The 70,156-nt window shown below is 33.1% G+C and overlaps 9 protein-coding genes and 1 pseudogene across 13 annotated transcripts in view; 2 read left to right on the top strand and 8 right to left on the bottom strand.

The window, feature by feature from the left end:
• The window catches only part of LOC107468154 (la-related protein 6A), a 3,386-nt gene extending 1,402 nt beyond the window's left edge, over positions 1-1,984 (bottom strand). Inside the window, exons 1-6 of the mRNA XM_016087400.3 lie at positions 1,621-1,984; positions 1,264-1,345; positions 674-768; positions 509-580; positions 328-407; positions 143-224 (exon numbers count right to left, since the gene is read on the bottom strand). Coding sequence (XP_015942886.1) covers positions 143-224; positions 328-407; positions 509-580; positions 674-768; positions 1,264-1,345; positions 1,621-1,890 — 681 coding nt within the window. The 5' untranslated portion in view covers positions 1,891-1,984. The remainder of the gene's footprint in view (positions 1-142; positions 225-327; positions 408-508; positions 581-673; positions 769-1,263; positions 1,346-1,620) is intronic.
• Positions 1,985-3,707: 1,723 nt separating this feature from the next.
• LOC107468153 (protein DUF642 L-GALACTONO-1,4-LACTONE-RESPONSIVE GENE 2) lies at positions 3,708-7,541 on the bottom strand. The gene is made up of 3 exons (XM_016087399.3): positions 7,362-7,541; positions 4,632-5,129; positions 3,708-4,561 (listed from the first exon to the last, which is right to left on the bottom strand). Exons 1-3 carry the CDS (start codon positions 7,450-7,452, stop codon positions 3,969-3,971), a joined length of 1,182 nt encoding a protein of 393 aa, XP_015942885.1. The 5' UTR covers positions 7,453-7,541; the 3' UTR covers positions 3,708-3,968.
• Positions 7,542-9,171: 1,630 nt separating this feature from the next.
• On the bottom strand, positions 9,172-16,145 carry LOC107468050 (uncharacterized; annotated as a pseudogene).
• A 14,494-nt stretch (positions 16,146-30,639) lies between these two features.
• On the top strand, positions 30,640-33,718 carry LOC107468139 (potassium channel KAT1). Its single transcript, XM_016087381.3, has 10 exons — positions 30,640-30,961; positions 31,064-31,435; positions 31,519-31,576; positions 31,651-31,968; positions 32,050-32,289; positions 32,366-32,464; positions 32,545-32,577; positions 32,662-32,847; positions 32,922-33,441; positions 33,569-33,718. The coding sequence occupies exons 1-10, from the start codon at positions 30,783-30,785 to the stop codon at positions 33,700-33,702; spliced, it is 2,139 nt and encodes a 712-aa protein (XP_015942867.1). The 5' UTR covers positions 30,640-30,782; the 3' UTR covers positions 33,703-33,718.
• Positions 33,719-33,746: 28 nt separating this feature from the next.
• On the bottom strand, positions 33,747-37,920 carry LOC107468140 (mannosyl-oligosaccharide 1,2-alpha-mannosidase MNS3). Its single transcript, XM_016087382.3, has 6 exons — positions 37,617-37,920; positions 36,159-37,117; positions 35,759-36,020; positions 34,762-34,959; positions 34,454-34,602; positions 33,747-34,357 (listed from the first exon to the last, which is right to left on the bottom strand). Exons 1-6 carry the CDS (start codon positions 37,692-37,694, stop codon positions 34,108-34,110), a joined length of 1,896 nt encoding a protein of 631 aa, XP_015942868.1. The 5' UTR covers positions 37,695-37,920; the 3' UTR covers positions 33,747-34,107.
• Positions 37,921-38,062: 142 nt separating this feature from the next.
• On the top strand, positions 38,063-41,502 carry LOC107468176 (putative pentatricopeptide repeat-containing protein At1g12700, mitochondrial). 3 transcript variants are annotated; one of them, XM_021132845.2, is made up of 4 exons: positions 38,063-38,463; positions 38,624-38,677; positions 39,466-39,731; positions 40,158-41,502. In XM_021132845.2, exons 3-4 carry the CDS (start codon positions 39,674-39,676, stop codon positions 41,465-41,467), a joined length of 1,368 nt encoding a protein of 455 aa, XP_020988504.1. In that variant the 5' UTR covers positions 38,063-38,463; positions 38,624-38,677; positions 39,466-39,673; the 3' UTR covers positions 41,468-41,502. The 3 variants fall into 3 exon arrangements, with proteins under 3 accessions (XP_020988504.1, XP_015942914.1, XP_015942913.1); XM_016087428.3 differs by having other exon boundaries at positions 39,561-41,502; XM_016087427.3 differs by having other exon boundaries at positions 39,466-41,502.
• A 6,412-nt stretch (positions 41,503-47,914) lies between these two features.
• Positions 47,915-50,313, bottom strand: LOC107468186 (probable hexosyltransferase MUCI70). 3 transcript variants are annotated; one of them, XM_052255054.1, is made up of 5 exons: positions 49,885-50,313; positions 49,552-49,761; positions 48,884-49,444; positions 48,515-48,580; positions 47,915-48,332 (listed from the first exon to the last, which is right to left on the bottom strand). In XM_052255054.1, exons 1-5 carry the CDS (start codon positions 50,135-50,137, stop codon positions 47,983-47,985), a joined length of 1,440 nt encoding a protein of 479 aa, XP_052111014.1. In that variant the 5' UTR covers positions 50,138-50,313; the 3' UTR covers positions 47,915-47,982. The 3 variants fall into 3 exon arrangements, with proteins under 3 accessions (XP_052111014.1, XP_052111015.1, XP_015942927.1); XM_052255055.1 differs by having other exon boundaries at positions 49,552-49,802; positions 49,885-50,021; XM_016087441.3 differs by lacking the exon at positions 48,515-48,580 and having other exon boundaries at positions 49,885-50,304.
• Positions 50,314-50,659: 346 nt separating this feature from the next.
• LOC107468187 (uncharacterized) lies at positions 50,660-52,084 on the bottom strand. The gene is made up of 4 exons (XM_016087442.3): positions 51,668-52,084; positions 51,443-51,589; positions 51,065-51,142; positions 50,660-50,997 (listed from the first exon to the last, which is right to left on the bottom strand). Exons 1-4 carry the CDS (start codon positions 52,073-52,075, stop codon positions 50,788-50,790), a joined length of 843 nt encoding a protein of 280 aa, XP_015942928.1. The 5' UTR covers positions 52,076-52,084; the 3' UTR covers positions 50,660-50,787.
• Positions 52,085-53,031: 947 nt separating this feature from the next.
• LOC107468051 (pentatricopeptide repeat-containing protein At1g26900, mitochondrial-like) lies at positions 53,032-53,807 on the bottom strand. Its single transcript, XM_021133283.1, has 2 exons — positions 53,557-53,807; positions 53,032-53,401 (listed from the first exon to the last, which is right to left on the bottom strand). The coding sequence occupies exons 1-2, from the start codon at positions 53,805-53,807 to the stop codon at positions 53,032-53,034; spliced, it is 621 nt and encodes a 206-aa protein (XP_020988942.1).
• Positions 53,808-55,609: 1,802 nt separating this feature from the next.
• On the bottom strand, positions 55,610-57,848 carry LOC107468199 (glucan endo-1,3-beta-glucosidase 14). The gene is made up of 3 exons (XM_016087457.3): positions 57,460-57,848; positions 56,315-57,381; positions 55,610-56,232 (listed from the first exon to the last, which is right to left on the bottom strand). The coding sequence occupies exons 1-3, from the start codon at positions 57,527-57,529 to the stop codon at positions 56,155-56,157; spliced, it is 1,215 nt and encodes a 404-aa protein (XP_015942943.1). The 5' UTR covers positions 57,530-57,848; the 3' UTR covers positions 55,610-56,154.
• Between the last annotated feature and the right edge of the window lie 12,308 nt (positions 57,849-70,156).

Genomic DNA, 70,156 nt, shown 5'->3' with positions numbered 1-70,156 from the left:
GACTATAGAAGTAGTACTAGCAGCACAATATTTCATTTCTAAGACAACTGAAATATTCAAAATGGAAGTTCTAGCACGAGCAATTAAAAAGGTAGAACTCTTCATACTTAAGTCTAGATTTAAATATAAGATAATTCCAAACCTTGCTACTAAAAAATGTTTCTTGTTTATGTTTTGTCGACTCTGCAGCAGAACGTGGATCATAAATGCTAATCCGCCTTATACTGTATATAAGAAGACATGTCCACATAAGAGAATTCGAACCACAAAAATTACGGTCTTACTTAACAAATATTGAAACAATACCAAGGCTGGAAGAAATCTTACTTTCCAGCTTCACGGAATATTCGCTGAAGGTTGTCCTTTGAATGATCCTCTGGCAAATTCTCTACCAAAACAGTATATAACTAGAATCCAATAATAAGACACAGATAACAAAAGAAAAAAAAAAGAAGAAAGAAAGGAAGAAAGAATCATTAAAAAGGTATCTTCCCCCTTCAACTAATACCTTATGATCTCTAGATTCTTTGAATCGAAATGGATTGACCCGCTTAACCCTTTTGCCATCACTACTCACAACCTGCAAATCCCATTAATGAAATTCCCTCAGGTCTGCAAGAAGATAATCGCAAATGCAGTTCATGTTTACAAAACAAGGAAGGATTTATCATACAAGCACTGAAGATTCCTGCAGTGCCGCAGCTATAACTGAATGATCTCGACTGAGCCTCTTCATTTTTCTAAAGGAAGCAATTACTGATACAGGAACTGCAGGACCAGTGAAAATAAGAAACACATGTTAGGATAGATAAATAAATAAATGTGAAATGTGTGTAACTTCATAAACAACATGAACTAACATTAGCTTTTTTTAAGAGACAGCAATGATGCTTCTTCATAATAATAATAATAAAAAGAAGCATGAGAAGAAACATTGTCTTATTCTTTATGAAGAAATTATAGTTGTCATAAAATGCAGGCAGTCTCAAGCATATCCTCAGAGAATGCTTGTTAGTTATTACTAGACAAATAAAATCCTCATTCAGCAAAAATTTATCCTCCCTCAGGATGTGCTTCTATGCAACAGCATACAAGTTCCCTCCTAAGACCTCAGAGAAAAACTTCAAAATGGATAATCTCACATCTCAAAGCTAGCAGACTAACAGCAAATACACAACACACGAAGAATTGGCGACCAGATCATATTATATGCCTAATAAAAGAGCAACATCACAGAGAGACTTAATAGTTAATACCACTTACCAAACCCTTCCTTATTCCTCCTGATGAAACCCAAGAGATACTTATCAGTGGGCAGATTCTCATCGCTGAAATAATACTCCACCTGAACCAAAATCAACACAACCAAATTCACCAAGCTAAGTCAAGGAAGGAATAGAACAATGTCTTCATCAAAAACCTAGTCATAGCTAAAACATAAATATTTCTAACGCTCGTTACTAAACACATAACACAATAGAACGAATTAAAACATTACTAAGTTGCTGTGCCTACGAGAGAACACAATCGAATATAAAGAACACATTAAAAAGATAAATTGGTTGAAATTTGAAGATCAGAGTGATTGAGAGGGAGGGGGAATGGAAGAGGTATTTTTACCTGCTTGATGATCTTGAGCTTGAGATCATCGAAGGAGACGTCGGTGGTTTCAGGCTCAGGGGCGTGCTCGTGGTCATCGTCATGGTCATGGTCAAGGTCATGGTTGAGGTCGGTATGGTGTTGCTCTTCTTCGGTGAGGAGATCATGAAATTCAGGCTCGGCGATATCTTCCGGGCCAGAAGCAGGATCGGGATCGGAAGCCCCAGCGTGATCGCCGTGCCAAGGGGGCGAGGCGGCGGAGGGAGGGAGAGAATCGTCGCCGCCTTCCATGGAGGGGGGAGAGAGGAAATGGAAGAAAATCTCCCCCGCCCTTTGTTTTGGTGTGTTGTTCTGTTTCTCTCTGTTTTGGAGTTATTTGATTTGATTTTCAGACTTGAGGGCCCTTTTATTAGCTGGGTTAATAGTTTCCCCTTGTTGACATTTCCTCTCTAATTCAAAATCAATGTCATTTATGTTTTATTTTTTCTTTATCAGCTTTGAAAGAGTAAACAAATGAAATGGTTCAGGATTTTTACTGTTAGTTTAATTAATTCATTTTTTTGGTGACTAGTTTAATTAATTCATTACATTCTTGTATATCCAATTTTTTCTTCATATTTCTTTTTTTTTTTCCTATTTATGAGGATTTTTTATGGATCGTGGTCATTTTAAATCCTTCACAAATAAATATCTCTGTATATAAAAATGTAGATTGAAAACAGTTGATGGTAGAGGGTGAAGGAGGAGCGACGAATAAAGAATTTCTAAAATAAAAGAAAAATTTTCGATGTTTAGATTAATAAAAAATGTAAAAAGGTTGTTTTTAAAGACAATGGGTGTGTAAGTGTTGGGGAGGATGATTTTTCAAATATAGGTATTATGTGCCCTCAAATGCGATAGAAGTGTGAAAATTCCAAAAAGAGGAGAAATTCTTTTGCATATTAGAGTTCTTACTCGTATCATATGTCAAAATATGAAAATAATAAATAATAATAATTATAGTAAGAGTAACATGAGCCTAAAGATGATATATATCACATCATACATTGCTAACATTATTATACAAAAAGCTCATTATGGGGAAAAAAATTAAATACGAGAAAATTGATTAAATAAAAAATGAAAATTTAATTATTATTAAATTTTAAATTTCTATTTTGTGTGAATTTTATTATCTTCATTTATAAATAATTTGAACATTAATTTATCTTATTATCTTGATTTATAAATAATTTGAACATTAATTTATCACTTTGTCAATATGTTTACTTTTGGAAAACTTGATATATTGATTATACATCTTATGATATTTTAAATAATAATAATAGCTAATTTAAATATTTTTTCATAATAATATATAATTATATCTTAGTATAAGATTTGTTCTATATTAATATCATATAAAGGTAAATCTATATTTTTAAAAAGTTAATTATATGTATCTTCTATTTTATCTTTTACATTTGGAACATTTTAAGAGTAAAATTGTTCCGATTCAAATGTTTATATTATACACATCAATTTAGCAAAATAGGCATATACTTTTTTTTAATTGAAAATTTTTTATTTTAATAAAAACTTATATATAATTGTCTTTCTATAAAATTAATAATTGATACTCGTTAAATAATAATTTAGTTAAATATGTCAAATTTTATAACATTTCACAATTATTAACCTCACGTCAAGACTGTTGCACCTAAGTTTTCACTTTTTATTTTTAATAATTATTTCCTTTTATTTAACCAATTGTGGCGAATCATGCATACCCTAGCAAATTATAGTCCCGTAACATAGAATGACCAGATCATGAACATGAACTCATGAAAGTAGGCCATTAGATCTCTGTTGGACCCGAGTCCAACCGTGTACAGTTAACCCCGCCATCATTAGTTCTAAAATTCTGCCTTTGTCTACTTTACATGTCATTGTAATTACTTATCCGAAAAAACAAAGAATGTTGGAGTAAACAAAATGACATTTAACACTGTACAAGCTATATATATATATCATAAAGAGCAAAGCATTCTTATCATGAACAGTGATTGCAACATCAAGCAAAGCAAATTCAAGCTGCTTTAATCTCACTTTAGCGGATCAATCCCACAAAAATAACAGAAATTTAGATTGTACTTAGCTTTCACATTCCAAAATTGAATATTATAGATTCAACCATCAAATTCCTCACTAGCTATGCGGTGTATATAACAGTGACAAAGGTACTAAGACAGGAGTAGGACATTGTCATTTGTCATAGCAAAAACTGGATAAAGTTTAGGCCAGTTCAAATACAATACATGTGAATGTACCTAGAGGTAACTAGTAAGAGTATTGAGCAAAGAAGATAATTGGAAATGAAATTAAAGGCATCAGAGTAGAAGGCAAAGTAAGGCGAAAATGAGAAGGCTAAGCCTGGAAAGGGCCAATTTAGAGAGGGAGGTGGCCGCGGCAAACCAGACTCTGACGTCATCGACCACAGGGCCACAAAGGGAGCTCATGTCGTCACTTCTGGTGTTGTAGTAAATACTGTAGAAGGCAATCCTGGTCCTATCTGCCTTGGCAGTGAAATTGAGATTTGCAGTTTGGAATGTTGAATTGGAGTTTGGTGTGTAATGGATGTTTTGAGCCTGGTCACCGGCAAAAGCCATGACGGCGAGAGGCTCCTTGCATTTGTCATCGGCGTGGCCCAACGAGAAGGTCAAGCTGTAATCCTTGTCTGGTTTGGTCTCAACCATTTGGGAGATGATGCCTTCCTTCCCGGAGAGCAACTCGATGGCTCTCTTGCCTCCGGGGACGGCGAAGTGGTCCGAGTCGATGTAGCGGATGGCTCGGTTGGATTCCACGATCCAGCCAGGCAGCGAGGAGGTTTCTTCGTCTAGGTTGGTGGGAAGTAGGACACCCAGTGATGTGTTTCTAAACATCCATGGACCTTCTTCCATGTCCCCATTGACCACGGCGTTATCTGTAGAGGAGTACTTCAATTTCAATCAATCTAATTATCTAATATAATAATTAATTAATGGAAATAATACCTTTGGGCTTGTCAGGAGTGAAAAGCTTCTTGATGGCAATGTTGTCAATGATTGGCCCGCAAGTAGGGTCATCCTCCATGCCAGGGTTCTTGAAAACCAACCTAAAGGAGTCGCTGTCAGCGTTAAAAGAAACGGCGTAAGGGTTCCAACCCTGAACGTTGTAGAGCGTCTGGAGGTCAATGGTCTGCGACGCCGGCGGCACGGACACGTTAAGTGACTCCAGCTGTGCGCACGTGCGGGCGGCGCAGAACGTGACGGAGTAAACGGAGCCCTTCTCCACTGGGAACTCCTGGCTGATCTCGGCGTCGTTGCCGAGCCTGACGGCGTGCCTTCCCTGTGGCACAATTAGGATCATGCCACCTTGCTTTTGACCGGATTCAACGAGCTCAACGGTGCCATTTGATTTCCAGCTTGGGATCTCGGTGGGGCTTTCCACTAGCGCCTCGCTTGGGAACCCATTTGATGGTGATGCCTCGAAATCTCCGTTTCCCACTAGTCCTGTACGTTAATTACATTCACATTCACATGCCAGCAACACAAGACAACAAAAAAGTAGCATCGCATGTTGGGGGCCGGCTGCAACATTTCCTTCTCAAGCACATGCCCCAAGTCCCCAACTGCCCAGCCCAATTCAATCGTAATCAACATTCAATATTTATTTATGTTGAACAAATCAACATTTTTGCAGTGATTGCACCATACCTAATTATCTACACCATTCTCGACTGGACCCCTTCCCATAATCATGCCATTATCCAGCAATGTAATAAATTAAGGAAACTAAAAGATTCAACATTATCCCAATGGTGAAAACTCAGGTACAGTGGACGTAAAGTTGATAATTAAAAATCGTTACATGATTTGACTGATTTAACTAAATTTTCATCTAACAGTTCTCAACTATCAACTTGACCTAAAATCGACTGCACTTAAATTTTTACCTAACCCAATACCCTTAACAAAATGTTTTCACTCATTGAGTACGTGCCAACTAGTGGAACTGCATAGAAGCAAAGAGAGTATGCCAGAGATATAAGCTGCTGCCATTCACACATGTATGAATGAGGCCGAGGCAAGGAGCAAGGGAGTGGATTAGAATATTTTCCCAGTGGCTAAAACACGACAAAAGCGTTTGATGTTGAAAGGAAACAAAATTTATGTATGGTCCAATCCAATATGAATCAGAAGCCGCGTTGAGCGCATGGGGGGGTCCTACTCCTAACCCCACTCCAAGACTCCCACTACTCTCTCTCTCGCACACTTTGACTCAAGGAGAAAAACAAAAGCACCTTCTTTGTTGTTACCGTGCTTTTTATAATCGCCTTGTTTAAGGGAAATAGCTACTAGCTAGTGACCTAAACGACAATAATTAGTAAAATCTGCTAGCATAATTGGTGATTTGGTGAGTGATATTGATAACGCCATTATAGGCTTTACGAAAAGGTCCTTATACTTTAGAGGGGAAAAGCATTCGATGAAAGGCGGGAACAATGTGTCTAATAAGTAATAAGGTCATTTCGCATCCCTAAGATTTATATACCAAAAAATTCCAAAAAGTCCTTTCATTGGGTCCCATATGCTTATGTTGCCATGCCTTCTTTTATGCATCTCGAGGCTAGTTATGATTTTCCACTCCTACTATTTACACTCTACTACTTTTTCTTTCTTGTTTTTTTACAAGTTTAGCTTAGCTGTCTGAAACTAAGATATAATCACTGTGAATATTGCCTACAGTCAACTATTGTGTTTTTAAGAAATTAAGAAGCGCGTAATTATAGTATTATACCAACTTTTATGAGTTCATTAAATTCGTAGCCTCAATTCTATAAACTACTAACATTTTTCAATTAATGTAAATATCCTCATTAAAAAATGCCAAAAACAAAAGCAAAAACTATTATCTTTAAAATGCCGAACTCAAACTTTAAAGTAGCCACGGAAAATAAGCAACATAAAAATACTAAATCGTTTTTATTTAAGTCTAGTTTGGAAATTACTATCTTTTTAACTATTCGCTTGCAACTTGGCCACTTTAATTTTCATCATGTTTTCTAACAGATCTTTTTGTTCATTCCTATTTTGGGCACAATTTTACCTTCATCCTTGAAACTGTTAAAGGAGGAAAAAGAAGAAAATAGAAAATGACATGAAATTGAAAGGAGGAAAGCTACCCTCACCCACATTTAAAATTAAAAGAGATATACTATTTTGTACAATTAAAAAAGTAATCAACATCTGTTCTATTTTGAGTTGTTAGTTGTTACTTGTTACTATACAATTTTAATACCGAAAAAAAAAAGACAGTGAAAAATGCAGAGTCGGTGGAGAACAGAACAGAGAAATGAGACTTGTTAGTTCACTTCATCTAGAACTAGAAGAGCTTAACCAACCAAATCAAGCTCAAAGGGTCTCACAAAAGGAAAAGTGCTCCAAGTTAGAACACAATAACGACCCTCTTGTTTCTATAATTGGTATGTATAACATCCTTAGTGTCCTCAAAATCCATCAGTTCAAATTAGTAAAACCAAATTCCAGAATTTACCCCCCACCCCTGCCTACAAGAGCCAATTCTAAAATAGAAAGTAAACACTAACAAAACATTATCGTACTCGTACCATACTACTAGGCCACACAATTTGATGAAACACATAAGGGAAAAAACCCAGCATAATTGATCAGATCTCAGGAACATAGACACATACATGTTGCAGAGCAAGGAGAGAACATTACCATCATCTGCCTTAGTAGTAAGGGTGAAATGGGGGAGCAGAAGGAGCATGAACATGGACACCCATTTCATTGTTATTGAGCTTCGAGCCATATCTCTGCACACCCAAAATATTCTCTCTCTCTCTCTCTCACTGATATATGAGAAGTGTTGGAGGAACCACAAAAGGCAGAGAGAGTAGGAGAGTGAGTGTCCTTTTATATAAGATTCTCGCCCACCTCCTATGGACCCTATGGTCCCTCCATTTTGCTCTTCTTTTTTTTTTAAAGCTTATTAGCTTAAATAAATAAAACGAACTTTATTAAATTGAAATTTGGATACAGAAAATTCTTTCACAAAATAGGACTAAGGACCTCTAATCTCACATCTCTAGTGTGGAGTGTGGACACACATTTTCCTTTCCTTTCCTTTTTGAATAAATATCCTTCATGGTTTACATTATTCTAAAACGTTAATCATGCATTTGCTATCGTAAAACTCATAATTTAATTTCTTTTTAAATAAAAACAAAAAAAAATATGTTTCTTTTCCCCCTGTAGAGTGTTGATTTTAAAAAAAATGAATCTTTTTAATTATTAAAAAAATTAAAAATATAAAATATAATCTCTAATTTTTTATTTTTTTTATATTTATTTTAAATCTCACTTATAAAATTAATAATAAAAAACCACACTTTATTTCAAAAAATAATAAGATCCATTTTCCTAGCTTTAAGACCCTGGTCTAATGGTCTTATGTTGGGCCCCTTCAGCCACCTCCGTATTACGGCACTCGACAGTGTTCACATACATTGGACATAACCCGTGATTTAATTAATTAATCTACAATGTTTCCATTTTTCAATAGCCCATGAATAAAGAATGTATATCTATCCCTATTTTTCATGTATATAGATGGAGGCTTTTTTTTAATAAATAAAAGAAAAATTTATATTTATCATCTTACATTAAAATATAAATATGTACCATTTTTCTGTTAGTCCAATTTTGCTGGCACTACTGAAATTAAGAACCTTTTTTTTCCCTTTATTTTGCAGGTTTTTTTTTTTTGGTGACTTTTATTTTGCAGGTGTTGATGACAAAATTGAGTGCCCACGAAATTATAAAATAGGACGTAAAATGATAAATATTTGTATTTTAGTGTAACTGCTAAACATGATTTTTGTTTATTATTTATTTGAGAAAAAGAAAAGCCTTTAGACGGATGATGAGTAGAGTTAGATTGGAACCAACGCAAAATTAATGGAACTACTTTAAATTCGATTTTAAAAAATTGAATTTGAGTATTAGTTTCCTTCGTTAATAATTGAGGCTAATTTAAAAGTTTAAATTTGACAAATCAAAAGTATGCCATGCATGCTGTATCTTTGGTTCATTTATCCTCGTCGCCGCAATACGCCTCAGCCGACGCCGCAACCTGCGTTGTCGCGCAAGACGCTGCCTCAACACTTGGAATTGGAGGTTAGTTAATCATTATGCCCAAGGTTCTGAGAATCGGATCGGTCATTGAACCACTCTAATCATTAGTTTACTAATCCAACCAATCCAATAAAAAGATCGTTTTAAAATAAACTAATAAATAAATTATAAATAAACATCTTAAAATATAACTCAACTAATTTTTTTGTCTCATATCAATAATATTTCTTTCATCTCTTTTCTAATATAAAGAATTAAAAAAGATCAAACAAATTAAACAAATCTTGTAATACTAAGAGTGAATCTATTTCTTTAATATTACAAATAATAGAAATTAATCACATAAATACATTAATATTACAAAATATACTAATATATTTGACAAATAGGTAAGACATGATACAACAGTGTCTTTTGATCGATTTTAGAATACCTCAAGTAACATGGAGAGATGACAAGCAAAGCAGAAATGCTCAGCAGCCAGAGGCATATTACGAATTTTACCACACACTTTACAAGCTTTCTTCATTACCATGCATATTGTTTCTTTATCGGCATCACAGGCTTCTTTGAAGTTCCTCAGTATCTTCTTGAAAGATTCTTCGTCCTTCGACTCTGCATGAGTCTTTGAAGCCCCTCATTAGTATGCACATATTATATTTGTTGCTAATTCAATCGATTTAATTTAACACCAATCGATTAGTAAATAACTATTTTGTGACAAATAACTCGATCCTAAACTCATAACAGTTGATTGTATATATAAATAGATCTATTCCTTTATACACAAACATATTCAATCTATAAATGTGAAAAATAGCTTCAATTTGAGTATAAAACTGAATTATTTGAGATATAGTCCCTCGTCTTCATGACCCATCTCATAAATTTCTCCAACTATTTCTTTCGTTGTCCAACACAAGTCCAGATTTATTATTTTAATAATATCAACCATCCACTAATCACACACCAAAAGAATAATAAAGAAAAAAAAAATAACATACCCCATTATATAAAAAACTGGCTAACAGAACTAGATATACATTGATACTATGGTACCTATCTAATAACAATCAATATGCATGCTAAAATGACGATTCCCAAAGAAAATGACAATTCCATATTACTAATTTTCTTTATTTTATCAGTTAATATAAGTTATTAGCAACCTATATATTATCGTAACTAATTATTGCTGAGTATGATAAATATAACATAACTTGATCAAAAAAAAAAAAACAAGAGCAAAGTTCAAATATAACCTGAAGTTATAAGATAAAATTGATCTATTTTAAGCCATTGTTAAAAAATATAATAGAAAGTTAAAAAATACAACACCAAAGCTATATTTCATAGTCATTGAACCTTCAACTTCAACTATACTTTTTTCAACTAAAGAAGTAAACGAAAAATAAAGACTACCAAAAAAGCGAACTCACTTCTTTATCCACAAGTGCCAAAGAGAGACAAAAAGGAAAAAAATGCAGGCTTGCTGCTACAAAACTTTCAACCAATATCAATCCAAAAGTTGCTATTAATGAAAATTAAGAATTGCATTTTTAGTTTCTAATTTTAAACGGAGTGTACTTTGCAGCTTTCATCAAAGTCAATACGCTTTTGCGTCCATAGTATATGAAAAAGGTTTCATCCATTAATTATAAATGACTACAGTCCAAGTTCAAAAAGTAGTTAGCGCTATCTTGGTGTTTTCTCATAAAAATTGTAGGTCAAAGGTGATATAAGAACGCTACTACCACTAATCTGCATTAAACGAACGTAATCAACATGAAAATGAGTATGAGAATCATAGATGAAAGGAAATTCACATAGTCACTGTTTTATGCCAAGTCCATGTAGTAATGCTAGCCATTGCTAGTGACAGTAGTAATACATCATGTAGACTAACATTTTATCCCAAATTAAATATAATTGGGTTATTTGGACTCGAGTCATTCAAAATAACAAGTCTTCATATGAAATTCAAAACATATGCTTTAAAAATAATGTAAAAACTCACCGCTCTCAGCTGCTGTATAGACTTGTATAGTGCCTTCTTAGATACACACATCACTATGACATAGTAGTCTGCTATTACTTTCCCATCCTGTTTGCAAAAAATAGGATTTATAATGGGTCTCTGCAGAAGATAATCACATGTTCCTCTTAAAATTGAGAAAAAATTATAGTGAAAAAATAATGATACTGCTCATAATCACAGTAGATAGTATATGACAAATTTTACTATTGCAAAAAACAAATGCTGTAAGGAAAGCTCTTACCGGTGAAAAAAAATGAAAAATAAAAATAACAACACTTTTATAAAGATGACAAACTTTCTTCTTCTAATATATCTAGTCAAATGAAAACTATTTTTTCTTTCCCTTTTAGTTTCACTATCTGTTGTACAACTTTTAAGTAGTGGTGCAAACATTTTACATAAAAAGATAAAATGACTAACCCAATCACCATCAAAAGTTTAGCAATCTCCCCATTTTACAATCCTTCTAGAAATGCTGTGATCCCTTAACTTAATAATGCTCAATTCACACATTAAAAGACCTTCTAATTACAAATTCTGAAAAGAAATTTATTGTTGATATCTTAAGTTCTTCTACATTATTAGGTCCTTATGCATGTATTAAAACCATAAGTTACAAGAAGAGAAAAATAATATAGATCCATACCACAGAGCATGATATACAGTTCTACAGGAACCTGCAATTAAAAATAAAGTGGTAAACAGGTAAAGCATAAGAATGCAAAATGCAAGTAGGTGCTATATAAAAATGACCAGAAATCCATAAAGAATCAACCAACTCAAACATAAGAAGTCCAATTACAGCTAACATGTCAAGATTCTTTCTGATAAATACTAGTTCTTTTGTTAAAGCATGCATATTGTCAAACAATTATTTTCCCAAGAATGTAAAAAACTTATTCTTTAACTGATTATCAACAAATAAATGCTTTAGTTAAGAGCATGAACACCTTGTCCAATTTGTTCTTCAATAGTCAAGTCTTTCCACAAAATTTCATAATCCAAGCAATCAGTGTCCACATCAACTTTATTATTGACAGCACAACTTCCGGCACTTCCACAGGTGCTAGCACTACTTGTGCTGTTAATATTGATGGACGAGGACTAGGATCCTGAAGCCTCATTGTTACTAAGGTGATTCCTTTCACCTCCTTGGTGTTCTTGCTTCTGATTAACTGACTGATTTTTTTTATGATCATTTGACAAGAAAGGCACAGCAACACAGACATCCTTTGCCTCCGATCCTTTTTGATCATTTGCTTTCCATGGCCATGCCATTGTTTTCTTTTGAATCCATGCTTTAACCCTAGACATTATAATCTTGTGAATAGATTTTCCTTTACTATTATCGACAGATTTTTTCAGACTTTTTCCTTGGGATCTTTTCTCACCATGAGAAAATATACCAAAAGGGAACTGCATCACATCATCTCTGTGTATACTAGCTCTACTGCAATTAGCATCCTCTCTATGGTCTGCAACACCAACTTCTGAAAAACTAAAATACTCATATTGATGACTTCCTCCGCTCCCGCTTTCACGATCACCGTTATTTTCTCCTGTTTGAATTCTTGACTTAACTTTGTTACTTACCTTTGATGCTTGTTTAATGGTTCTAACATCAAGCCATGCTATGCTATACTAGTATAAATTACGGAAACATGAAATTTACAACACTAACTAAATTCGAGAACTTGGATGCTATAGAAGTTTGGAGAGGCTGCTGAGTATCAAGGCCAAGTTTATTTGAAATGCTACTTCTAAGAGGCCTAGAGCCTGAACCTGATTCAGCATTGTTTGCAGCCAAGCACAGAACTCTCGTTTCAACAAAGAGCTGCAAATCACTTGAGACATAGATAATCCCAACTAAACTTCCATCATCATCATAGAAAGGAGTATTCGTCACCACCGCCAAGAACTGCTCTCCCATCTTGTTCTTGACCGGGAATTGTCCAGTCCAGCTCTCTCCCATTACGACACGGTTCACAATATCATCAGCCAAGGCAAAATTCTTGGAGTCAACAATCAGCTCAATCCCATCCTGCCCAAGAACTTCCTCCGCAACATAACCATACAGATTTTTGGCACCCAAGTTCCTGAAAAATCATTGCAAATCAAATCCAAGAGAGTAAAGGGGCAGAAAAAACTCTAAATGTAGGTCCGTCACTCCCCACAATTCATGCAATCAACAAGACAAGACAGGACAGAACATATCAAAACCAACATGCACATCCATTTTAGTTAAGGACTTGTCATCTCCAAAATCCAAATCATATATACGGGTTGCGCTACGAAGATGAGCGGACAAGAGAGACGACATAGGGAGAGGAAGAGAAAAGGCATCTATGAATTGAAAATGCATAATGATTAACTAACCTCTAAGTGTTGAGGCAGCGTCTTGTGCGACGGCGGCAGAAGCAGGTTGCGCGGTGTTGGAAGCAGGTTGCGGCGTCGTCGTTGCGGCGGCGAGGATAAGCGAATGAAAGATACAGCAGAGGAAGAGGATAAGAGAATGGCAGTGATTGAAATTAGATGAAAAACTTTGGGAGGCATGCTCCTCTTCTCCAAATCTAAAATTAAAAAGAAAAGGAAAAAAGTGTAAAAAACAAAAATTAGAGGGATCAATATCTAATTATTAATGTTTTCAAAAAAATAAAAAGGGGATATATTTTGTAATTATTTTGATGATTGTTAGTTATACTCCTATATAAAAGTAGGAATAAAGAATCCATGGCCCAAAAGTATATATATTATGTGATTTGGCAGCGTGTTACTTTAAAAATAATTTGAATTTTTTTTGACAGAAAAAAAACTTTCATTTAAGAAAATAGACAAATCGCACTTACATATTGCAGAAGAAACATTTGATTTGAAACTAAACAAGAAAATAGATAAGTTCTATGTTGAACTATTGTCTGAGAGGAGGCGCAAAGTTCGATTACAAAGAATCTTGTACAAGAGAAACAGATACTCGTTACAATCTCTTTTGTTTCTAAATCTACACAGAAAGTGCTGCACCACAGAAACTTATCTTCTCTTCTTCTCAGAATCGGTCTAAATGCTATCCGAAACTGTAAATATTTCTATAGATGAAAGGCCCTCGTTGTATCTTTATCTCAAACCTACGAAAACATCACCAACAACACTTATAAAAGAAACCAGTACACCACAAAAGGAGAGAGAAACACCACAAAGGGGTTATTTAATCTAGATCTGGATCTCAGATCGAGATCTCCAAAAATAAAAAACAACCAAACGAAACAGGCCACAAAGTAACAACAGAAATAAGTAGGGAAAAATAAAAAGAAAGGTTGCGAAAGGAAGAAGAGAAAGCAGATGATAGCAAGAGAAGGGTAGTGGAGAGTTGTTGCCGGCGGAAAGAGAGAAAGAGCTGAAAAGAGAGATATGAAGGGGTTGGGAAGGAGAGAAAAGAAAAAGGAACAAAAAGAAAAAGGGAGAAAATTTTACAAAGAAGAGGAATAGTAGAAAAGAGAAGAAGGGCCACCGCAGCCCAGGCTGAGACGGCGGCGCCCGCCCTTAAAAGGCTTCAACTCTGTTTCTTTTACTTGAGTAAGATATAAAACCAACACTACATACACAATTTTATCCTTTTTTGTGCTTCTAAAATAATTTGAACTTACAACAATATATATGATGCTCCTTTATACTTATAGCCTTATAGACTAATGAATAGAATTTACCTAAGAATGTAAGATCAAACTCTATTCACTCATGACCTTAATTTATTAAAAACTGTTTTTGGTATAGGCCCAAAAAGAAGAAAACTACAAAACTGAATCACGAGCCAGAGAGTAAAGAATTCATATTTCCAATCCTTGAACAAAAGAGTTTCTTTTACTGTTTTGGACAATGAACAAAGCGAGATAAACAGAGGAGATTGATTCAACCCAGTCTGTGAAGGACTTTGGCTAAGTGGACTGATATTTAACACCCACTCAATTCATCGAAATGGGCTGAAGCATAATTAACCTGGCCATTTTCGACAGCCAAATGATTTAGCCATTTTGTTCTTTATATTAATAAAAAGTGCTGATAGAAAAATTTAATATTTTATATATATACTAAAAAAGTGATATAAATATAATCTCTAATAAAAAGTGAAGAAAATAAAACAAAAGCTACAAGTGTGAAGATATTTTGGGACTTGGGAGGGAAAGAAATTGATCTCCCTGACACGTGACGTGAGGGAGTAGGCGTATTTCCAGTTTTGCCCAATGGCAATATTGCGTGCTAGAGTCTACAAGTTGGTTTCATGTTGAGAGTTAAATGTTACCAGTTACGTTGCATTATTATTGTTGGAGCAGCATCACTTCTTCCTTTAATAATGTTGGGTGGACCTTTCATAGTTAAATGATGAATAATGCGATCTGCCATGCTTTCCTTTTTCGGCAGAGTAGAGTAGACACAGTACACATACACTGCTCTGACCAAAGTTACCAAGTTCCCAACCTTCAATTTTTGGGAGACTATCATGTTTAAAGCATAGTTATTAAAACAGTCTCGATTCTGTCTTTTTGACTGAAAATCCGGACTCTTGATCGGAGCGAGTCACCCCCAAAACCGCATAAGCACGAGACCCGAAAGCAAATGACCCGACCGTCCAATTTTTATCAAAACCTGTGATCCAACCGATTTTTGTAACGATTTTATTAGATTAATAATGACTTTTGTAAATAACGAGTTTTATAATTAATCTAATAAAATAAAAAATATATTATTTTAAATTTTTTTTAAATCTTAATATTAGGATAATTATCTGCATGAATTGAATATTCAATCTTTGTTAACTGTGTATGAATAAATTGAATCAAAAGAAATAACTATTCAATTAAAAATAATGTACATAATTTTCTGTATATCTATTGAATTGAACATTCAACATATCTATTGTTCACATTATTTAGTATTCTCATTGTCTACTTATACTTTTTTCTTTTTGTAATATGGCTTCAAGTATAGAGAAATAATGAAAATAGTAAACAATATGAATAATAAAATAAAAAAAGAATATAGAATTAAAATCATAGATCAGATCATTAATTAATTATTTTTAATTTCAGATTTTGAAATTTAAAATATGTAGATTAACAATTAAACTAAATCATAGTTGGTCCAGTTATATCCAATTATCATGCTAACCTCCTTCTTCCATTTGCTATCTCCGGTCTGCAGAGGCACCCAGGCCGCTTCACTTCCCCTCTCTCCAGTCCAACGCCGCCCAGCCTCCAGCTGACACCCCATCTGCCAGCCGACATTGTCCAAGCATCTTCGCGAATGTCCAATTGCTCCGCAGCATCTCCGTGCATCATCTTTTGCGTTGCCTGTTTGCGTGCTGACCGTGTAGCCCCAGCCCCTTCTTTACCGTTGCAGCTTACCACCACAGTTAACAACGACCACCTCAACGCCAACACAGCAATACAGAATCTCCACCCCGTTTTCGCCTCCCATGGTCTTGACTGCAAGATTTTATGACGGTTCTCGCTTTTTCATCCTCTTTTTTCTTCACCACCTTTGCCATGAACCTCACAATGCCGCATAGCATGGATTCAAAAGGTTACGTCTACAAATGTGCAGATCAATGCTATGAGAAAGTATGCAACGAAAGTTTTATATATGCGGCTGGATGTTTATTTTTCATGCAAATGAAATATTTATTCTTAGGGTTATGTTAGGTAACCAATAACTTTTTGGAACAACATGAATAACTACCAATCAAATTAAAACATATTACACTTCCAAATTACCCACCTAAATCTTAATATTAGAATAACTATTCAGTAGTGAAATGAACATCCAATATATCTATTGTTCATATTGTTTAGTATTTTCATTGTCTACCTATACTTTTTCTTATTTTCTTAATGTAAATGAGCTGTTCATTCTTCATATTAATGAGATGTTTATTCTTCATGCAAATGGGATATTTGTTCTTAATACAACACTTGACGTTGGTGATGATGGAAAATGGCGGCACTGGAGAGTGGATTTGGATTAGAAGGGAGTATAATTAGGGTTAAAAGGGAGGGATGGTTAAAATTTTCAATAGTAAGGTTAAACGGATTTTTTTAAATTTGAGTTAGAGTGTTGATTTTTAATCTTCAGTGGACTAAAAAATTAGTCTTATTGTTCATATTATTTAGATTCTTTGTTATTTAATTTACCTAATAAAATTGTTTTTATTTTATCGAAAAATGATTTTTTTCATAGTTAAGAAAAAATTGAAATAAAAAAATCAGACTAATTGATCATTAAACTATTTTAATTATTAATTTATTGATCCAATCAATTTAAATATAATTTAACTAAAAGAACTATTTGATAATAAAATAATAAAAAAAATATATATATAAATAAATACAATTTTAACACAATTTTTAGTATAATTTTAAATTTTTAATAAAAATGACAAGGTTGACAAGAGTTAAAGACAATGAATGAGGACACTAAAATTGATCTTTTCAAAACATTCTTGTGATATTTTTTTATTTTGTTCATTAAATATGTTATTTTTTTAGTTTGCCTTTTTTTGTTTTTATGAAAAAAATAATATTTCAGGTATTTATAAAAACCATAAAAAAAAGACAAATGGAGATTTATTTAAAAAAAAATTATTGAATATGTCAAATTCATTTGTGTCATAAATATAAAAGATTTTTCTTGTTAAGTTGAAAGAGCACTTAGTGTTAAAGATTAAGCTAAGTTAATTTAGTAGTGATAAATTTAATTAAAAATATGTGTGTTCTTTAATAAAATTAAGAAGAATTCTAAGAACAAAATTTGTGTATGTAATTTTTGAAAATTACAGTAAAAATTCTATAGTCATTGTGGTGAAAATTAAATGTAAATCATATTACATTATATGACTGAATTAGGATATATAATGGTACAAAGTTCTTCTTTTTTCTGTCTCTAATTCTGTTTTATAAAATAAAAATAAAATATTTTTTGCATAATTGTTTTAGTTGATACTGTAATATCTAAAATCCAATCTATTTCAGTGACTTAAATAAAAAACAATCCTAAATTTTTAACCATTCTTTTTTAAGTGATTGATAACTTTGAGTGTCTAATGGCATCTGCATGATATTCTAATTTAAAAGTTATAAGAATAGAGGATGAATTACTTGAGTAATGAAATGAGATAAGTAGCTAGTGGCATGGCATTATTAGTAGTAGCTAATAGAAATTTCAACGGTATAATCACCCCATTATTCTGTTATTATATTATGAATATGCACGATGAGATGTGCTACAATGTGGAATGTGGATGGCCCCTTCCATTTTGGCGCCATTTGTAACTTGTGGTAGAAACTCCCTGTGGAAAAACAATGCAAATGCTACATAAAATCATATTCAGATTTCAGATGGCGATTTACCACCCGCTTTCTTTCTATGTTGCGCATGCATATCATGGATCCAACATGCCACATGTTCATTTTGTAAATCACTCTATATATCTAATTTGTATTTCTCTAATAAAATATATTTTGACCAAACCAAAACAAACAAAAAAGCCTAAAATTTTGTTTTTAAATATGACAACAACATCAACAACGATAAAGATAGAGTAGTTACTTCTATACCTTCTTTATATACTTTGTACTTTTAAGTTTTAACTGCTAATGTAAAATAAAAGAAATTTTCCAAAAGACTTCGTTACATTATTTTTGTTAATTATATTTATCCAACTATATATATATATATATACCGCATTTCATTATGGCTTATGAGAAGCATGTGTGTTGTGCATTGTTGTGGAGAATATAGGTACTAAACATAGACGTGGAACAATTTTTTCTAAAATAAGAGATGAAAAAATTGGACTATCCGATTTTTTTATTAAAAAAATTAAGTTTACTAATCGCCAATTAATATGAGAGAAAAAATTTAAATTTTGGCAAAAGTAATCGGACACTCTAATTTATATTTAAAAAATTAAAAAAATTTGAGTAGTCCAATTTGTATACCCAAAAGTCGGACACTTCAATTTTTGCTCCTGACACCAATTGCGTAAAACACCTATACATTTCATGTCCTACACCATTTTTCCTTCCACGTCTAAATTAAAAAGTGTTTCATTATTTCATAGTACATGATGCATGTGGTTGTGGCATGAAGAACAAATTAAATTATGATTAAAGTTTGTCCTTACTTGAAAAGCGATGAAACATATTCCGGAGGAAGCGGTATACGTTGGTGATCTTGTCTGTTGTATGGTTTATCCACTAAGAAGAGAGAGAAGAACTTGTTCATCATCGCATGAGAGGATAATTAACTTCTGGGCACACTGATGAGTGATGATCCTGATATGCATATATATATATATATATATTAATATGATTCTGATAGCATGAGAGTGTAATGCCTTAGCTAGCTAGCTAGCGTGTCGGGTATATTGCGCATTGCATTATTTGATATAATTTGTGAATGGTGTTAGTGGAATTCATAGCGGACCAATTTTATGTGATACTATTAGTGACCTGACAAGCTTTAAGCATCATGAAGATGAAGCTATGGCGGGAATGGGAGGACCTAGAAGACAAAAATACGAAACACTTAGCTTGAGTGGGCACCATGAATGAAAATATCAATTTTTGGTTGAATGAAAATGGGGCTGGCCTGCAAAAACCTGCAGTAGTGCTTCACACATTACCAAGATGTACTTAATCTCAATTCTATATGGTATTGTAACTGATCTAATCTAATATTATTGGATCACCCACTTTCTCTACAATTATTCTTAGAATGCACTACAAGTCCCATCAATGAAACAACCGCGCATGCCTCACCTGGATGTAACCTCAGCATTGCATGCACATACATGGCCAACAAATAGATTATATTGGTCAAATAATGCTATGTAAGCTCAGGTAGTTTCCAGAATAAGTCATGCTCTATGTGCTGGGAAAACTAGACACAATATCTTAATTATGTAAATTTAGTCAACATTTAATAATATTATTTGGGTGGTTACTATAATAATAAAGAAAATCTCATGAAGGAAGGAAAGAGAAAAAAATAGGACATGCATAAAACTTGTACGGGAAATAAAAATCTGGTTTTAATTTATTATGGTCTCCTACTAACTTAATTTAGTCATCACTCATAAGCAACAAAGGCCTTTTGCAATTACTTTCTATTCACATAATTTTGAAAAAATCCAAAAACAAACGTGTATAATATTATTAATAGCTATATAGCATTTGTACATGTCAGTGTAAAAATAGCAATAATTCAATTCTTCTCTTCTCTGAATTTTTTTTTTTAAATTGTCATCATTTTTTAATCTTTTTTAGATTCGTTTAAATAGATATGTATCAATCATAATAATTATACCGGTGGCGAATTTCGCATGCATATATTGCCTATTTTTCGATCAATGCAATTAGATATCTGTAGTAGCTTTTACTATATATTGAGACATTTTGGATGCTGCTGAATTATTGGTTATGGTTATTTAAATTGGATATTGGTATATTAGTTGAAGAACCGTAGGCAATATCTAACTGTTGTTTTTAGGTTTTTAATCCTTTTTTATGTATTGGGGAGAAATATTGTACATATACAGTTGGCAGAAACGGAAAGCCTAAATACTTATTGATGTGATCAATGTTTTATGAGTCCTGTTAGGAATCAATGGACTATTTGTACAATGTCTACAATAGAAATTACAAAATGAACATCTTTCATATTATCTAAAATAACCATCTTATTACTAAGAATAATAAACATATTTTCAAAAGCTTAAATTAAGGTTTATCAAGGATCGAACTCTTAACATTTCAAATCTAGAGCTTTAATACCATGTTATGATACTACTCATCCAAAAAACTCCAGCCAATGAAAAAAGGTAACACTAATGGTTATATCTTTAATACGCCATAAATCTCCATTGTACATATTGTACAAATATTCTATTGGCTCCTCATACTTTCCCATATTTTATAGGTAGGATATGCATTGCCTAGTTAAAAAGGGGAAGCACGGTGTGTTTAATTTGAGTGTGGTATTCAATTTCGTTTTACGTGAACATTTGACTAAATGATTCCTAATGTTAATGCAATTATTGAGTTGATTAGTACTTCTAGAAGAGACTAATCATTGAGGGAATTGAAATGGAGGATACTGGCATTGCTATATTGCTATAGTCTTAGTTACTCTTTACCTAAATAGAATAAATACGGTTACAATTGATCGCATGGAAGTGTCTAATAATTTTGGTGTAACATACCTACCTACCTACCATGTGTAGCTGGGAGGGTTGGGTAAAAATATAATTATTCTGAGCTTTGTTGCCTTTTATATATATATGACTGGAAAAAACAAACGAAATAATTTGAATTGGACTGGCTTTGCTATTTAAAGGTTAAAACCCATGAAATGACATGATGACAAAATTTGATTAGGTTTGTTGTTTGATTTTCCTTTCTTCATTCCATCTCCCGATAAATTAAAAACTAATTAATCAAAATTACACTTGTCCATGACCACGTACTATAGTAGTTAGTCTTGTTGAACGATTCTTTAAGTTAGGTTTAATTTAAAGCTATGTTAGGTCCTTTACACAACTTGATGAAATGAGCTTAGAGAGATGAATTTGTCTGTGCTCTCATAGAAGTGAAAGAGAAATTGAATGAGAGAAGCATGCGAGTTAGATGAAGTGATTTTATTATTACGGTGGATCACATACACATTTACAGTTTTACACTATATATACAGTTAGACTATATATAGTAATACCATAACAGCAATTTTTATTAGGAGTGCGAGTGAAATTAGGTTTGTCCTAATTTAGATTCGACCCTTGATATATACTAAGCCTATTTTTTAGACCATGACCTAACTCTAAATTCGATGAAATCTAAATATTTTTAGGTCACAATTATACTGGATCTAAACTGGGAGAAAACTAAACCTTTAAAGTTTCAATAATAATTTATAAAGAAATTTATTTATAATGTATTTATCTATAAAAAAAAAATTTGTTATTGAGAAGTTGATATTCATATTTAAACTTGAATTTGTTCATAAATTTTAATTTGATGCTTCTTTAATCTATTTTCTAATTTAACAAGTATGATAAAAAATAAAATAATAAACTTATAATTAATATAATATAATGTTATAATTAATTTAAAACATATACACAATTTTTTAGTTTTCTTAATATACACATGGGTCGGATAAAGTCGGGTTTGCCTTGACTCGGACTTGACCCTAAATAATGACCAGATCTATTTTAAAACCCTTACCCGACCGTAGACTTGATGAAATCATACCAAGTTAACCTCTAAAATGTTCAGATCTAAATCGAGTTTTTAGACTGAGTCAGACCATGTACTCTCCTAACTTCTACCACTAACAGTATAAAAAAATTACAACTAAGTCTCCGATCGATATTAACTTAACTAACTATAGATTAAACTATATCATTAAAAGTGAAGAGTAAAAATATTCTTATTAGATTTGTGTTAAAGTTTTATATATATATATGTGTGTGTGATTTTTTTTCCAAAACCGTCAAAACTAATTTGGCAGTTTGCCTAACTAATTTTGGCAGATAAATAGGCTTCACATCTTAAGAAGCAACCCCTACGATATTATTTCCTGAAATAGTTCTAATAAAAACGATACTACCTTTTTTACATGCTATATATACTAAAATATATTTACTGTTTGTAAAAATATTTACACTTAATTAATTTTTTATCATCATAAATAAAAACAAGGTATTATTAAAAAATAGGCATTGAACATTACTAGTCTAATAAGGAAGATCGTACATATCATTTTTAGGTATGGTGGCAGTGTTCAAGTATAACGTAATAAGAAGAACAAAGTTTATAGGGAATTGTTGGTATTATGGTATATATAGATCCTTGATAAGCATGTTAATGCATTGTTGACTATACTAGCTTATATGCTAGTGATGCTTGATAACAAAAGCTTAATAAGTTGAAGAATTAAATAATGGACCTGCACTTGCTAGATATATATAGCAGCTATATATGCCTTCCATTTATTGGAAGCTGCCACTTTCGGCGGGTTCTGTTTTTTTTGATATCCTAATTACCAGTCTTATAGAGATAGAGATTGGATGATGACGACGTTTTCAAATTTGAATTTAAGATTACATTCTTTTGAGTTTTGTCTCTTTCCATCCCTATATTTGAAGGTCTAATCCTCATCTTAGTCAAGGATATTATTGCCTTCTTATTTTAGCAAACAGACATTCAAATTCAATGGATAGATGAAGTAATTAAATTAAACTTCTCTTCTTATTCACGTCCTTTCAAAAGTGTCTTCTTCGTTATCCAAGTGAATTTGCTCTTTTAAATACATAATTATAACAAAAGTGTTAGGAGATTATTAAATTTTATAATTTATAATTATTAATTAGTTATTATTAGTATTTTTAATAATGTAAAATTATATTTAATAGTATAAAATTATTTATTATTTTTGTCGATTAAGTACTAGTCAAATTTTAATAAAACTAACTCATATATTTTTTTTAATTATAAAATTAAAAAAATCCATAAATAAAATAACAAAAAAAGTATTTTTTTTTATTATAGTACTACTAAGTATTTTTTAAAAATAATCATTTATTCAACTTTTTATTATATATAACACATAGTATATGTTTTCTTTTTTATTATATATAAGGTAAAAAATGGGTGATCATTTATTCAGGCTTTTATTATATATAACACATAGTTACATAGTATATATTTTCTTTTTTATTATAGTAGAAACTCAGGTGCAGTCGATTTCACGTGAAGTTAATAGTTAAAAGCCGTTAGATGATTTAAATAATTTGACTAAATTTTTATCTAACGACTCTGAATTATCAACTTCACGTGAACTGTAGCTGAGTTTCCATCTTTTATTATATATAAAAGGTAAAAACCGGATTCACCATTAACACGTACTAGGGCACATGGCACTATCTGTGTGCTTCGTCCTATATCCATATATCACAATAATTGGGTAAAAGGCTTTTCTACATATATAAATTAAACGGAATCCATATTACATTATTTTTCTAAACGAAAATTAAGTACATTATAATCCTCTTTTAATATTAGTATAAATCGTGTTATGATGTATAGCTTCTTTAGATTAGAACATAAATGGTCCTACTCTAAAATGATAGAAAATAATTTATGAGTAAAATCTAGAATTTTTATAGTATAATTTAAATTAATTTATAAATAAAAATTGTTATAATTTATTACGATTTAGATCGGTTTAAATATTTAACACATATTAATCTAGGATGATTTATCTTTATCTCTTGTTAAAATTTGAATTCATAAAACGTTTTAGGTAAGATGATTTACGTTATAATTTAAAATCGACAGTTCAAGACGATTTATATAAATTTAAAAAAAAATTGTATTTGATTTTTGTTTAAAGAAATTATATAATATTGCTTTTTTAAATTTATATTTGTAAAAAAATTTGTGTAAAATATATTTTTTATTCTTAAAATTTGTCAAAAATTTTAAAAATTTNTTGGTGACTAGGAATGAAGTGACAAAACTTTGTTAGACTTACTTGTATTAAATATTGTCCTTGTGATATTGAAAATTTAGATGTACATTTGATATAAATAAAAAAATTGGATAGAATTAAAATAAATTAAATATAGAAATATTTTTAAAATTTTTAAATTATTTTTAAAATAAAAATAGTGTAAATTATCACTGTTACCGTCTCTTTATATATATTCAATTTTTTTAATTAATCGTATAACGTGTGACATTTTTTATAATAATTCTTTTAAATAATATTAAAAGGATGTGAGAGAAAATATTATATAATAAAATATCATATATTAGAAACAGTTGAAAAAAAGAAAATAAGGGAATCTATTCTAAAAAAAGTGAGCAATTAAATATTCTTCAATATCACATTATAACAAAGTGATAGATATGTACTGCATAGGACAAGAAAATACTTTCTTATATCTTATATCTAAAACACTATATTTGATTGATCTTAGGTTGATATTTTCATTTATAAATTTCAGTAAATTAAAGTTCTCGTTTAATAAGAATTAAAATTTTGATTATTTATCTTTTATTTTAATCTTATTATACGTGGATAGGATATAAATTTCATTCAACTGTTGAAATATAAAAAAGGACAAGTGCTTAATTAGCATGCAAAGCACAAGTTGAGATAGAACATAGAAGTGGACAAAATTAAAAAAAGAAAGCATGTAGTTGAGATGACAGAGGACGGAAAGAGAAGCATAATATAGTAAGGTGAAAGGAAGAAGAAAGTGGTAAATGGAAGTTCATCAGCCACATGAAAATAAGGGCATCCAGCATCTCCCATTCTCGACGGCAATGCAATTCATTGGTCCCATTATGAGTATTAATTAATGCCTCTCCTTTCACAAAGGGAATATCTCCCCTTTTCTGCACATAACAATTTTATTCAATTATTTAAAAATATCAAATCATCTAACGGCTCTCAAATATCAAATTTACGTAAAGTAGACTATACCTGAATTTTCACCAAATTATACGGAAAGAAAAAGTATGTACAGCATTGAGCCACATACATAATGGTTTTATCAGTGAAGGCAATATAATTAGCAAAAATTAAAGAGATGCGCTTGAAAGTAATGCTTGCTTGCATGCATGTTCTCTTGTTCTAAAAATCTTATTACTCTAAACATAACATACACATAACACTGCAGGTAGGGCTCTTTGGAGAACCAAAAGCCCTGCATTAATGGAACATATCATGTGTACCCACGTGAGCTACTTTATTTGCAAATTACACAACTATGCTAATTCAATCACTCATCCGAGTGCCATGTGTATGTGTGCAGGAGCCACCACCAGTGGAACAAGAGTCTCAAAACGAATTAGTAATTTTTAGATGAGTATAAAAAAATAATGTCATTTAAATTATAATTTATTAGTTCTTTAAAATAAATTGTTAATTATTGTTGATTTTGTACTTTTCATAAAATATGTGTCTATTATCTAAATTTAAAAATGATTAACTTCTCACGTTATCACTTTATCAACCTCCTTATTTTAATAAAGAATCTTGATCCCGAATTTTTATTCCAAACTGAACTCTGATGTATAGCATTTTAATGAGTTATTTTTACAATGAATTAAAAAAAATTATTCTCTATAATTAATTATGCCACACATATTAAAATAATTTTATTATATAAAAATATTACTTATATACTAAAATTATCAATTATGTATTTATATATAAATGTATATAATATTTTATAGTTTAATATATTTGTATACCAAATCATAGTTTATTCTATTTTTTTAATCCTTGTATAAAATTGTGACGGATTGTAATTGCTACAATTTTTGAAAAGAAAAATCACAATAAAGTTACGGCCATTTTGTTAGTTTTTAAAAAAAAAAACAATAAAAAATATAGTGACAATTATATCAGCAGTTGCTAGAAATAATCGTAAATATATTTCTTTGCGTTTTAAAAGATGGTGATTTTCATAATGCTCGTAATTGTTTTGTAACGATTTAAAATCATGCATTACAATTTTTTAGATAAACGGTACGGTAAAAATTCAGATGCAGTCGATTTCACGTGAAGTTGATATTTCTATTGTAATGATTGTTGATTTGTTACATACACAAAATAAAATTAAAATTTATTTCAATACTTAACACCAACGAATGAGTTAGTTACTCGATCAACTTAATTTAACTAGCAAGTTCATATATAATAAAGAAAGATATTGAAACGAAAAAAAAAACGCGTGAATATAAAATTGGAGTAAAGTTCCATGCATGCATGCAAGATTTAATTTCATGTAAGGTTCCCAAGTATGTAGTGAAGGACAAGTTTACTATTATATGAACAATAATATACGAAATATACACACAAGAAACTTTATTTTTAACTTTTTTTTTCCGGGTAATGGCCACAAAACTCGTATTCATCATCTGGCGTTGGAAATAAGGCCTAAAATCCAAATTCCGTTTGGGTTTAGTCATAGTTTTGCTGGGAAACCTGTAATTTGGTATCGCTAATTACTTAGAATTATTACTGAACTATATATAGATAGCAATCATAAGGACCACTTTGATGATGAGCATCTTACTTTCAATTTGCAGGACCATAAACCACTTTTTTTTTTTAGGTCTTCTAATCGTTATAGGACAAATATTCTTTTTTTCTTCCTAGCTTTGTTTCTATCTTCTTCTTAATTATTTCATTGTAATTTTTTGCTTAATTTATTATTAGAGAGTGAAAATTGTTTGTACTTTGTACGGATTCAATTTGTATTTGATAAAATTTAAAAATAAAAAAAAAACTATCAATATCTTATTCATCAGATTTTAATTACTATTATATTAAAGTTAGTTCAAGTATCATATACTTCTCTTCTGGACAAACAAAGCTTGAATTTGAGACTTGTGGATGACAAAATTTCTCTAGTTCCATCATGATTTATTTCTACTCATTCAAGATTATCTCTTATAAAAAAATTTAATTGTTATATAATTATAGTATTAAATTTTTATATATACTAATATTTATCGAAAACAAATAATAAAATTAATTATTAATATCTACGTGTTAATATTTAAGTATTAAAACTAAAATTAATTCTTTTACATACATGCATGTACGATATATATCCATATGTGATATTAAAATAGGACCTTATAATATTATAATGGAACTTAACTATCAAAAAATCATTCAACTGGACGGGATTCCTTTTGAAGCAAATGAAGTGCATCATATACTGAAATATGAAATGGGAGGTCGTGGCGAATTGCATTGATAGTGAGCCCCATTTGATACCATATGCAAATGCTAATTATGTGTCATTTCAAGAACCAACGTAAGTGAGCCCCAATTGATACCAAAGCCAAATGCTTATTAAGGATTGGATTTGGATCCTATGCGCCTTACTGCTTCTTTTCTTATATAGGAACAAATTAAAGTCATTTCTAGCCCATCTTCATTTCTTTGAGAAAACAGTCCATTAGTCTTGTGGCAATATCTGTCTTTAATTATATCTTCTTTTTAGTATTATCGTTTCTTAATAATTATTTAACGATAATAAAACAGTCAGAAATTTCTCTTACTTTTCCAAAAGCAAGTTTCTTGGGAAGCCTTGAATATTCGTTCATGAAATTGATTACAAAATGGGTTTGACTTAATTGAAAAAACACAACCAACCCAACAACCAGAAACTTAATGAGTTGTGATCTTCTATTTCGTTTTTATTTTCACAAAATTCACGTGCCCCATTACACTTTTTGGTTTTTGCTTTAAATGTTGGCAACTTTTGATGAATAATAAGCTAACTGAAGTACTGAACCACAAACTTCAAAAAAAAAAAAATGATTTTGTTAGGTAGACAATAATTTTTTTAAACAACGTAAATTTTTGAAATTGACCGAATAAAGTAAGAAAATACTTCATTCCCAAATTATTTTCTAAACTTTAACATTAGGATAACTATTTGCATAGTAAATTGAACATCCAGTCATTGTTAATTGGGCATCAATAAATCAAATAAAAAAAATAACCATCCAATTAAGAATAATTTTAACATAATCATTTGCTTACCTATTGAATTGAACATTTAATATATCTATTATTTACATTGTTTAGTATTCTCATTATCTCCCTATACTTTAAAAAAAAAGAAAAACATAAGTAGACAATGAAAATACTAAACAATGTAAACAATTGATATATCGGATGTTCATTTCACTAGGTGTGCGAATAGTTATTCTAATATTAAAATTTAGGTGGATAATTTAAAAATGTAATGTGTTTTAATTTGATTATTGATTGTTCATGTTATTCAAAAAAATTATTGGTTACCTAGCATATCCCTTAAAAAAAAACAACATTAGCAAGGGGCCGGGTTGGCAGGTGATATATTTCACTGCTTAATTATTATAAGAATTATAACTTTGCTTATAAGAATTTTTAACAAAACCCAAATAATTATATTTTATTTGTCCGTGTAATGTTAACATCGTTTGAACACTATATCTTTTGCATAATGTTGTGATATTCACGAGGATCATGATTCATAGGGTAACCCTACGTGGCTACGTCCTTACCAAACTAGAAACAAACCATGATCAAGAGTTCCACACGGTTTTCCTTATTAACCACAAAATGAATTGCAAGAATTTGGTAATTAATTAATCTGATGAATTATTCAAGAAGATGAAAGCAGTGAGCACGTGATGATCATGGACAATTGTAACTGTGTGTTCTTCATCTATCTATCTGGATACCATGCATTCCACGATAGGTAGTGGGGCAACTCTTGCAACTTATTGCTGCTACCATGGACAACCCTCAACTTGCATGTTTCATGTTTCTACTAACCTCACCTCTTAATTATATAAACTTTGATCCATAAACTTCATTTCTATATATTATTAATGGTGTTGCATGATTATTGACACTACTACGATGCTACTACTTCTTTTACTGTCGACTCTGTCTTATGATATTATTAATAACAAGGACAAAAAGAAAAAGGTATCCCCACTACCACCTAATTTTTCCAAAGAAAGAAATATGCATTTTAATATTCTATTCAATTTAACTCTTTATTGAAATTAAAATTGTGTCAGATAATACATTTTATTGTGTATTTATTGTGTTATGAGAAGGCAGTTATAATTCTCTGTAGTAGCATAAGGGATAAATAAAAGATAAAAGATTAGGTAGAGTTTAAGTGATTGTTTGGACGCCATTATTTTGATAAAAAATAATCTTTTTTCAATGAAAAAAAGATTTTTTTTTTATATTTTAGCGTGTTTAGCAAATTTTTAATAGTAAAGGTAAAAGATGTTAGAAAAATAAAAAAAAACATCTTTTTTGAGAAGCTGTCATTTACATCTTTTTTTTAAAAGATTTTTTTTCTTTGAAAAAAAAAAGATGTTTTTCATGTAATAAATAAATAAAAAATACTTTTATATTGTTATATTCAAATATAATTGATAAATAAAAATATCTTTTTACATGAGATACCCAAACATAAAATTACTTTTACTTTTTCATAAAATCTTTTAAAAAAAGATAACTCGCAAAAAGATCTTTTCTTATAAACTCACCCAAACAAATCTTAAGATTTCTGATTTGCTACAATTAAGTGACAAGTAAGTGTTGCTCTGAGCCCTGAGCTTGAGGCTAGCGGAGGAAACTTGGAACATGGACCACAGAGTATAGAGGTAAGAAAAATCATATGATATACTATATAGTTTTATGAGTAACAAAGATTGCAATGAGCATCTTTTATTATTTAAATTAGTTGGTAATTGTGGAGGAAATTAGATGCAGTGCAGGATTTTGAGCTTTATAAGAAAGTAAAAAAAATTCTGTTTTGTATGGTATCCCCCCAAAGCAAGTGGGGTTCAGTTCTTGCATCCATTATCTCTTGGAAAAGATTCTTGTAAGATACTCATACGCACGGGACCATTGTATTTATATACTACTACTACTCACATATCAGACTATGTCTTTCACATGCTCATTTATTGGATGAGAAGAACAACTAACAACAACTGACTTAATAACTAACCACTGCATTACAAGGTGGCTTATAGATAACATATCACTTGAATGTTTATTGGTCCACGTGTCAAACACCTCTTCAACTCCAAACTTTACAGTAACCATTTGCAATATCCCGTGCTTCACTAATCACTACACATGTTACTATTTCATATGCAGCTAGAAACATCATTTGCAGCTTCTTTAAATTTGTAGAAAACCCTCTTTGTCTGCCACTTGCAACATCTTCTAATTACCCTACAACGTTTTTACCTTGTTTGGTTTGCATTATCATAAGTCATAGAGTCAACAAAGGGCAGGGTGAGTATAAATATGTGGGCATATAACCAAAAGGTTTCATTCAAGACTCAATCAATTGCTTGACAAACATGTCGCTTTCCTGTGCCAAGAACTTCTTCCAGAGGTTCTGGATGGATGAATTCCAAATGCCAAGTCTCTCACACAGCAGCTTCTTGAACAATGACCTCTTACCATCTCTTGGAGCAAGAATAAACCAGGAAACTCGCCTTCGAAAATACATAGTTTCGCCTTTCAACCCACGTTATAGGTACCGGTACCAGTACCTTATGTCTTCCATTCCAATCCAATCCAATCGAATTCGAGAGTAAAGCTTAGCTTGATGTATGTTGTTATGTATGTGTTATGGCAGGGCTTGGGAGATGTTACTGGTTGTTCTAGTGGTTTACTCAGCCTGGATTTGTCCCTTTGAGTTCGCTTTTCTGACTTACAAGCAAGACACGCTATTCATCATAGATAACATAGTGAATGGCTTCTTCGCAGTTGACATCATCCTCACATTCTTCGTGGCATACTTAGACAGCCACTCATATCTTCTGGTTGATGATCCAAAGAAAATTGCAATCAGGTACATATCTACCTGGTTTGCCTTTGATGTATGCTCCACAGCACCCTTCCAGCCAATCACCCTCCTCTTCACAAACCACAGCAGTGAGATTGGTTTCAAAGTCCTTAACATGCTTCGATTATGGAGGCTCAGACGAGTCAGCTCTCTTTTTGCCAGGTTCACCTCTCTAGTCTCTACCACACCAACTACTTCTACTTGCATCTCATACTTCCTTCCACCTCATTCTTTTTTGCTTTCAGACTCGAAAAGGACATTCGCTTCAACTACTTCTGGACAAGGTGCACAAAGCTTATTGCTGTAAGCCATTCATCCATCCTTGATCTCTACCTTCTTTCACTTCAACAAACTCAATTCATTTCACACTATTTCAGGTAACATTGTTTGCAGTCCATTGTGCCGGCTGCTTCAACTATCTGATTGCAGATAAGTACCCGGATTCAAAGAGAACCTGGATTGGCGCCACGTACCCGGATTTCAAAGAAGAAAGCCTCTGGGACAGATATGTGACTGCAATGTACTGGTCCATTGTCACTCTTACAACCACCGGCTATGGAGATTTGCATGCAGAGAACACCAGAGAGATGCTGTTTGATATCTTCTACATGCTCTTCAACTTGGGTTTAACATCATACATCATTGGAAACATGACCAACCTAGTTGTTCACTGGACCAGCCGCACCAGAAACTTTGTATGCTTCTCTTCTCCACTAATATTCTTCTTCTTCTTTTCATTCAGTTCTAGTCAATCAATTCTGGTTTGAATGGCACAGAGAGATACAGTGAGAGCAGCCACTGAATTCGCTTCCAGAAACCATCTTCCACCACGGATACAGGATCAGATGTTGTCACACATATGCTTGAAGTTCAAGACAGAAGCATTGAAGCAGCAAGAAACTCTGAATGATCTGCCAAGGGCGATTCGTTCAAGCATTGCACACCATCTGTTCTTTCCAGTTGTGCAAAGGGTCTACCTCTTCAAAGGAGTCTCCCATGACTTCCTTTTCCAACTGGTAACATGATAATAATAATTTCTTCTTCAGCTTTGTCACACAACAGTATCAAACTCCTTAAATAAATAAATAACAGGTTTCAGAAATGGAAGCCGAGTATTTCCCACCCGGGGAAGATGTGGTACTGCAAACCGAGTCGTCTACAGACTTGTACGTTCTGGTTTCAGGGGCAGTGGTGAGTTACATAAAGAATCGATGAAGCTATGAGTGCACGCATGTCAGAGAATGCTTACTGAGGCTTTTCTATTGTTGCAGGATCTTGTTCAATACGTGGATGGCCAAGAACAAGTATGTCATGCTATTCAAACATTAGTGTTTCATTTGTTTCCCCCCAATCAAATTAGAACTGAACATGAATTGTTATCGTTTCAGCTCTTTAGAAAAGTATTTGCAGTAGATACGTTTGGTGAGATTGGTGCGTTATATCATGTACCTCAGCCTTTCACAGTTCGGACCACAGAGCTTTCTCAAATTCTAAGACTCAACAGAACATCACTCACCAATGTTTTGCATGCAAATCCCAGAGATGCGCAGATCATAACAGATAACCTCTTCATGGTAATTACAATTCAGTTATGGCATTTGGCATATCTCTCTCCCTGCTATTACAACGTTCAATCATTGCTTGACAGAGGTCAAAGGGGCATCAAGAGCCAGGCTTGGAATATCCGAGTGCGGATCCTAGATTGTTTCTTCAGAAACTGCTTCACGGAGGCAACAAAAGAGGCAGATTTTCCCGCACATGTACGGATTCTGAGGCCAATTTGCAGGATGATCAGCATTCAATCAGTGCTGAAGATGGAAAAAGAGATGATCAAGACATGGTTGAAATTCTGCTTGAGAGAGACGCAAATGCAAATACCCCAAAAGTTCCAGTGCAACAGCTCAAAAGCAAGAGCATCTCTGACCAAATAGTGACTTGTGAAAAGGAGATGAAATCTTCAGGAGAATATAGAATACAGGTTGTGGAGCCAGAAATACTTAACCTTGATAGGAATGACTCAACCATGAACAAAAGAAAAGATGCTTCTGGGTTCATGAAGAAGAGAGTCACAATCCACTTGCTAAGCGGGTGCAAAACTAACCCACAGGGACAGTACGGAAAGTTGATCATCCTTCCTGAATCATTGGAAGAGCTGCTCAACATTGCTGGTAAGTATATTTAATTATCAACCTATTATACCTGCCTTCTGCTTTTCAGTTTCTTTTGTTACATTCATAAATCAGTAAAGAAATATTCTCAATACAACGTTATAACTATTAACTTGGAAAACTGCAGGTGAAAAATTTGGAGGCTTGAAACCTACAAAAGTAATTAATGAAAAGAATGCAGAGATAGACGACACAAACGTCATTAGAGATGGGGATCATCTCTTCTTTCTTTGTAGTGATAGTGAAAATTTGACATTATGATATTAGCAGTGCACAAGCAATGGTAGGTTGTACCTTTAGAAAGCTAATGTAATGTCATAATCAAATTGGAAAAAATGATACAATTCAATTACAACATAGGCTCTTTGTTTATGATGGTGGAAACAAAACTTTACAATCTCATTAATAATTTAAGATAGGGGTAGTTACTAGTCCAAGAAAACCAAGTCATATAATCAAGTGACTGTCCCTGTAATGTGTTTGCCAATGTACTTCACGATTTAATCAAACAGTATTTCGCAGTAATCAATGCCTTTACAACCAGAAGTGCTCTCGCTCAGCCAAAAGAGATGCCTGGGTAGCCTTAAACGAATCATCTCACTTTTGCGTTGCCGCAGTCTGGATTTCTGAAAGCTCTGCCTAATGAATGCTATTGACAAATAAAACTTAACTCTTCAACTTGATCGGTATAGGATGCGCCTCCGTGTTAAAGACGAACTTATCCAGTGGAATGAGAGAGCTGTCCGCAAAAAGCAAGTATAAGTACTTGAGTGTTTCTCCTAGAAAGAAAGTCTCCATTTTGTCTCTTTTATGCGGAGGAATACTAGTTACGTCATCCAGAGAACAATAACCACCAGTATCGACCTTTGTGTATTTCTCAAAAGCTTCAAAGATTTGCCAACCCCATTCGCGGTATCTGTAAGACAAAATATATATTTAAGAAAATTATTATTACCGCAACAAAAGAAAATATAAATCAACCTTAGATATAAGAGAAGGAGGGGGATCATACTTTGGATCTTCAGTAATGCGGTATAAAACAAACAATGACTCCACAGTCTCAGGTCTCAAGAGATTATGACGATCAGCAGGTTTTATTATAATGTCATTCACGTATTCTGAGCTCTTATTCCCTCCATCAAGATCTTGTTCAGAATACTCCTATATAAAACAGATGCTACATGTCAAGTCTCCATTCTTGCTATATAATAATGCAAGAAAACAAATAATAGCATATACGGCCCCACGGAGCAGAGCAGAATTTACTTTTGAACGGTTTACCAAATAAACAATTCAAAGTGCCACAATAGTCTCACAAACCTCAGTATGAAAGTAAGCAATTTCAGGAGCCAGACCAGTAGAAGTTACTGCATACATCTCAAAGCATGTTTTAGCCAGATCTTCTGCAAGCTTCATATTCTCCAGATCTTCAAAGTTAAGCATGTTGTTTTTCATTGCTTGTTCTCTTGTGAGGCCTTTGGTGGCACCCAGTGCAAGAGTACCAGATAAGAAACACACCTGGATTGGTTGCATTAATTTACATAAACGTTATTAGGACAATGTCAACACATACACTCATTTACAACTGGTTAAAATGCTTGGCTGAAAGACATTTTCAAGAGCATTAAAGTCATATAATAACCTATCTTATGGCTCTTAAGCAATACTGCTAATGTAAATGCTGATATCTTGGACCAATCACAATATCGCACAGTTCAGCCAATCACGGTTGTGACCATCTAATTTCCTAGAATTCTTATGTAACACTACTACATAGGCTCATTTTTCTTTATTCAAATTCATTCTACAATTATGAAATCATCATCTGACAGATGTGAAAACATGAATGCCTATACGGAAGTACTTGAAACAAATACTGTTCCTTGTACATAAAACAAACTCGGCAGAAATTTAAGTTGTTTGTGGAACAAATTTTACCAAGGACACAAAAAAGCATATCTTAGCATGAAGCAGGCATTTAACATACTGTGTATGCTAGATAAAGGCAAAGTGCAAGGGCATTGACTGTCTAATTTTGTTTGATAACTTAGAGTACCACAGGATGGGCATATCATAACTCCAGAGGGGGAGAAATGAATTTGACACCTCAAGTCCACCAATTACAAATCAATAACATTTAATAACAAGCCAATCCATATTTCATCAGTGTCATCTAAATAGCTGGTTCATTGCCTGACATTTAGCCCAATAACTCAACAAATTGGCACTGTTTCTACTGAATGGAATTTTCAAGCAGCTAACTTGCTAAAAAGATTTCATGCAATGCCAAGATTCATAATTAGGAGGTACAGCATACCAGATGATCCATTTTTGGGCTGAAATCACCATTTAATCCATACGGCAATTCGCCAATAAAAACTAATCCATTTGGAATTGTTTTCCGAACAAGAAGATGTCTAACGCCGTTCATTGCTTCCTTATACATATCATATAGATACGATGTATTACTATCTCTGCTAGCTCCACTCTGAAGCCAAACTTTAAGTAAGTACTCATAGTAACTGTCACCACGGGATCCCAATCTGTAATTTTCTCCACTGAATTGACCAGAATGAGGGCTGCATTTACATATGAGAAATATAATAAGAAAATGCATGACAACATACTAACAAGAGAATTTTAAAGATTTATCAAAAATGACCTCAAGTTAAAACTAATGGCTGAATACTCCAATTAAATCATACGAGATTCCTTACCTAATGTAGATGGGAACTAGTCCTTCAGTCTTTGAAAGAGTCTTTATGTGATCCATGACTTTCATTGCCGCCAAACTATATTTCTGATCACCAGATACAGAACTGAGATAATTAAACTCAAGCTGTAAAGTGGAAACTTCTGCTGTGCTACTCAATCCACCAGGAGCTGCATGGCCTGATGAGTCATGCAAAATAACATCACTAAATGGAATTGCTGTTGGACTGGCTGTAAAAGCAGATAGCAGACGGTCAGCCAAATTCTTAGCAGTTTCTAGATAAACAGCAGGTTTAGGTCCTGCATGAGTTATGTTCATTCCCTTTTCCCCACCACTTAGATGGTATGCACTTAATAGGCCACCCAGAACCCGTATTGTGGTTTCAAATAAATTTACTTGGCCCTTTTTGCTAATTCTATCAGAAAGGTTTTCTTCAATCCAGGTTCCTGCTTCAGCAACAACTTCATCAATGCCCATTATCATAGCTGTATCAAGAGCATCCACTACTGTAGCACCTAATCCCCCTAATCCATCAGTTCCATGGTGGCTCAGTGGCATAAGTTCATCGTGACCCATTGCATATTTTTTGTAGCCAGACCAAGCATGAATAAAAGCATCTTTGACCTTTTGTTTCCTGGTAATCCACATTGATCTGGCATCTCGATTTTCAGTTGCATGACCAATACCATTATTAGTCCCTTTAGCATCAGGTGGTAACCGAGGAGGAAGCCTTGGAGCCCGTCTCCATAACTTCTTCAATCTACCAGCACCATTAGTAATACTGATACCTTCACTGTTTCTATTTCCTATTGTTTGATCCTTAGAAACTACGTCACCAGGACTTGTATGTGTCAGCATAAGATATGCTACACCAAAGATCAGTAACAGAAGCAAAAACTTTCCAGTACTACAGCTAAAACAATCCCGCTTTCGGTTACTGGTGAGAAAGCTCTGAGTAATGACCTGGAAAATCAAAACACGATAAATAAGTGTGCTTTTCTTTTTCCTTTTTTTTTTTCACATTTTAGTAAAAGACAGGTAAGAATAACTAGTTTTTCCTCTCTCGATACCTTTTATGTCTCAAGACCAAAATTCCTCATATACAGAACATCAGTGCAGTGATCAAGATACAACTAAATTCTCCACTATCTTACTAACACAGGTAAGAATAACCAGTTTTTCTTATTGGAACAGTTTGACTCTCTATCCACCAACCAACGCAAGGATTCCTATCACTCAAGGCCCTAATTACAACAGATAGCATCATATTTCAGAAAAAAAAATGGTTCCCAAAAAATAAAAAAGACTTAGCTTTGATCTGAAATCAAGTTTCCCATCTACCCAGAAACAAGATTGGAACAAATCTACAGTCTGATGATGCAATCAATAAACAATTAAAATTGGGGGTTGACTTGGACATAAAATGGATTGAATTGAGAGCTGAGAGGAAAAAAGGGAATACCTTTGAGAAAGAGCGGTGGCGAAACTTGGCGTTATCGTAGTCAACATCTTTCTTGGAGTAGGGTAGAGAGTTGGACATGCTGGTGCTACTAGATCACAATATAGCAATCAATTGGATCCGAATTTCGAAATGCAGAAATTAAGAGAGAAGAGAAGTGAGCAAACTGCAATAGACAAAGTCAGGTTGGAATTGGATTGCGTAGGATTAAGTTATTCATCGCTGAAGCAGCGCACAGCAACAGAGACAGAGAGATAGAGCTGTTGTTTTAGTTGCGGCAAAATTGATAGTTGCAATCACTCGTTCACTGTTTCAACTTTCAACTTTCAACTAAACCAAGAGTGATTAAATGGGAGAAAAAATGGTTAGATCCAAGGTTATGAAAACCGATTCGAACCGAAGGGAAGAACGGTTCGGACAGACGTTGAAACCGGAAATTTGAAAAACCGACGTTGGACCGTCGAACCGGCCGGAAACCGGTTTGGATGCTGGGATGCCCTAGCCAAATACCCAACCCAGCAACCTTAGCTCCACATAACGGCAAACGCGAACCCATCCCTCCCATCACCGTCGAGCTCCTCCTTCCTCTCACTGTCATCGATCTCACTGCCTCACCTCCTACCAGCTCCCGCCGCCGTCGCTGAAACGAGCTTCGAAGCCACCGTCGTTATCGTGCAGCTCTGTTCCACCATCGTGCAGCTACTGTTTCAGCTTTGAAAGCACCGTCGCGCAGCTCTGTTTCATCGTCGCCGGCGCTATCTCTGTTCCACCTGTCATCCCTTTGGTCGTGGACTTGTCCCCCTCTTGCTTAGGATCTGCTCTGCTTTGTTCTAGGGCTTCTAGCTTCTAGGTATTTTTTTTAATAATAATTGTTGAAGAATTGTTGTTAGTTAATCTGTGAGCTTGTTATGGGTTGAATAATTGTTGAATAAGTGTTAATTAATCTGTGAATCTTGCTGTTTTTACTGTGAATTACTCCATTGTTAATGATTCTGATAATTCATCTGCAGAAATTGATGGGGTCTTCAGGCTTGAATCCTTTGAAACTAAGTGTTGCACGTGAGGTATGCCTGTTTTGTGTCTTCTTCGTTGCTGTGCTCTGTTGACCGTTGTGCTGTGTTTTTGTGTTCAATTAAAAATTTTCTTTGAGAACTTAGCTTTGCCATGCTTGATAAATTGTGCCAATTATGCATTTCTTGAAATTGGTATGCCTCTGTAGATTCTAAATAGTGTGTTTCATGTTTCTGATTTTGATAATTTGAGTAGTTTATGAAGCATAGTTCACTGTTATTGCAAATGATTTGGGACTGCTTTTGAGGAGTGTATGAAGCAGATTACTTGCTGTGTTTGGAGTTGTGTATTAATTAAATTGGTTAATTTGTTATTTGAGCCATGTTACAGATTGTTGTTAAATAAAGTTTAAAGCTTCAATATCCATTTAGTTGGCAATGTTAATATAATATTAATAATAATACTAATCACAAAGTGGAGAGGGATTGTAGAATTTGTCACATAGGTTTGGAGAGTGATAGTTCTGAGTCTGGTGTTTCAATTGAACTGGGTTGTGCTTGTAAAGTTGATTTTGTTGCTGCTCACAAAGTATGTGCTGAGACATGGTTTAAGATTAAGGAGAATTTGAGTATAAATCCCATCTTTACTTTATTCTGTTTAACTGCAAAATTTGGTTTTTGATATTTTTTAATGCTGAATTTGATTGATTCTGTGGAAATTTTAGACACCCTTTTGTTTATGATTCATGGAATTGAGAATTGGATTGTTTGGTACTGCTCTATATGTATACTTGTTCTATGTCTTGGTGCTGAGTTTGACAAATATTCTCAATTACTTACAGCTATGGTTTCCTTCTTGAACGGGATTTTATTTTTCCAAAAGAAATCATAAGAGAATTAGGGTTGTGAATTGTTTAACTGAGTGATGAGTGTAAAGGTGAATGTGAAGATTGAAGTGGACTCAGCGGTGGATGTCAAGCTATGCTCACAAGACTCGAATGAATTTCATACCCTTGCGGCGAGCGTAGCTGCTGTGCTCACTCATCATTGATGTTGCGTTCATCAACAACAGCTTCTCTGCGCTTCTTTCGGCACCAATCTCAATTTGGTACTCTTTCTCATCCCAAACCCTTCCTTTTTCCCATTAATCTCTCTTATACCACTGATATTGATGCCATCAAAGACAGATCCCATCTCCTATATTCTATTAGGAATCTCCAAAACCTTGATTCTGCTTTGCATCTCTTTCACAAGATGGTTTCCGTAAACCCTTTGCCATCTGTGAAGGACTTTAATTTATTGTTTAGCTCTATTGTTAAGATGAAGCATTACACAGCTGCCATTTCGTTAGTCAAACACTTTTTCTCCTTAGGACTCAAATCTAATATCTGTACACTCAATATTGTTGTCAATTGTCTGTGCCGTTTGAATCACACTCCCTTTGCCTTCTCTGTGGTGGGGATGATGTTCAAAATCAGTTTGGAGCCCAATGTGGTCACATTTACCACCATTGTTAATGGTCTTTGTATTGAAGGCAATGTGGATTATGCTATTTGGATTGTTGACCACATGAATAACATGGGATATCAACCCGACGCCCACACGATTGGAACAATTATAAATGGATTGTGCAAGATGGGCAACACCCCTGCTGCCATTGCCATTCTAAGGAAGACGGAAACAAGAAACTGCAAACCAAGTGTTGATGTTGCGGGTTATAACGCAATTGTGGATAGTCTTTGCAAGGATGGGCTGGTATCTGAGGCTTTGAGTCTATTCTCCGAAATGACAACGAAAGGTGTACAACCCAGTACTATCACTTACAATTGCTTGATTCAAGGGCTGTGTACTTTCAGCAGATGGCAGGAGGCTGCATCTTTACTGAGCGAGAGAAAGCAAAAGGGAATTATGCCGGATACACATACTTTTACTATTTTAATGGATGCTCTTTGTAAAGAGGGAAAGATTTCAAGTGCTAGAGCCATACTTGGTCAAATGGTTCGATCAGGAGAGGAGCCTAACGTTGTCACCTATCACTCAATGATTGCTGGTTATTGTTTCCAAAATCAAATGGAGGAGGCCATGAAAGTATTTGATTTGATGGTTCACAAGGGATGCCTACCAAACGTCAACACTTATGCCTCATTAATCCATGGGTGGTGCAAGATCAAAAGGATTAATAAGGCTATCTATCTCTTGGATGAAATGATCAATAAAGGTTTAAAGCTGGATGTTGTGACTTGGAATACTCTTATCCATGGATTTTGCAAAGTGGGTAAACCATTAGCTGCTAAAGAATTGTTTTTTACAATGCACAAATTTGGTCAATATCCTAATCTATCGAGCTGTGCCACTATATTGGATGGCCTATTCAAATGTCACTTGTCTTCTGATGCAATATCATTATTTCGAGAAATTGAGAAGAATAATTTGGATCTTAATATTGAAATTTACAATGTGGTGCTCGATGGGATGTGCCGTGCTGGAAAACTGAGTGATGCGTGTGAACTCTTCTCTTGTCTTCCAACAAAAGGCTTGAAACCTGATCTATATACTTATACAATAATGATCCAAGGTCTATGTAGGGAAGGACTTCTGATTGATGCTGAAGAGTTGCTGATGAATATGGAAGAGCATGGCTGCTTGCCAGATAGCTGCACATATAATGTCTTCATCCAAGGATTACTACGACAAAATGCTGCTCTCAAGTCAATAAAATATTTTCAGATTATGAAAGATAAAGGTTTTGCAGCAAACGCTACAACCGTGGAGTTGCTTGTAGATTACCTCTCTACACACAAAGGAGAGAATGTTTTTCAAGAATTTGTGCAGAAAATTGTTTGAATATATCAATAAAACCTCTTAGTTCTATATTTGAATTGAGGATTTGATGTTTGTGCAGAAACTGAGATTTCCATGCTGCTTTTTGTTTTCAAATTGGCCACAGAGCAAAATTTTCCTTCTTGAGAAGGTTATGCATTACTTTACTCTAGTCATCTGCTTCGTTTTAAGCTCCATTCATATAGAATTTTATGGAACAAGTTAAAACTTATGATATAAGAATATTTGTATTTAATATAGTATTTGTTAATATATTTTTAAATTTAGATTAAATAATTCTATTAGAAGATATTATGTTAAATAATTTAAAATTACTTTATATTTTAACAGAAAGTATTTTCATTTAATAACATTAAAAACCAAAACCATAGAAAATATTACAAGAAAATAAATATGTATTTTATAAGGAGTAAAAACTTATTTAAACTTTTAAAAAAATTTAGTTATTAAAGTTAAGGATAATAGGCCATTTGATTCATTTTTAACCAAAAAATTCTTAATAAGTTCCGGTATCCTCAAATTTTATGCAGATAAACCTTTTTAAATTTGTGTATTATATGTTAAATTTTGATGGCTAAACTATATAATTCGATCAAAGTCCCCAAATCAAAAGTTGCATCGATTTGATCAACCAGACATCGAACTACCGAATCCAAAGTGATGAACAAAGAAAATAATAAGTAACTATATTTTTTTAATATTTATTTATAAATCCAGAGAATTAAAGGGTTAGACTTGACTATTCAATTGCTACAAAAAGTAATTCGATGTCAACTACTAATAAGGTTGGTGGTGCAAAAAGTTTACAAATGTTAGAATCAATTTATATATAATTGGGGATTAGCCATAAACCTTCCTGTATTAATATTACTGTTGCTGAAAACGATTTATTGCAAATATTTTTTTTATTTCACATTGTGTTCGAATCTATCACGAAATCTTTAACTTCTAGAAATTGATCAAAAATATGAAATGCATGTATTTCAACCAAAACCAAATATATATTAATAAAAATGTATCTTAGATGAATTCAAGTTCAATGTATAATAAACATTATGATATTCTAGATATTGATGGTCTTGTCTTTTATATTGAGCGGGAATAACTATATACTATAATATATTTCGTTAATCTATGGATGGTGGTGTGGTGCAAGATCAAAAGGATAAATAAGGCTGTTTATATCTTGGATGAAATGATCAATAAAGAATTAATCAAAAGGAGATAATGCTTTTCAAGATAAAATTGAGGATTTGATGTTTGTGTAGAAAGTTAAATCTTCGTTCATCCTCTCGCCTTGTTTTATTTTTTATCAACAATGTTTTACTATTAATTTTTCGCGTAAAGTAATTACTAATTTTACATTATGGATTATTTATTTAGGGAAAAATAAAATGGTATCTACTATCTAGTATCTACACAACAAAAAATCAACCATTAGTCACACAAAAAAATCAACTATAGATTTATATATAAATATATATATTATTGTTTAATTTATTTTTAATATATATTTTATATCCATAATTAATTTAATAACATATATAGCATATGTTTACTTAGAAAAATAAATACTAATTATTATGATAATAATTATTTATTATAATTTAATTTTTTAAATTTTATCAACGTATAATACAGTATACAGGACCAAATATATAACTAAGTACATAAAGTATATCAAAGTGTTTATATTTAAACTAAATTTGTCAATTTCTTTTTATTTTTCAATCATTATAAATTCATAATTATAGAATTGTTTAAAATCTAACAATATTTTTTGATTTGATTCTATGATACCACTTATTTTATTATGTAATATATTTTAACAATGAGATAGAATATTAAAAATAGACTTATTTTAATAAAACTTATATATATTACTTATCTAATAAATAATGTGAAATTAGTTTAACTGTTTTATACTTTAGTTAAAAAATAATTTTGTATTATAAAATATAAAATTAATAAAATAATATGAAATCATTTATAGTTGACTTTTATTTAATAAAATCATTATAATTTAAAATAACTAATTTGGCCTTCTAATTATAAACATAAGAAATATTGTCTATAATTATAATATGAAAAATATGCATAACATTAAATTTTTAGTGCACAATATAAAAAAATTGTAAGGACCATATATTCATAATATTGAGACCCAATTAATAAAATACGTACAATATAAATTTTGATGTATAACACATAAATTTTGATATATAATAAAATTTTTTTTTAAAAATTACATGTTCAAAATATTGACTCATCCAACTAACAAAACACATTCACATAAAAATTATTTGCTATATACAAAAATTTCTTTATTATTTCAATAAGTTTTTATGCTCTCTAACAAAAATAATTTTTATGCCGAATAAGCGTAGAGAAGAAAAAATGCATCATATACACATGTATAAAATTTTTGTTGAGTTTGTGCCAACTTAATTGAAATTGATTATAAAAATGCTTATACATATAATATCACGCTAAAATTATGTTAGGTTAATACAAAAAAAATTAGTCATCAAATCAATTATTAATGTAAAATATTTGTTGAGTTACCGAAAATACATTAAAAATAAATTTAACAATACATATATTATTCATATCATCTATCTATTTATAATCTATTAAAAGAGAAATTAAAATAATTCTACAATTATTTTTGAACATTTGATTTATTTACTTTATTTTGTTACATAAGATTTTTTTTTTCTAAGTGGCCTAACCTTTTATATTTTTACATTTTACTTTAGAATTTTTATTATATTTTTATCTTCTCATAATCTTCTCTCTTTATATGTTAATAGAATTCTTTTAATATTATATTTTTTAATAACTATAATTGAGGTATTAAATTTTGTTTTATTTCTTTATATAAAGTCTATCACTTTTTATTTTTCGTTATTCTTATTATAAAATTGGCATTTAACCTTAATTTTTCTATTTTTTTACTTTTTACTTTTATATAAGTTACCTTATGTTTTCGTTGTTAATGTTGATTTTTTATGTGTATATAATATTTTTTATTCAGATTTTACTAGGTAGACAATCACTTTTGTGAATAAAGTGAATAATGAATTTTAAAAATTGGCCCAATAAAATAAAAATACACTACACTCCAAATTATCCAATAAAATAAAAACACACTAAATCCCAAATTATCCACCTAAATCTTAAGATTAAGATAATCACTCGTATACTTAGTGAATTGAATATCCGATATATTAATTGTTTACATTGTTTAATATTTTTATTGTCTACATATACTTTTTTTTTTTCATAATGACTATATGCTAAGGTGTAACAAATTCTTAAAAGAAATATATTGGTACATAATATTGACTGTTGAATAAAAAATTACAACATATTAGCCTAAACTGGGATGTCAGAAGAAACTTAATAAATTTTAAAAACGTGGAATGAGATTGAAAATTCTTGTCATGCAGAAAAGTTATACATTTCCAAGAGGGAGAAAAAAGATGATATGATATAGTTCAAAAGAAGATATTGAAGCTGTAGTAGTAGTTGGATATAGATAAAAATAATTTATGTTATTCATCTACTAATAAATATCAACAATGATAATAAGTATGACTCTATTAATTTCTTATACTAACTTCTACGGGTATGCTTCTTAGATCCTGTTTTTGTATGTATGTATGTTTTAGAGAAATGAAGAAAATAAACGCAGAAATCAAAGGTAGCCAGGCTGCCACCTTATCTGAATGGTTAATATCTATAAATGCAAACTGTACAAGTTGGTTTGGTAGCAGCCTATAATAAAAAGGGATAGTGACAAATAAAACACCAACAGCATCAAACTCACCTTAGTCTTATTGCTATTAAGTTTTCATTTCCCTCCAGCCTCAGTAGCATACAAAATTTATCTAAGAACTAATTAACACCTACAACTGCTAGGAAGGGACACAAAAAACTGAATAAAGACAATTTCAAGTGCAAGCAGAAAGTAATTTTCTGTATTTCGGCCAATCTTAAACTATTTTCAAAGTTACTTACCATTGTTTATCCCTTATACCTAATAGAATGTCATATGCAAATATAAAATTAATTTATTAATATAAATTATATATTTTATACATATACTATATTTAGTTTCGTATAATTTGGTTTATTAATAATTTTTTTAAAAATGAGTGGAAGCATATTGGTTGGTATAAGAGAAAAGTGTTGTAGTATGAGAAGGAAGCAGCATTGGAATTGGCGTTGTTAATTCTCTGACTCTCATTTCCATTTTCCGTTTTTAATTTCTTCCATCCTCAATCCTCATCATCATGGCCACCATTTTCTTATTCTTTCTCATCATCCTTATCACTCTTCATTCTTCTTCTTCCTCCTTCAATAACAACCACTACCCCAACCCTTCTTCTTCTTCTTCTTCTTCTTCTTCTCCAATATTAAGCAGCGCCACCGCACTTTCCCAGTACCACCAAGTGTTCTTCCTCAAGAACAACAAGAAAGATGATGATGATGGTGACATGATCAAGAAGAGGAGGAGGATCGTCAAGATGATGAAGAAGAAGAGGAACAAGAACAAGAACAAGAACAAGAACAAGAACTCATTAATTAGTAGTAGCAGCAGCAGCAGCAGAGCATTCTCTGTAATGCTACCAAAGGGATTCGTGCCGCCGTCGGGTTCTTCGCCGTGCCACAACGATCAGCCTAACTCCGCCTACTCCTCCTTCCACTGCCATCTCACCTCACAACGCCCTTGAAATTCAATGCAAACAAGGTTTAATTTTGATCTCACCTTTCTTTATAAATATCAATTTCTTTTCATATCCTATATATCTATCTACCTTTTTCATTATATATATATATATTTTCTGTAATAGGACCCAGGATGCACAACATCAAGATACTAACACCAACCATAACAATGCCCCCACTTTTCTTTTTCTTTTTAGCTAAGCTGCTTATTGTAGCACCAATTATTCATCAAATTAACTTTCTTGCTTTTTAATTTTCTGTTATAATACTTAACTTGCTTTGCTTGTAATATAACTGACCATATATCCTTAAAGTATCTATGTCATATAGAATTATAAATGCTCCAATTAATGGGAGAGTGTGTTACGTTGAGGTATCATGTGAGCTTGCATTATTTCATCTCTCTTCGTCGGGGAAACCAAAAATATATAATAATACAAAAACGATAAACCAATCGTGGCGTTTACTTTGTTTTGTTCTTGTTCATGCATGCATAACGCCATTGAAATGCACAACTACTATTTTTATTACACGTACACCTTGGTTTTCAACAAACTAAATTCATCATTAAACTAAAAAATAAAATAAAATAAAATAAAACGTTTTGTTTCCATATGAGCATGACTACTAGAATGCGTTTTTAGTTTGCTATATAGGGAGCCATGCATGCTATGTTCATTGCCCGATGCAAGAATGTTAATATAATAATATTATTCTTATTTGTGGAGCCACATCATGTCGTGATGAATAATGTTGAATTAACTTTCTTCTAATCAAGCATATTCTCAGTCAATTTAAAAAAAAAGGTTATTTACACATTTCAAATAACAAAACAAAAGGTTTATTTTAATTTTTTCACTCACAACTATTCACATAAAAATAATTAGAATTCTTATTTATTTTTTAATTAAATTACTTAATATAATACATTTTTATTTTGAATATTATTTCATATATAACCACTATTCAAATAAGCTTCTCTTCTTTCTTCAGTATAAACTTTCTTAGAGGTGAGGTGATGTGAGGGAAGAGTAAGGGGTACGTAAAATCGAGATTTTAAACTTTTCCTCATTTTAAGGGCTAAGCTGCTATACTTTAGGATCACGGAACCTTTCACTATTTAATTTAATTAAGAAGCAAAATCTTCTCATCATAAGTATTTTCCATTATTCTTTTCACACTATACGCCACCCAACATCATAATAATTAATCGCCAATAACTACAAAATGGCAGAAGGAAGGGAACATTCTATTCACATGTAACACCCTGTCAGCTTTTCTCTCTATATATTAATAAAATAATTGGTCTTCCCTTTTTCTTTTCTTCTTTTTCTTAATTTTCTTTACCATTGTCTAAAAAAAAAAAAAACACGCGCCTATTAAATTCCTATATCCGATAAGTGGAAACTTAGGTACAATATATATTTCACGTGACTGATTTAATTAAATTTTTATTTAATAGTTTTTTGATATCAATTTCACTTGAGTTTTTATTTAACAATAGTTATATTTATTTTATATCATAAAATAGTTAAATTGGACGATGATAATGTTTTAAAAGGTTTTCATGTTGCATTCCTTTAAAGTGAACATTGAAAAATAAACTAGTTTAATTCACATTTAATTATTATTGGACAATTAGATTTGATCTAATTTAATTCTATTCCACTCAATCAAATAATAGAAAAAAAAAAAGAATTAGGAATGAAATTGGTGTAGGATGTAAAAGTATATATGTACATAAAAATGTGGTATGTGTTTGTTTTAGAATGGGAAGAATATAATCAATGATTGGATTGATCCCACATGGTGAGAAGATACTTCTGGCACTTGCTGCAACAGGTGGCATTAACATACAAGAAACCAGGGTGTGCCCTTTTGGTCCTTGTTGAAGTGGACAAAAGGCTCTCATGGCGCTTATTCTTGAGGTTGTGTCTGAACTCAAGTGCCAGCTGCTCAAACACTTCCACCTCAAACATGTTGATGGTCACGTTGGGCTTCATCTTATCCCTCACAAATGCAAAAGCCAATTGATCTCTTGGGTTGAATGCCTCCAACTCATTGAACATTAGGCAAGAGAACAGGTTACTTCCCACTCCATGCCTCCGAAGGATCACAGCACTATCTGGCACATCTGTCCAAAACATAACACAATCTCATGCATCTTAATTAATTATTCTTTCTCTATTTACCTCTCATCTCTGCCCCCAAAGCAAAGAAGATGACCTTTGGGACCACATTTCACGGAGTAGCCGTGATTACTTTTTGGTGATCTACTTTTTTTCACTATTATTTAATGAAATTCATGGGAAGTACCTTCCCCTATTGAAGCCATTCCAATCCTAACGGCGGCATAACTTGTCACGTTCCTTAAAATAACAACTATTAAATTCAATGTAACTTGCAAAAGTCAAATGCTATAGTTTACGTAATGAAAAAGTCTAGAGTACCAGCACTTTTATTAAAATTTAGTCAGCACTTAACCATCAAAAGAAAAATGAGTAATTATACGTCATTAGATGTTATTTACACCATTAAAATTATTGATGATGGCTAATTGATGGCTATACATCACAAATTCTGCTGGCCCTAGCACTCTTTGTATGTAATTATAGATACATATTGGATTATACTTACCAAGCAAGTAACCATCATGGTAATTATTTTTTGAAATTTCAAAGTTACCTGAAGCATAAGGGAGCTTGGATGGGGACCATGGTTGGAGTCCATGTTCACAGTAGGTCTCCATTTGGTGCTTCAAGGCGTTAATATCCCACCATTTCTTCCATCGGGCAGTTGCCATTGCTTCTTCCATGGTGTGAAGAAAAAAAGGATGTTTTGATATAGCCATGTCCACATTCTGAGATATAACAAGCGAATGAATCAACAGCAAAGGATCAACCACAAGCTGCAACTTTGCATCCACCCAAATGCTGAATTTCGAATTTGGGAACAGCCTATGGACTAAGTATTTTGGTATGATCCCATTCATTGCTGGGCTCTCATACAACTCCTCCTTCGCAACCTTAACAATCCTCCACACACCTATCTTATGTTCTCTTGATTCCCTCCCTATCATTCCATGATCTTCAAGACCCTTCATTGTCACCTCATCTATGAACATGAAGAAACACACTTCTTCCACTGTTTTCCCACCAATTCCCTTCGGTTGCCGTATCTTGTCATGGTCATTGAAGATTGCTGAAACTACTACTACACCCTCACACTTCTCCATCGCAATTCGATCTAAATCAAGCCTCAAAGTGCATCATAATTCACATGATTTATGACCGGAATCATGAAATCTAAGCATACTATTATCAAACATCAAATCATGAAAATTCGGAACTCACCGGAATCACTGATTGGAAATTTCTTGAGAAATCCACAGGGTACTTGAGTGTTATCAATTTGATGATCGAAATAAGAGAACCTCGCCTTGGTGCTCAAGTTCCCACCAAAACTCTCTGCATTCCCCTGCATGTAGCGCAGAGCACTCGACTCTTCAGCTGATGAAGAGTCCTTGATCAAATTCTTGATCTCCTTCACAACATCCATGTAATCTGAATCCGATAACCACAATCCATTAGTGGAAATTCTTCAGCTTTATCACAACAACAACAAAAATTCAGCATTTTCTATATTGGGAGAGAATCACACAGAACAGAGGAATTGAAGCAGAGCACCTGAAAAGAAAATAGGAGAAGTGCATGTAGAACGTGTGGTTGAGACAGCATACTTGTGCTCTCCATAGGAGGAAGGGTAAGAGAAGAGAGGATCCTGAATTGGATCCAAAGGGGAAGATCTGAATAAGCATTTGGATTGAGAGAGAATGGTGTAGAGAGCGAGGAAAAGAGTTGTGAAGAGGTATAACAGAGAAAAACAGAGGAGCTTGGATTGGAAGATTAGAGGTTTGGTAGTGGTAATCAGCTTCCCCATAAACTCTGTTTTATTATTTTTCTGTTTAATGGCATTCTTAGTTTTGCTCTTCCTCAGAAAAAAGAGGGCATTGATGATGAGTGAACACCAATTTGTTCATATGTGTAATGTGTGCCTAGAAAAAGGACGGTTTTTGGGCCCTGCATAAAAGTGGGCGTACTCTCGCAAGTTAGTTCGAAAGCAACAAAACCTGAATCGGTCAAGATTAGATAAAGACAAATATATAATATTTAAAACAAGGTTTAGGTTAGGCGGCGCTATTAAGATCTTAATAAATTTAAGAACAAGTTGATTGCATGGTGTCATTATCAACGTTGATATTGCTTTATCGTATTTTGTTATTTGGTAGAATATGTATGTATTGTAAAGATGAGTTTTTTTCCTTAATCAATGGGCCATTAGCTATAGAATTCATGAATATTTTACTTTATTAAACAAATCAATGATGCCCTTTCATAGTTGTCGTTGATTCTTAATTATTGTTATTACAATAATACCTACCCTGAAAGTTGTTAATAATAATTGAACGCATGAAAATATATGTATGTAGTATTTTATTAAAATAAATAAATACAGCACTTTGATATTAATACAGATTGATTTAGAGTTTACATAATAAAGCATAGTAGGCGAAATGTTTGTAGTGCAGATTATTTGGGGTAATGGTGGGATTTGATTATGGCTTGGTGAAGTCGTTTGACTTTTTGTTGAAAGTCGTCGAAATCTTGAGAGGGTGAAGCCTCGAGAAAACGTGGGACATATAGTAGATCAAAATGCACATGAGGGTCAATTACTTGAACGTATTGGTCCCAAGAGGCTAGGGCGTCATCCCTTTTGCCCAGCATTTCCTGTATCATTGCCTGTGAAAACAGAGTGAGTCAGAAACAGCAGAGCATGATTATTGAGAGATGTACGTACGGTACGTACCTTGTATAGTGGGCGCCGTGCATCTTTAAGAAACTCATCTTCCAAGCACGTACATTTCAAGGCCTCTTCAAACTTCCCCTACCATCATGTATATATAAAATTTACAAGTGTATCTTAGATAATTAATGACTTTTTTGAATAACATGAATAATAGATTTTAAAATTGGCTCAATTCAACTAAAACACACTACATCCTAAATTATTCACTTAAATCTTAACATTAAGATAACCATCCGTACACTTAATAAAAGAATATCCAATATATCTATTATTCATATTATTTAATATTTTCATTTTCTATCCGTACTCTTCCAAAACTTAATTATTAATACTTTCTTTCATGAACCTTTCATTTTCTTGTTCCATTCAAATAAATACCTTGTAAATCAGCATTTCAACCAGTAGCATTTCGAACTCGTAAGCTTCGTGTGATTTATTTACATCATTCGCTCCTTTGATTGCTCTTGTAAGAATTTCCACTGCCGAATCTTCTCTGCCACTCATTTCCAGCTTCGCCACCGTTTTCTTCAAATTCAATATATACAGTTAGAAAAGAAATTAAGAAAGAAAGAAAGAAAGAGTTGATTGAAGAAGGTGTGAAACCTGAAGCATGACTAAATCGGGATGTTCTCGTTCAAGTAAAGTCTCTAGAAGCTTCTCAGCTTTGTCAAGTGTTTCTGGATTCGCTTTAGCCGCTTTGAAATCCTCCAATCTCTGCCGTGCTAGCGCTCCACTATGTACAATATCCGCAGCCAAGTAGCTCCTTACGTCATCATCGTTTGTGGGCCTCGGCCTGGGCCTGGGCCCGATGGGCCTTCTCTTTCTCTTTATGATATACCAAATCCATAGGGACACACACCCAAGGATCACATACACTGTAGCTGTCCTCCCATCTATCTCATACTTTGATGTCATGCAATTCCTCACACATTCGCTGAAACTTTGAGCAAACCAAAAATTAGAAAATTTTTCTATTACTTGCTTCATCATTACACTCCATAGTAATTCCATGTGAAATCAACTTTCATGTTTTCTCAGTGTGTGTCTGTGTGTATATATTATGCTTCTCAAATGCTATCAATTAAGCATATGATTCTAGTCTTGGAAGGCATGCAAAGAAATGTATATACCTTTTTCTCAGATATATTTTCCTTTCTCCAAGCAAAGATTTATATTCGAAATGAAAAGATCTCAACCTTTCTCATAGATGTGTTGTAATGTGGAAACCATTCTATCAGGAAATGTAAAGATTACTAAAATTAGCCTAAAACATTATCAGTTTCTCAAGATGAAGGCTGGCAAGATTTAATCTGTTAATTCGTGACAATGTTTTCTAAGACAATATAAGCATCTATCAGATCTCTATAGTCCGTCTTGTGTACTTTAATTTCGAAGTTTATTTTTATATTAAAGTTAACATAAATTCACCTATTTTATATCATACATATGCTTTTTAGAATTTATAATTTAAAAGAATTATTATTATTAATTGAAGTATTATGATGTGTATCACATTCTTATAAGATATGACATATTATAGCAAGAATTAAGTAATTAAGAATACCTCACAAAATTTTTTAAAAAAAAAGGATGATATAATGGTATACAGTTAAGAACTAGTTCTGCTCTCTCTATATATATGACAAAAGATTTTACTTGAAACATCAGTATTTACATCCCTGATTATCAATTTCAACTATATTGATTTCAGCTTCCTTTAACATAATTCCTCCGATAGTTTCAAGATTCATTTCTTGCATTTTTATTAGATCTGAGATTCTTCCAACAATAACGTAAAAGCCGGAAATTAGGAGTGAATTTATAGGATGCTATGTATAAATGCTGCTTAGCACATTTTTCACACATTTTTCCAATTTAACATCATCATAGACTTGGCAAGCAAAAAGCAATGTAGGCCATGCAGTTGCGTCGTCCTTAATAGGCAAGCTTTCGATTAATTTGTGCGCTTAATAAGCAATGAGAGATCCATAATGTTCAACTCGTGGTGAAAAGCCATATTTGCAAACCATGCTCTTAAAAATTTCCATCCCATCAATTACAAGCCCTCCATGGCTACAAGCACTGAGAACTGCCAAGAAAGTAACCTCATTTGGTCTAAACCCTTCACTCTCCATTCTGTTGAAAAGCTTAGCAGCATTAGTTGGCTGGCCATGAATTCCATGACCTGAAATCATGGTTGTCCCTGCTTTTATGTCTTTACCCTTCATCCTCTCAAAAATGTCCGTAACCTTGTCTAGAAAGTCACATTTGGCATATGCATTAACAAGTGCTGTTCCAAGAACTGCATCCAGCTCTAGTTTTTCCTCTTCTATAAAACTAGTAACGTATCGTACTACTTGCATAGATTTGAAAGCATGGCAACCCGAAAAGCAACCCGACTAAGGTAGATAAATTAGGTTTAAGACTTTCAAGTCTCATTTGCTGCAGCAATCTCACTGCTTCTCCAAGCATCCCATTTCTTGCATACTTACCAATCAAACAGTTCTACAAATATCACATTCTTTTGAGCAACACCATCAAAAACTCGATGCGCCAAATAGATACGACCCATTCTTGCATAGAGATCAATCAATACAGTAAGAACATTCAAATTAGAACTAAGTCCAAGTCGGATATAGTAACCATGGAGATACTTGCCTCTAAGAAAATCCCGCGTGTCAGCAGTTGCTGACAAAAGACTTAATGCAGTTGCAACTCTGTCTTGGACCTTGCAGCAACGCATCTTCCGAAACAAATGAAAGGTCAGCTTAGGTTGAGAAGCAAGAAGGTGGCAAGCCATCAAAGTGTTCCATGAGACCAAGTTATTTCATTGGGAAAATTCATCAAACAGATCGTGGGGTTGGAAGTTCTTTCTACCTCACTTCTCACTCATATCAGTTCCATTAATTATATAGCTGCTCTCCATTTGCAATTTCACTTTGTGGATTTCACAAGGTGTAATTTCAAAAATATATTACATGCACACTATAATTTACTTATTATTATGTATATGTTTTAATTTTAATATATATTTTATACCAATAATCAATTCATAATTTTTAATATATATGTAGCCTGAGTGAATTGATTTTAATATAAGCCTTCCACAACTATTATTATCCACTTGTTGACAAAGTTGGAAAGGTACTCCGCATAATTCATGTTTTTACATTATTGTAACAGTTGAATAATAGAAAACATATAATGGAATAATGACATACAGTTGAATATAATTGAGGTATGAATGGACAGTTAAGCTACTTTTTTGCAGATGAATCGGATACATGCAGCATAATAAGCTTAAGAATGATTATGATTTATGAAGTAGCACTTCACATGGTAGACTTATGTAACTTATATCTAATGGGACCCCAACTTGTTATGATACTATTAATCAAATCTTAGTAAAGCCCAAATTACTGTCTGCATTCTCACATCACTTGTCTCCAGGAAGCAGGTTCAAATACAATGACACATACATATTCTTGATTTTCTGAGGGGATCATGTGCACCACGTTAGCTGATGTCAATGACCTACATGCATAGACACCTATCCATCTCTCTCACCTTTTCCCTCAGCTTTCATTCTTCCGCTTTAGGACAGAAGAAAATAGAAGGACTCAAATATTGATATTAAAGTCTCCCTTTGAAAAAGAGATTTCTATGGTGGCCCTATGCTGATGTATATTTCGCCAAGGAATAAAGCATGACCGCCCCATTGTCCTCTTCTGGATAATTATAAATAACCCAACATAGCCTTATCTTTCTGTACTTTTTAATTACATTTTCATCATTAACTTTTTTACACTTTTGCATATTCAAGGTTTCCAAAGTGCCTAAAGGGAGAAGGAATAACAGTCCTACATCATCATCATTTTATTATATATGACCATCTTAAGAAATAAGAATGTACCTTAACCCAATTTCAAATGCATTCAGATTCATCAACTAACTTATTCGAATCAGGTGGAATATTGTGGGAAAGAAAGAAACCTCTTATTTTCCATATACAACATTTAATTTAAATATAAAATTTTGATCAAATGTTAGATTACCACATTTAACTATATTATTCGTATACTAAAATTAAGTCACTGGAATCAAAAACATATATTGGAATACAAAATATTAATGAATAAACAGTAATTGTTTTTAATAATTTATACATTAATCTTAGAAGATTTCAATTTTGTAGAAATTAACGAGTGATTTGCATAACACTAATGGATTCCACCTTACTTACAAGATAGGAAGCTTTTCATAACCACCAATAGGATGACGCATATAAGATAGAGTAGGCTAGCCTCAATAATACTCTTTCATGCATTATAATGCAGAGAAAGATAGCCTTTACTCTTTCTCCTCAAGCTGTCACACATTTTTTTCTTCTTTAGACCAATGAATTTAAAATCAGCAAGTTTTATCAACGTATGGAAGCCTAAGCTCTTTAAGAACAAAAAATTGGTTATATATTCCCACATCTTAGAACTATATATATGCAAAATTGTTATAGTTGTACCTGGCCTTGTAATGAATAAATAGAAATGAAGAATATGGCAAAGAAGTGAGATATAGAAACAAAAGCGAGAATAAACTTTACATATAATGAGGAACGTAGAAGCTAAGATATATTTGGTATTTGAAACTAGAAATGATTCTGTTTGCAACATCATCTTGCATCGAACTGAAAGAATGAGGTGGCGTTTTTGTCCCTTTATGTACCTAAAAATAAGCTAAATTTCACATCACATTGCGGCCACATGGTAATGTTGCTAGAATAATGTGACTAATGGTGGGGTTAAGTGGATGAAAGAAATTAAAGTATAGCCACTTGAATTAAGATGTTTGGTAGTACTATTAATCTTCATCATCAATTCTCCCCCATCGAAATTGAACTCCTTTCTTTTGCTGCCCAATCTTTTGGAAAGCGTGTGCTTTCTATTTTCCTTACACAAAATAGCTAGCTAGGTTGCCTTTAATAGATAGAGTTCATGAAGTAGTATTTCAGATTCTGGAAAGCTCCTTTTGTTTTGAGAGACAGGTCACCTTTTTAGCCACTTGAATTACCGCATGATGCACTGTAATTTTGTTCACACATAAAGAGCTGAAATTACCCAATACACAAACATCCAGCACATGAAGCTTTGATGGTATCCCGTGTGAACTACCTGTATGTATGTAGCACATCGAGTGAGATTTAGAAAGATGGATAGTTTTAATTAAAAGTATTTAATAAGTTACCGCATATACCTTAGTGTGAGTGGCATGTGAGGCAAGGGAAAAGGAGGCGGAGGAAGAAGACGAAGAAGATGGCGATGAAGATGAAGATGTGGTTGCAAGAGCAGAGAAGCCTACATTGTAAGTCATAGACTCATCAGGTTGAAAGAGACCATAGTTTCTTTCAGAGGTAGGTCCAGGCTTCAAATCTTCGTTGAACAATGCAAACAAGTAAACCTCCAACCTCATCCTGGGATTCAAAGGTGTGCCTTCATTGGCCATTTGCCTCCTCAACAAGTTTCGATTGTAAGTAGCAGCATTCTGCGGAGTTGCACCAGCTTCGTCTACGTCACCCTTGGAAGGCCAACCGGTTTCAGAGACTCTGACCTCGATCCCCTTGAAGCCCATCTTGGCAATGGCGAAGTAAACAGCGTCCACCATTGCATAGAGCATGTTGTCGTAGCGAAGCTTGGTGTTGGGATCAACCATTCCCGAGTTGGGATTGAAGAGAACGTAGTCGAGTGGAATCTGATCGGGCTCGTCTTTGTATGCAAAGTATGGGTATGCATTGATCCAAAAGGGGGTCTTGGTTGTTGAGAGGAAGTTCAAGAACTGGTACATGATGGTAGATATCTCGGCCTTGAAGGTGCCGGCAGAAGGAGGGTAAGACTCATCCAGAACCGCCAGAGAACTGGGCGTGGAGACTTGGATGTTGGAGTAGCCAGCTTTGGTGAGAGCGTTGTGGATGTTGATGACTGCAGGGACAAGGTGCTGGATGAGAGTAGTGTCGTCGTCGGTGAAGACTTCGTTTCCAACCTGAATTCCGGTGATCTTTGTTTCCGGTAGGTACGGCAGTATGCGGGTGCTGACCCACTGAGACGCCGCTTGTGGATCGTCCAGTTGGCTTAGGATCTCGTTCTCCACCGTCACGATTAAGTCCATGTTGGAGTTTGCAAAAGACCTCAAAATGTCAGGGTTGGTGTCGTAGATTCTTGTCTTTGTGATCCTTAGGGTGGTCAACAGTGTTAGCACTTTCTCTGGCTCTGGTAGATTGTTTGCTACTTGCCCGTAGTTGATTCCGAATGATTCAACTCCAATATCTGCATGCATGGAATGGAACAAAATAAAGCAGAGGAACAAACATAGTAAATTAAATAAAAGCAGGGTATAGTATGTACCTGATGATGAAGAGAGAAAACATGCAACAAGAATAATAATATAGGTGATGCCTATTGTTGTTGTTGCCATTATACTAGTTGAGGGAGGGATGAGAGGAGATTATATTGTAGAATTCAAAAATGGCAGATATATATGATTATTTTGGAATTCCTTTCTTTTCTTGTTTGAATATTTTTGGAGGAGGTCAAATAAGTGGATATATAGCTTGCCTTAGCAGTATTGCCTGCCTTAACCCTTCCACTTCTTTTTCAATTGCCTTCTCCCTTTAATTTCCTTATATATATACATGCATACACATATTCTTAATGAACAGTGTAATCTTTTGGACTAGGTTGTCTCTTTCCAACCATGCCAACTTTCCATTTTCATTATTTTGACCTCAATACCCCTCAACTCAACTCGCCAACTTTCTTCCATCAAAAGCAAACACAAATCCCCCACTAGTCGGTTAAATATTACAGGCAAGTCATCCATCGCAGTATCCCAATATTTGAGGTAAGGTCAAATATTACACCACCTTAATCATCACACATTCCTTATACTAATTTACTTTCTTATAATTATTACTATTAGTAAAGAAATTAGTTTTATGTATTTGTGTATGTGTATATATATTATTTTACACATTTTTAATATACATTTTATATTCAATTATATATTTTCAATACTAATAAATAATTAATGAACATAAGTACATAACACATCATATATAATCAGGAGTGGTCCTTTAATGTTAAGAGGCGTGGGAAGATACGGTGCTTTTATTTGTATGAAAAGGCAATAGGAGGTGCTGGCCACTGACCCTTTTTGACTTGGAGATGCTTTCTCATGACCATAATTTTGAGCAATTTTAGGCATCTGCACCCTTTTTCACAGCAGTACATGATCACATATATGGATTTTGAAACAAAAGCATGTATACATCATGCTTCTGACTTCAGATATCCATTTAATTAGCAAGGACTAAATTGTTTTTTAAGGTCTGCATGTGATGTAAAGTATGAATATATATACATGTTTTGTTATTTATTTTGATTAAAGTTATATGGTTCGTTAAGTTATCAAGAATTATGTCTTTGTGAACCTTTTGCTAGCGCTCTTAATTAATTTGGAATCCTTAACCTTAATAATAAGATCCCCAAAAATGAAGTCAATTCATCAGCGTACATGGCTAAAGTCTCATCAAGAAAATAAGGACTTCTGGTATTAACAAACATTTTTTTCTGTTTCCTGAAGTTGAAAAAATATATATTTATTTGTTTTTCTTCACTTTATATTTTCATTGTTTTTATTAAACTATATTGAAAAGTGAACAAAAATCATCTAAAATAAAAATTTGAGATCCATTACTTGATTTAATTTTTAAACTAGTCTCACACAAGTCTAAACTAATTAACAAAATAGTATAGTATTTTTTTAAGCACATTTACACAGTCAAACAACCCTAATCATATATAGATTATAGAGCTATTGTTTATCCGTTTATGCTAATTGTACATAAAAAATCAACTATCAAATTAATTATTTATATAAAATATATGATAATTGATTTTAATATTTGTATACCATTTTTGTTGTTACTAATAGATGTTGGAGAAATGAGCCTCACTTCAAGTTTTGATGATACAGATATCTTATAAATAATTTATTAGTAAAAAAATTCTGAAAATTAAACCTAGGTTGACAATACATATATAAGCAGAAGATTTATTAAGAGATGAGCCAATGTTATAATACAAATTATTGGCATACACTTTTCCGTGAGCATCTTTGATTATATTAAAATCAGGTGTAGATTCTGTATAATTCCTTAACGGGTGTGGAACAACAATTTAGTTAATAATTCTGATGAGCTGAGAATATAATCAAACTGTATTTAGCTTGTCTCTCTGTCTTATTGTAAGCAATTCTAACAAATTAAAAGACAACGTTTTACAGATATATAGTTTCGGACGATGTTACTAAAAGAAATATTAAAAAAGAGACTGATTTATAGAATCATGAACGAGATTAGCAATAATTGAAGTAAATATATATGGAGAATAATAGAATATTCATGCACCGTTTATTATTATTCATTGTACTTTATATCTAATCATTCATCAATCAAACAAGATGCTGAAAGATTGCAAGTTTCTGCATACATCCGTATTTGAGCTAGACGCCAGTTGGAAAGTTCAGTCATCATCACTAGCAAAATCTTCATTCATTTCTTTCAAAGCAAATGGACTTTAGTGAAATTAAAAAATAAAAAAAAAAGTGTGGTTTTAAACAAATTAGTTATGTTCATTTATTAATAATGGTTTTTTCATCATATAATTTTTCTTCTTTCTTTACACCATGTTCAACTCAAAACCTTAAGATAATAAGTTAATTGGTCTCTTATCTTATGAACTCTTCACTCTTCTTTTTTTTCTTTGATGTGGGACTAACTTCATACATTCCTCACACTTGCAACATTAACACCTCTCTAATCTCAAAGTAAGTAACAAGGTTATTTTTCTTTATTGGGTTACAGATCATGTATGATCTGATTAGCGCGCAGAACTCCTTTAATTTTAACTCTTTTATCGTAATGAATGTAAGTTAGCTTGAACCCATTTTTTAGACTTTAATTACAATGTTAGTTGTTGCTAGCTATGTCATTTGTAACCGTAATTTTGCATTGTTCAATTGGTTACCGATAAAGGAAGGAAACGAGTCACTACAGTTATTTTAGTATTTAGAATATGTACTTTAATTTTGGGAAGAAGACAAATTAAATGTGCTACATTTGCAATTGGTCATTTTAGAGGCGTTTTCAAAAATAATTACTTAAGTAATTTTGGAAAAAGAAAGACACAAAAAAAGATAGCCTTTTGCTTTGGTTAGCGAATTTGGCTAAAGCAGTCTTTGGCTAGAGGATAAGGAATTTTTATGTTGCACGATAAGACCATATTCCGATCAACAAAAGTACTTCAAATTTATTATCCTAGATTTAATTTGTTTTTTTTTATTCGTTCTCTGATTTTGGGATAAGTGTGAATGAAATTGGAGAGGAACATTTCAAGAGGTGCTTATTGGTTTAGCGGTTTAGGAAATAAACGAAAAATGATGTATCGGTAGTTGTATAATAAGTTACAAAGAAGTTTGAAGGATATGAAACGTCATAATATGTTAGATCTTAATGAAAAGGTAGTGGGATACTTATATTATTACTCTTCGCCTTGTGCTCTTCCACAAATAAAAGCTGTCTTATTAATTCCTTGGATGGATGAGACATTGTTCCTAAGATAAAGCTAATTATTCAATGGTTGTGGATATGGTTGACTTTTCAGTCAGCTTCCTATAGTTACACACAGTAAACCATTCATAGAGACGTAGCCATAACTTGCGTGACATGTTGGGAAATTATATTTCATTCATTCAATTTATTAATTGTATCACTATGCTACCTCTAGTAAGCTCATCCATGTCACATCATCATCACCTCATTCATCTCTGTGTTAATACTTAATACAAATTAAAATTGCAGTAGCTAGTAATAGACGACGATTAACATTTTATTTTATTTGTTATTATTAAGTTATTATTATAAATGGCATCGGCACATGCATGTGATCTAACTGCTAAAAGAGATCAAAAGAAGACAAAGCTAATAAGCTTACGTCTTTAAAGTTCCTTTGATGCAAAGTGCCTACATTGTATGCCATTATCCGTAACACCTTTTATTATATTAACAAAATGCTAAAGAGATACCTTAATGCATCACTCCATGAATACTTCTATATTGATGCGTAAGATTTTTCTGAATATAATATATGATATATATATACTATAATGGTTAAATGATATATAAAATGCATTCAAGATTCTTTTTAATTACGTTTATTCGTGGCTTTATGATAATCATTAATATTCCTATTAAAGTGTATGAGTCTGGTGATTTTCATTATTCAGGCATTATAGTTGTTAATATATGGGGTTAAATTTAGAACTCTATTTTGAATTTTGAATAGTCACCTTTTTGCAGGTACTTCATGTTTAAGTTTTGAACTATATGTTAAATTAAATAATATTGATTGTGTGTGCCAAAAATAAAAATAATATGGTTTGTGAAAAAGATGCGTAACTAATATCTCTGTTGCTAAGCCTCCTATTAGTAATTTATTATGATATGATATACCCAATATAATGTTTGATCCCTTGTGTAGGTCAAAAAGAAGAATATCTTTAAGCTTTGATATGAATATAATCCAGAACGTATGAGTAAAGAGTGAAGAGCATGATTTATAATTTGTTGAAAATTGGTGTAAAAGGAAAGATAGGTGGCAGGTATGGGAGTTTTATCTGCTGTGCAGACACCAAAAGGGAATTAGGACGCACATCACATGTTTATGTTTGCCCAAAGATGTGTATCACGAGTTGAAATCATTTTGGTCACTGAAATTTTTGACTGGCCTCAATTTTGCTTTCTAAATTTATAGTTGTCCAATTAACATCCTAAAATATTAAATCGTGCTTCACATTTGTTTTTGTAGTTATTGTTGTTAATGAAAATTTGATGTGATCCGTTAAGTTGACAGAATGTATATCCACGTGGTACCTTGCCAAAATAGATGTGTAATGAGTAAATGATGTGACAAAAATTGAAAGAACTCGATTTAATCCCCCCTAAATGATAAAACCCTAATTTGTAGCCCTCCTTTCCAAATACTTAGAGTCCAAAAAATAGCATTTATAGTGGCATATCCAAAAGCATTGCTCACCAATAACTAAACAGATATTCAGAAACTCATGAACAAAATACATCCAGAAATTCTTTAACAAGATAGCCAAGTATTTAGACACACATAACCATCTTCCAGTGACACAAGATAAACATAATTAAGAAAATAACTACCCTGACTATAATAGTCCATCACAACTAAACATCATTCATTTCTTCTTAGGAGGTTTGAATGATGGCTTCACTTCTGGTGTTGGGAAAAATTTCATAAATTCAGCCATCCTTAAAGATGTTCCAACACTTACTCCTTGCAATGGGTCAACACTTGATGATCCTGGAGCTGGAGATGCTTTACTCTTATGTTGTAATTTGTTGGGTCTTATTGCAGGAATTACCTATAGTTGCATGAGTAGAATACAAGTCCCCATCAATCAAAGTAACAATTAAATTAAACAGTAGTTTAAAATAAACATTAAAAACACAAATAATAAGACATATTGGATTCCTACTTGTTCCTAATCTCCATTATCTGACTGTAAAAAAGGTGTTTCTGATAGCACAATCTCTGAAGGAGCATTAGCTATTGTTGGGGCTGCAAAAATGGCAACATCAGTTGCTGGAACAGGGTCACTCTCTATTTCTCTATCTTGTGCAGACTGACCCTCTATGGCTTCATTTACATTAGAATCCTTGTCTTTCTCCTTAGCTATTACAGCTGCTACAGCAGCAAGGGCAGCTGTAATGTCATCAGCTTTTCTGTGGGAGCAGCTTCTTTTCGTGTGACCTTTTGTCCTACAGTAAGCACAAGAAAACTCCTTGAACTTTCTAGGTAGTTTTGTTGCATCTGTCTTATTTTTCTTACTTTCTCAAAGCTCATCATCTGCATCCTTTCGTCGTTTTTGCTTCAAAGAACCTGGCTTTCTCTGAATCTTGGGAGCCTGAGGCCTACTATACTGAGACTTCTTCCACATTATCTAAAACATTTTACAACTACAACCAAATAAGAAAAAAAATCTTATACCTGTGATCTGCCAGAATCTGTATGTGCATATCTACTTTTTCAAGTTAACAACTATGTTTGTTGGCCACCCATGAATCTCAAATCTATGATAGTCATCATCACCATACCACACCAAACGCCATTTTTGTGACTCCTTCCTTATCTTCTCTAGTCTGCTCCTCTGAATAGGAGGTAACCTGCCAATGTGGTGTTGTAACTTCACTTTGTTTTTTACAATTATTATCATCACGAACATGAGTACTTCCTCTAGTAGAGTGAGTTAGGCTTTGCCCTATACTCCTTTATCCTTGCATTGAAGACCTCGCACGCGTTATTACAAATGTTATTCAGCTTTGAATCATGGTTAAAGTATGCCTTCGTCCAACTTTTCTTCGGCCATTTGTTCAAGTAGGCCCAGGCATCCTCATTCTTTCTCTTTACCTTCTCCATCTTCTGCTCAAAGTCATGCCTAGTTGTCTCTCTTGCATATTCCCATAACATGGTTCTTAACTCTTGCTCTTTCCATTGCTTGTTAAAGTTCTTCCACAGGTGCCACACACAAAACCTATGGTGCACTCTAGGCATCAATTCACGGACTGCTGGAATTAATCCCTGCCATAATATGCAGCACAATTAGTAGTTACTGTTATCGAGCCCCAATTGAGCCCCCCAAATAAAAACTTATGACTCTATCTGATCCCTTAAATTTAAATTATGTCCCAACAGAGTCTCCCAAAGTTGTAGTCAAATTTTTTAAAGCTTAAATGTTTATGTCCGACATGAAGCACCAGTTGTTAGAGGCTACATCACCCAGATCATCCAACAGAAGCTCCAAAAATCATCGCCAATTTTTTTTTTGTTCTAGACCTCTACAATGGCCCAAGCGATGACACATATGTGGTTGTTAGCGTCTTGTCCAACTGCGGCTAGTATTTGTCCTCTAAAGTGTGTCTTCAAAAAGGCTCCATCTAGTCCAATTAGAGACCGACACCCAGCCTTGAATCCTTTCTTGCATCCATTGAGGCATATGTACATTTTTTCAAAAGTTGGTTCTCGTTTAGGTTGTGGCTTCACTCCTATTTTAATAGTTGATACAGGGTTACTTTTCAGTAATGTCTCTGCATAATCTATGAGAAGTGTGTATTGTGCTGCCGCATCCCCATATACAATGTTCCTTGCATCACTTAAGGCTCTAGTCAGAGAGGACTTATTCAAGTCAAGATCACACTTCCTTTTGAAGTAATCAGATGCTTCTCCATGCTTAAGGTTAGGATATTTTCTTATTTTCTTTATCATCTTTGAGGCTAGCCACTTCCTATTTGCTGTCTTATTTTTAGTCCTCCTTGCACATGTATGGTTGTTGTTGAATATTTTCAACTGCCAGTAAGTCTCTTCATGATCTATAGAGGCATATGCAACCCACTTACAAACCTCCTTCTTGTACTTGCAAACAGCTCTCACCCTATAACTCTCATTTCTTCTGAAATTGATTTGCCTCCCCTCTTGTATGGTGAACTCCCTCACTGCCTTAATAGAATCATGTTTGCTATTGAACTTCATCCCGACCTCCAACTTTAGCTCTCAAAATCTTGCTCCCTCCATGAACATTGGGAAAGCATCGTCATCATCCACATATGGATTCTTTGTCTGAATTAGGTGGGGTCTTTATTTTCTCAGATTTTCATGAATCATTTTCATCGAAATCATCGTGGTATGAATCAAAGGCGTCATATAGTGGCTGGACCTCACTAACTTTTCCTATCACTTGACCCAGATCAACTTCCTCATCAGAATTTTGAACTATCAGCTCATCTTCTTCACACAAGTCTTCGAGATATATCTTACTTTTTGCCTTATTCTTCTTCATTTTCAACACTCTGGTTCTTGCTGCAGCAATCTCAGAATTAGAATCATCATCACTTGAATTATCAAAAGCTTTGGGTCCAGGCCTATAGAGCTCATCTTCCGTACTCTCATACGAGTCACTACTGTCACTGCTTAATGTCAATGTAGAGACATCACCAACAGCCTTCTCCCCTTTGGGTGCAAATCTTGAAACTGATCGTGTCACTTGTTTTGGTGGTGGTATTGGTACCTTCTTGACAGCGCCTTTTTTTGGGGGTAGACTTTGAATTCTTTTTGACACTTGTTGTGGACTTCTTTGTAGTGGTGGGTGGAATAGACTTCTCATATTTATTTATTTTTTGTTTAGAAGATCATGGCTTGGGCTGGGCTAGAGGTGTGGAGGTGGTGGACTAGGGTGTAGGATCTAAGGTGGGATGGCCTGTAGGTGAAGAGTTGGGTCTCCTTGTAGTCTTTCACTTGGGCTAGACTGCAGGTTTAGAGGTGGGCTGAACTGGATGATTTGAGGTGGGTTGGATTTGAGGTTCAGAGTTGGGCTGAGTTGGAAGTGTAGAATCCAGCTGGTCTGGGGGTGCGGGTGCAGAGTTTGCTTCAGGAAATGTGATAGTATTTTGTTCAAGGGGTGTATTTAGAATACATGAAGATGGATTTGAGGTGGTGTCTGATACAAGGGTTTTTGGATTGTGGGGTCATAGGGACCAATTGTGGAACTTCATCACCTTCATGTTCAGAATTTCCATGCTCAATGTACACATGCACTGCACCTTCATTATTCTTTCGTGAAAGCACATCTCCAATAGCTCCTTGTCATGTGAGAGTGCTTTCAATCCAGTCTTCAAGGGCCTCCCAGGGGCTAGCCACCAGCACTCCTTCAAGTTGTCATATCCTAGAACCTTGTAGTAATTTTTTATTGAGAATACGTCCAATGTATCTTCCTCTAGTCTAAATAATTATTCAATTTGGTCTCTGACATACACCACTTCTCCATCTTCTTTTGTCTCAAAACTTCCTCCATGGTGGATGACAATTATTATATCATCATCGATCTACATTGCAAAATAATAAAAATCTCAACAATAATTTTAAAAAACAAAATGTACTGGCTTAATTGACTTCAAACTCCAAACGGGACAATAGTTCATCATTCATTTTTAAACAACAAATTTTTTAAACACAAGCAATAACACACACATAATAACATTTATCCAGAGACAGCAAAAGATAAAATTGACATTCTCTTCTTCAGCAAAGAAAAAAAAATCTAGCATCATTCACATGCAACAACTTCCAATGTCCTAAATATAACCAGCACCTTGCTTCAACAATAACAATGCAATACAAAAATTGAAACAAAAGCCAAGAACAGAGTATAAAAAATTTTGTGAAAAAAAAATAAAACTTCACTTACTAACCTGATCTTCGTCGTTTCTTTTCGTGGCAATGCTACTTGTTCAGCAACTTCACCCAGCAGTCCAATACACCATGAATATTACTCTGATTCTCCTTTCTCACAGTCAAGCATGCGAGAAGAACAAAAACGCGGAGAAGAAGAATAGAAGAAAAAGAGAAGGAAGAAGAAGGGTCAAGTTACGTCTGTGTCTTCATCTATATGTTGATCCAACTTTTTTGTCATGACCCGAACCAAGTCATGACTGGCGCTCAAGGGACAAGTCCCTCAGCAAGCCAAACGACCAAATTTTCAAAAAAAAAAATGGATAGCACCCCCTCTGTTCCTAAAAATTACCAACATAAATACTATCTTCCTGTATCAATAATAAATATCCATATCCAAAGATAACAACAACAACATATTCCAATCATAACCATAACCAAACATCTCCAAAATACGCATTATATATATTAAGTTGATAACGAGAGTATAAAGTCAAATACATAAGTCTTGCATAGCCAAATTATAATTTCTATCTGAACAGTTTGAGATTCAAAATAACATAACCCACACGAGAATCCTTTCTATGGCATATGCAGCATTGACATAATCTAGACTTTGAGCAAAGGTTCCATTACATAATTACTTAGTCCTTTGGAGTTCTCATTCCATAAGTCAAATCAAATCGAATATTACACACTTAGGGCGGCTCCACCTCTAAGGGTAGCCCTTTCCTCTAGTGTGCCCGTACGGTATAACAGATCCAACGTGTGGCCTACATGTTAGGCTAACAATGCCCCTGCTAGTTGAGGTCTGAGTCAGATACATCTAGGTTAACGTTATAACCGCCGTTAACTACGATTTTCTAGTCAGAGTCTCCCAAACCAATCCAAACCAAATCACTTATAAAATTCTCTAATGCTTATAACATACTACTAAATTCCATAGCAAATCAAATATATATAAGATTGCATACTAAAACTTAATTAAAATTTAATAAAGTCAAATAAGAAAACATGTATGCTTTACAAAATATATAAATATTGTCTCGTGTGTATTTTTATAAAATTATAAGTTTCACAAATCAATATTTATTTCAAAAATTCAAAAATCACAATAATAAAATATTTTCAAACTCCAAAAATAATGAATCAACATAAATATTGACAATAATATATTTAAAAATAATTATAGACATAATATCCACTCACAACTTGATTTCAAAGAATCAAAAGCAACTCTAAGCGCGTCAACGAACTATCAAATGATGTCCAATAACTCTACAATTCTAAGAATATGACAATAATGATATTTGTGAGCTACTACTAATATTATCAATTAATATAATCTTATTCATTTCGGATTTTGCTATACTCACAAGTATAGAGATGACAAAAATTTGATATAACTAATTATTGAATCAAAGAGTTATCTTGAAGCCTCAATAATAACCGGAACTCAAATGTTGAATACTTTTCTCACTCATTAAGTTAAAACTCCATGATTTGGGGTTGTAATAAATGAAATTTAGATGGATAAAGTTAGAGTAGAAAAGAAGAAGGAAGTGTGATGAAGAAAAGTGAGTTTGATGATAGTGTATGATTGAAATAAGAAAATATAAGAAGATGGAAGAGATTAGGAAGATAAGAGGGATGAGGAAGGAGAGAGATGAGATTGAGAAAAGAAGGGAAAGGGTTTGGGGAGCCTTCCTCAAGGGAATAAGAGGAATTAATGGGGTCACGTGCTTTTTTCGTGTTCCTCCCTTTTTTTTTTCCCCTTTTTTCGGTTATAACATTTTTTAACCCAACAAATCCCTTAAACGACGTCGCATTGAGTGAAAATTGGGAGGAAACATAAAACGACGTCTTTTTAAGGTTTCTTACATATTAACTTAACGTGCCATGTCAGATCTCTGTTAACAGAGATAGTTATAGGGACAAATGTGGGATATGATTCAATATTTTAGGAGGCGAAATTGAAGTCAGTCAAAAATTTTAGGGGCCAAAATGGGTTTTAACTAGTCTATCACAAACCAATCTTCAATTCAACACATATCACATCTTATACTTGCTCTAATCTAAATTAAAAAAAAAAGACTTTACAAATAAAATATTGTGTGTATATATATATATATATATATATTTTTTTGTATATTGTGTGTATATATTTTATTGGAAATACTAGAGCCGTAAAGTGTATGGACTTGATGGGAGAGAATAGAATAGACAGTGGGCTTCTGGGCTCCGTGAAACAGCAGAATGGCAGCCCACTTATGCTGTCTCGCACCAATTTCGTCTCTGATAATTGTAAGTTGTAACAGAATATAAGGTCTTCATGGTGGGGGTTATCTCCAGTCTCCATCTTTGCTGTTCCTCTGTTTTTCAAATTCCTTTTATACAAAACCATTATACTGTGTATCACTTTGCTAATGCCAACTAGTACAGCATATCTTAGTCAATGAAACGTTTCTACCGGTTTCCTAGCAAAAAATGGTGAAAGACTGGGCAAGAAGTGAGTTTGGAACCAATGTTGGCTGTGTTACTTTCTGATTTTGATGCCTTTTGAAAATCTGGTGCTTCAATTACATTAGTAGCTGCATCTAGAAGTAGTTACTCACTCTGATTGAACTATAATTTCCAGTCTTTATGATTATTCTTCATTCACTTTTAAAATTGTTTAATCGCTGATAACATAATGCTCATTCATACAGTTTGCAACTTACAATTATTATTACATCGATCCAAACTTAATAATAACAATACATATCAGAATGAAATTTGCATTTTTCTCCAAATATATAAAAACGAAAATGCAGGTGTAGCTGCCTAAAACCATGGCAACAAGGCATCAAAATCTTTGAAAGAAGGCATGGAATTATGAATAGTCTGAGGTGGTTTGTTTGTAGTAGGAGCAGCAATAAGAGGGGGTTGTTTGTGAAGTTGATTTGGTTGATGACTTGCGGATCCAATCCAATCCGTTGATGAGTTCTTGCCAGTGAGGCTCTGAACAACATCCCTGAAGTTCACGGCATCCGTCTCCACATACCGTGTCTCAATTTGCACTATCTTTGGAGCTTCACCACCCCTCATCCTCTATCTTCTTTAATTTAATGCACTGTGTTTTCTGTATGTAAATGTATATGCATGTTTATTTATATATACTCATATACGCATGCAAGTGGGGCTCTATTTCCGTTTGACTCTTCCATCTTCAATGGCCCTAATTCTCATCTATAATAATTATTATATTGTCCTATTCAGATTGAGAAGAATAATGAATACATGATTACAAATTTTCTTTTTAAACCAACCAACAGCAATGATTTAAGCACCGAAAATCCCAACAAGACATACATTAGTTTTTTTAATTTTTAAAGTTAAATTAACTTTTTTTATCCTATTATTTAGACGGTTAAAAAAAGAGAAAACATCTTAACTTTAAAAGATAACAAGATTTTTAACAAAAAAAAAAATATTCAACCGAACTCCTAAGCTTTAATTTTATAGGACTGAGTAGTCTGTGTAAAAAAAAAGTCAACGTTATTTTTTTTGGTATAGGAGCTAATAATCCAAAAAAAAAAGATCAGAAGCTCAAATTGGGTATTTTTTTTTATCAAAGTCTCATAATCCTTTCGAAGTATTTATCAGGAGTCGGGTGGGCTATTCACTAAAAAAACATTATTTTCCTCTACTTTCTCTTACACTTATATGACATTTTAATATTTTCGAGATGGGA

The sequence above is a fragment of the Arachis duranensis genome, chromosome 10 (genome assembly GCF_000817695.3).
Source record: "Arachis duranensis cultivar V14167 chromosome 10, aradu.V14167.gnm2.J7QH, whole genome shotgun sequence".
Taxonomy (NCBI): domain Eukaryota; kingdom Viridiplantae; phylum Streptophyta; class Magnoliopsida; order Fabales; family Fabaceae; genus Arachis; species Arachis duranensis.
Note: the sequence above shows the minus strand (reverse complement) of the source record. Positions and strands in the feature narration are given on the sequence as shown.

What these genes read in the sequence shown, in the direction of transcription:
- LOC107468153 (XM_016087399.3), bottom strand. Translation starts at nt 7,452, where the DNA reads ATGGCTCGAAGCTCAATAACAATGAAATGGGTGTCCATGTTCATGCTC. An exon ending in TACTACTAAGGCAGATGATG is followed by an intron (nt 5,130 to 7,361) that starts GTAATGTTCTCT and finishes ATTAACGTACAG; the next exon opens with GACTAGTGGGAAACGGAGAT. An exon ending in CACTCCTGACAAGCCCAAAG is followed by an intron (nt 4,562 to 4,631) that starts GTATTATTTCCA and finishes ACTCCTCTACAG; the next exon opens with ATAACGCCGTGGTCAATGGG.
- LOC107468139 (XM_016087381.3), top strand. Translation starts at nt 30,783, where the DNA reads ATGTCGCTTTCCTGTGCCAAGAACTTCTTCCAGAGGTTCTGGATGGAT. An exon ending in GGTGCACAAAGCTTATTGCT is followed by an intron (nt 31,577 to 31,650) that starts GTAAGCCATTCA and finishes ACACTATTTCAG; the next exon opens with GTAACATTGTTTGCAGTCCA. An exon ending in ATGACTTCCTTTTCCAACTG is followed by an intron (nt 32,290 to 32,365) that starts GTAACATGATAA and finishes AATAAATAACAG; the next exon opens with GTTTCAGAAATGGAAGCCGA.
- LOC107468140 (XM_016087382.3), bottom strand. Translation starts at nt 37,694, where the DNA reads ATGTCCAACTCTCTACCCTACTCCAAGAAAGATGTTGACTACGATAAC. An exon ending in GCCACCGCTCTTTCTCAAAG is followed by an intron (nt 37,118 to 37,616) that starts GTATTCCCTTTT and finishes TTGATTTTCCAG; the next exon opens with GTCATTACTCAGAGCTTTCT. An exon ending in GCCCAAAAATGGATCATCTG is followed by an intron (nt 34,960 to 35,758) that starts GTATGCTGTACC and finishes CAACCAATCCAG; the next exon opens with GTGTGTTTCTTATCTGGTAC.
- LOC107468176 (XM_016087428.3), top strand. Translation starts at nt 39,674, where the DNA reads ATGTTGCGTTCATCAACAACAGCTTCTCTGCGCTTCTTTCGGCACCAA.
- LOC107468186 (XM_052255054.1), bottom strand. Translation starts at nt 50,137, where the DNA reads ATGGGGAAGCTGATTACCACTACCAAACCTCTAATCTTCCAATCCAAG. An exon ending in TTCTCCTATTTTCTTTTCAG is followed by an intron (nt 49,762 to 49,884) that starts GTGCTCTGCTTC and finishes TATCGGATTCAG; the next exon opens with ATTACATGGATGTTGTGAAG. An exon ending in CAAGCTCCCTTATGCTTCAG is followed by an intron (nt 48,581 to 48,883) that starts GTAACTTTGAAA and finishes TGAATTTAATAG; the next exon opens with TTGTTATTTTAAGGAACGTG.
- LOC107468187 (XM_016087442.3), bottom strand. Translation starts at nt 52,075, where the DNA reads ATGGAATTACTATGGAGTGTAATGATGAAGCAAGTAATAGAAAAATTT. An exon ending in CCGATTTAGTCATGCTTCAG is followed by an intron (nt 51,590 to 51,667) that starts GTTTCACACCTT and finishes TTGAATTTGAAG; the next exon opens with AAAACGGTGGCGAAGCTGGA. An exon ending in CACGGCGCCCACTATACAAG is followed by an intron (nt 50,998 to 51,064) that starts GTACGTACCGTA and finishes CTGTTTTCACAG; the next exon opens with GCAATGATACAGGAAATGCT.
- LOC107468051 (XM_021133283.1), bottom strand. Translation starts at nt 53,807, where the DNA reads ATGCGTTGCTGCAAGGTCCAAGACAGAGTTGCAACTGCATTAAGTCTT. An exon ending in TTTGTAGAACTGTTTGATTG is followed by an intron (nt 53,402 to 53,556) that starts GTAAGTATGCAA and finishes ATACGTTACTAG; the next exon opens with TTTTATAGAAGAGGAAAAAC.
- LOC107468199 (XM_016087457.3), bottom strand. Translation starts at nt 57,529, where the DNA reads ATGGCAACAACAACAATAGGCATCACCTATATTATTATTCTTGTTGCA. An exon ending in TTTTCTCTCTTCATCATCAG is followed by an intron (nt 57,382 to 57,459) that starts GTACATACTATA and finishes CCATGCATGCAG; the next exon opens with ATATTGGAGTTGAATCATTC. An exon ending in CACATGCCACTCACACTAAG is followed by an intron (nt 56,233 to 56,314) that starts GTATATGCGGTA and finishes ACATACATACAG; the next exon opens with GTAGTTCACACGGGATACCA.